Here is a 72,089-nt window from a genome sequence, read left to right as displayed (position 1 = left end):
AAAGGAAGAATATGTTCATTAAATAGTTGAGGGTATTACCAGGGTGAGTGTAGTAATGCTTTGGTTTCAACAGGAAAAACTTGAGAAACATACATATTTAAGTAATAAAATATTTGTTGTACTGTGTTGAATGATACAATTTAATAAGTACTGTGTTCACCAGTTATCAGTAACCTTTAGTTTTTACTACAAGGGGTTAAGGTACTTGTATTAATAGTCAAAGCACTCTGTCTGTGATTTTCTTGTGAAAAAAGTCTTCTAATATGTTAGTCCTTGAACATCGGTTAACTAATATTGCCACAAGTACTTCAAAATAATTGAGTGATAACCATGAAATGATTTAGTCTTTTTTTGTTTGAACTTGTGTTTCCTGTTTTTTCGACATCTTACTACTTTCAAGGTGAAGTTTTATGTTCCGACATATGTCTGTATCTGAATTACATAGTGCTCGCGGGGCAAAACTTTGATAGTCGGTTAAACGTTACGATGATGATCATAACAGAAATATATCCCGAATATATTTGTCAAGAAAAAAGAATATTTGAAATTGATCTTGAAGTTTATAACAACGTAATTCATTTTTTCTTCCCAATAGGAAACAATTTTTATGATATAAATATTACTTGTCGGTTATTGAATGTCACAGATAACATTTTCTGACATTGAAAGTATGTGAACAGTTGGGATAAAGATAAAATAGGTCGTAGACGTCGTAAAAGTTTTTCTTTGATGAATGATAACATTGATAAACTATTCATCATTTTGATAAAATATTACTTTAACATGTTTAAGTTATTTCCACATACACATGTATATAGGTAATAATACGAATTCAATGTCAATATGAGTGCTCTTCTCTGTAAATTTGTATTAATAATTGCAAAAGTATAGGTTGAAGTCTTTAAATGCACGACTTAATTTTGAAGTTGTCCTATTCTGCTAAAAACTAATATCTATATATCATATATTTATTTCCCTTGTGCCAGTCATATTAAATTTCATGAATGGAAGATATGGATGTTTTATATATACATTAAGGGCATACGATACAGTACAATGTAACAGGGGAGGTTATGATGTCGCTAACACAAAATGTTTTTTTTTCACGACGTGAAACTGTGACATATCAGGAAAAATGAATTTTTGACCGCCTTTTATCATTCAGACTGATTTAACTCGAAAACGAGGTCATGGACCCCTCTTTATAAACATGACATTTGGCTTGATTATGTGTGAAGATTTTTTGTGCCAATTTTTATAAACATTTCAACGATGTAATTTTTTAAAATTACATCAAAAAAATTACGTTTTTTAAATAAGGAAAGTTTGTTAAAAATGAATTAGTTCCAAAGAAATGTTGCACAAATTCAAAGTTAACTTATGTAGAGAGGATATTCGAAATGTTTTAACAAAAATCCGCTTGCGTTTATCTTCCTAAACAAAAAAGTTTGGTATGTTTTAAAATTTCCTGTAAATGTCCAAAATTTCAACCCCATTTATCGCTAAATGTAGCACATGAAGGTATATTTTTTACTACATATTTGAATTTACTAGGTACAAAGTAGTTTGTATGAACTCTGTCTTCATAAATTCACTGTGGGATCAAAACTGCATGGTATGCCCTTAAGTCTTATTATCATTCTCTTAAATGTCCAGTCTAGTATATCGGTATTTTTCGTATCACACTACACAGAGATTAATATGTATAAGAGATATAGTAAAATAAGTTAATTTGTTGGACTATCACTTAACAATTTACGAAATTTTGACATTTCTATTTGCTATTCGTTACGTTACTAATGACTTTTAAAGGTCACCATCCTCGCTTGACAACAGAGATTTGTGGTTTCTTAGATAATAAACATATTTTTCGTTTTCACATTTTTGTGAATTTGATTCCATCCTGGAGCATATACAAACTTATTTGATGTTAAGCGGAGGGTTGCTTATAATTGCTTACATCCGCTTTATTTGATCTTTGGTGGATAGTTGTCTCATTGGCAATCATACCACGTCTCCTTATTGTTATATTTTTATTTGTAGTGAAGCTTACGAAATCGAAAATATTTTCTTGTTATTATTTAAATAGATGATCCATAATTCGCTGTCGCTCGTTCATCGTTATATATATATTGAAATTAACATTCCCCGAATTGATAGCAAGCGATATCTATGTTCACTCGGGATGAATGTTATTATTTTTTCCAGTAAATGTTGTCTTTGAACAAACAATTTTGCAAATGAAGATTCAAAAACCAAACGATAGGTTCGATGCATAGACTCTAAAAGGCATATTCGTCACTGCGTTTATATAGCACATAACTCTCTGTAAATTAGATACAATGTATTATGTGACACTAGGTAATGTTTTTTGTAATACAGGACAAAAAGTAAAAGAACACTTGCAATATCATGATTAGCTACATTAAAGAGTAGAAGCGTTGGAAAGAAATGCAATTGGGAGGTACAAAAAAAATTCAAAGAAAAGGAAGAGTTAAGTAAAATACAATATATGTACAGTTGAGCCATTAGTTATTTGAAGAACATGATATTAATATAATGTTTGAATATAGTTTAATAATGTAAATATTTTGATGGTCATATACTTGAAAATAGAGATACCAAGCGCATTTAGTTTTCAATTTTCAAATACCGATTGAATACCAGCGAAGTAGAATCAAAATGAAGCAACAAGCCAACATCAAATAATAAATAAATAATAAATAATTTTCGTGTATTATGCTCACAATCACTTTCTTGTCAAAAGGTTTAAAAGGAGAAGGTATGAACAGACTACTTTTTTGGCCCTAAATTGAAAAATCAAAAAGTGTTTTCAATTTTTCAATTAGCATCCTTCAGATATTCATGAGGGGTCAGACATCAGTCTTTATACAATTCTTAAAAGTTGTCTTACATATTTTGCATCAGGACATCAAACTCTTTTTATTTAGCATGTTAAGCATGTGTTAAGGGCAAAATCGAAAAACTGCCTAAATAGCATAAAGTTTATAGTTTGTCATTGATATGATCCAATACTAATCAAAAAAGGTATCTTGGGACAGTTTGTACTATGTAAAGATACTTATGTGTAAAATACATCGTGGTATTGCGTCGTGTCGGTCTCATTTTGATAAACGACCAAGCGTGAAATAGCCATTCAAGATATAATATTCCAATTTCTACATATTAATGATATCAATACAAATATCCAAGTGTTTATTTTAATAAAGTTAATGTAATTTGGAAATCCTTAATTTACTGTTTGCAACCTACTGTTTTGATATACTTTATAAATTATTAGCATTGTCACTTTTCATGTTGATGTTTTGCCTCAGTGTAATCCTATCTAATATTATATCTCTACATATTCCAATGTATTTACTTCTCACATGATAAATTCGAATTGTCTGAAAAATGTACGAGGAAAATGACAATCCATTATGGAATAAAAAGAATATCAGAAAACACAGATATCTTTCAGAGTACAAATGACATGGATGTAAGCATATATAAGTCACCGTACGATCTTCAAAGCATGAGTTAATACCATTACCATTGCATTTAATGTTCTTTTTTACTTTAACGAGAACTTAATCGCACCTACCTTTCTTTCGGAAGTCAGATGCAGTGTACCTAAGTATGAAATACTAATAATCGCACTATTTTATCAGTTATTGTTTGATATTGCTGATAAAGAGAAACAGATATCGATTGATGAATATGTTATCAAAATAGTTAGACCCGATCCCTTTTATTTTAATAATCTATAAAAGATAGTGAACACAAAATTTGAAATAAATCCGATACAATCAAGTGTGGCAATAGTTTCCACCAATCATTTACCTTGTCGAATAACATAAATGTTAATAGAATATTTCAAAAATTTTAATGGGATAGCCAATTTCAAAAATTGATTAAGAAAAAGTTTTATTTTAACAAAAAAAAAAAAACAAAAAAAACCGGATGTAACAGCCACCCTTTGTTTTAACAACTGTGTTTCAAAGTAAAGGTATTGTTTTCATTATTTTGGGCATTAATCAGAGTACTATTAGTTAAGAAAATTGTGTGTTATTTGAGGGTGCGAAATTTGCGCCAGATTTTGTTTTTGCAAAAGGGAAAAAAAGAAAACATTTTTAGACGTTGCATTCAAATCTTGCAGTATTTTAGTAATAGCAAAAGGAAAGAAGGATTTTTGGATTTACCAGGTATTTTGTATTCAATGTAAGAAGAGTATAACTACATTTGTCCACTTGCACAGAGTGTCAAATCTTTAGGAATAAAACTGGTATAATTTATTTAGCATTGTATTCAAAAAAGAGGTTTGACTGTAATTATTTGAATATATGTAAATTCAATTTATTTCTATGATTTATATGTATTATTTTGTTATCTGTTTGAACCTATTGGATAATCAGCCATTATCTAAGACGAGCTTACAATGCATTAAATAAAGTATTAAAGTATAATGGATTAATTGAGCAGCGTTACTAATACAGTATCTACTTTATAAATATAAAAAAAATAAAATGAAAAAGTCAGAGTAAAATAAGAGTTTTAATGGTTCAGTAAATGATTTATCAAATAATATAAATATTATAAAAAATCAGTCACTACATATAAAGTAAAAATCGTATTTTTGTTTAAATATTAGACCAATTCCCTTTGCTCAAATACTGGGATACCGATATATGGTAACATTATTTCTTTTCATTTGTGATCGCTCAATAATCATGATAAATACTGATTTAAAACGCAAACACAAAAATGTCGTTTTCAAATGTAATCACTTACACGCCATTGACAGCTGTATAAATATATTTACAAAAAACTGATTTTAACGCACTGTTTAATAAAACTAGTATAGAAACTATGGCAGATTAGTGGGGTATCTCTGAATTGTGTTTGCTTCATTTCAGTAATGCTGTTCACAGTGTCTGTTTGACAGGGATATATTTCCCGTTTCAACTGAAATAGTGTACAACAGACAACAACCACAGGACTAGATATGCAATTTAAAATACGTTTTACAATAACGCTGTCAAAAAAGATAATCTGGTTCGACAAATGAGAACTAGAGCAGCTAAATATATGGCTTTTGAAAGTGTCAACAATTACTTTGGACTTGCAATTGAATATAGAAATGTAACTTCCGAATGAACATTATGGTTTGTTTAAAATCCCATTTAATCAAACAATCATTTCCTACGACTTGTAGTTCTCAGTTTATACTTTAAAGTTTTATTTCAATGTTGTTCCCTTTATATTACTTTTTTCAGAAATAAGCCTAAGCGTTTATAAATACCGCGGTTCTAGTTAGTTCAATGTAGTTAATTTAAGCATTCATATCGTGTGATTGATCCCTGCGTGTGCCAAATCAGTGAATTGTAATCAGTATTACAAATGTAACTGCTTTATGACATAAATCAAAATGTAATGTCTGTTATTACAATTAACTGTCTGGATTGGATGACTGATAACATAATATCATAAAATATTGTAACAAAATATATGTGTACTGAATGTGATTGAAAAGTTATCCGCAGAAAGGTTGACATCTTTGCGTGCGTTACGTTGTCACAAAACTAAACAGGTCCAATGCTACACGGCGGTGTCAATAAATGACCTACATTTGAAACTAATTTACAACGTCAACTATTAAAACTTTCAAAAGCAAGCGTACACAAAAACAATGTGATTTGTTAATAACGTACATAACAATTAAAATTCAACTAAAGCCGTTACGTTATATTCGTTTTGGTGTACGCAGAATGTAAAAAGGCAAATCATAAATGACGAAATTAGAATATACAAATTCGGCCGTTTTCTGCTCTTCGGTCGGGTTATTGTCTCTTTGACACATTCCCAATTTCCATTCTCAATTTTATAAAATATAGTTTGATGCAATTTGAGTTGTGTCCGAGACCCAATATAATATCAAACATGTCAATGAACCATCGATTGATTGATCATTGGTGTTTAACGCATCTTTCAGCAGTATTTGCTATATGGTGCATTATTAAATTATCTTAGTCTTAATTGGTTATTTCATCTTATATCATCTGAATTGTCTAAACAATAAATGATTAATTCAGGTTCAGTCTTTCTGTCAATTTCTAGACGCATCTACTGCGGTAAATGCACTACTGTTTAGACAACTGACTTCCAGTTTACTCGGTACTGTTTAGTTGCTTTCCAGACAATGTAGTAAGTTTTTGATATATAAAGGTAAAACCAAATACTGACCAATATTAACATAATAATATACAAATATGGCAAGTGTTGATTAATGCTGGCAATTTGTTTTTGTTTCCAGTCAAACAATCTGGATCAATTAAAAACTGATGATTTTTTTTTAAATTGGAGGAATAAAAGCTGACCATATATTTCAGTAACCTTATACAAATATTGCCCTCTTATTTTATGTTTATATAATTCAACCTTCCTCGAGTGACCTAATTTAAAATGGCATATATGAATTCGATGTTCATAAACGATTATTGTTAAACCATGCTACCATAATTATTTTTTAAAGCGTAAATAAAGACAAAAGTAGTATACCGCTTTTCAAAAGTCACAAATCGACTGGGAAAAATCATATCTGGGTTACAAACTAAAACCGAGTGAAACACATCAACCATAAGAGGAAAACAACGGAACAACAGAAACACTGAAATGTAACAATAATCATAATAAAATGTCGTGGACTGCAATATTTACTTTTTTTGTTTTCTAAAATGAAGCTTATTGCACATTATTATGTTTATATTGTTATAAGATTACAATCATTATGTCTATTGCATTTGACAGAATATCCTTGTAAGCTTCGTTTTTTTTAACAAATAGGTAGATTGTAATATAAAACACAACCAATTGTTAGTTTCACTTGTTATGTCTACTACAGATAACTACATAATCTCATTTCAGGAAAAATTACATTTACCGATTTAACTTCATTTATATTAGGTGACGTGGTCCTGTCCATGTTGATCATCGTTACCCCATGGAGTTCCAAAAAATATATGCATTTTTAGTATATGTACGTATATGTAAATTGTGTGTAAACACACTATTTTCTTCATTTCTAAATGGATTATAACTTGATTGCCACATAAAATATAAATGATATAAAAAATTTGTATTTAGAAATATCTGATGAACGTAATCTACTTGTGGATTAGCAGTGTGAAAATCATGCTGTAGAAATTCTAAAATGCAGATTCGAAGGTATTTGATTTGAATCATAGTTCTATGCTTTTTGTTCTTTAGAATGGGTTTGTTTCATATGGAGATGTCCGGGCCGAAGCTAAATTTGTGCAGGACAGGGTCCGCAGTTAACGTCAGTAGCATACCTCTCTAAAGTTAACGTTATAGGCAGTCATAAAAACAGTCCTACGACCAATTCTGCTTTGTATGTTAACTTCAGTTTGGTCCTAGGACAGGCTGGGACAGTCCTAAAACCTGTCGCAAAGCCTAAAAAACCTAAAAAAGCGTAGTTGTTTTCTATGGAGCTGTTTTCTTGTCTTTAATTGATTTTTGGGATCAAATGGTACAATTTACAGCTTGAAAAGTCACAACTACAATGTTTCAAAATAGTGTAACTGTTAACAAGTAAAAGCTCATGAAGACCAACATTCTTTACTGCTTCACGGTCATTCGGTTCAGGCAAAAATCTAGGTATTTTATATTTGAAGCTCTTGTCATAGTTACAGTGAAGATATCACTAATGTATTAGGAAATATGCATATTTTATATTTAAGGATGTACACCTCTGAGGAGCCAAAAATTTCTAGAATTAAACTTTTTTTCTTTACCGGATTTTTGGGTTTCTATGACTGTAAAAAAATAATTAGTGAAGAAAAAATCATATGGTGGTGCACTTCTTTTTTTGCTACGGCCCATTGAAAGTACCCAATTTTGATGATTTTCCCATTTTTCATCAATTTTTACCAATTTTTGGGCTATTTTCGTAAAATAAATCACATTTCCACAATTAAATTTTTTTTCATACTTTCAATAAAGATGAAGTGGACCAATCTGATTAAATTTAACTTAAAAAACTATAGGTAGGTGTTAATATAAGAAAGTTTTATCATATTTTGATGCTTTTTTGTGTCAAATTTACCATGCTGTCAATTTTGTAAATTTGTGATTTTTCTCTGTTTAAAGAACAAAATGCATATCATTTCAACTTCTTTCAATGTCTTTGTTATAAATGATTGAAAAAAATACATATCCAAGAAATTTGAAAAGAAAAAAGTGATATGGGATGTACATTTTTCTGGTAAAATCATTTCTTGTACCCCTCACCCATTTTCTCAAAATTTTAGCTAAAAAGACTGACTTGATTGTTTATAAAATTTGAAAAATTGATTACTCAAAAACTATTCATTGTAAATACACAACTTTTTCACAGAGTTAAGTTTGATTATAACATTTTTTAAATTCATTGATATTTTCCACTTGTATCACATGTTTTGGAAATAATTCCAGAACGAGATTTCAACGAGACTGAAACGTCAGAAGAATTCGTCCTTAAGCATGTCAGTTCAAAATATTTTTCAAAATATTGACATATATCTTTCAATATCAGAGAAAACAAAGTTTTCCTATCAATGACATAAACTTTTGTATAGAATAAAAAAGGATTGGAAGAAGTTGAAAGATTGATTGATTGATTTAGCTTTTTCGTGGCAGTAAGGTTTTATTGATGGACGAAACTGGAGTGCCCGGATAGAACCACGGACCTTCGGCAGTATAACATTTAATATAGTCCGTTCTAATATTGTACTGTTACGGCACTGTCCTAGGTTAGGGAGGGTTTGGAGTCAACAAACTGGTTTAAACCAGCTTCATTCTGTATGTGCCTGTCCTAAGTAGGGATCATGTCAAAGAGAGGCGAACCATACCAAAGGCACATTCAAAGTCACGATTTAAAAACAAATTGACAACGCCATGGCTAAAAAAGGGACAAACAAACAAACAATACATAAAACAAAACATAGAAAACTAAAAACTGAGCAACACAAACCCAACCAAAAACTGATTTGGTGGTTGTTTGTTTCTGTATATCATAATTGTTTTTCATTCATTGCTTTGTACACAGATCAGGCCTTTGTTTTCTCTTTTGAATTGTTTTATCATTTTAGGACCCTTTAAAGCTGACTTTGCGGTATGGGTTTTGCTCATTGTTCAAGGCGGTACGGTGACCCATAATTGTAAATTTTTATGTCATGTGTCTGGTAATTTCTAAGTACTCACATCAATTTTGAACATAAACAGTTACCAGGATTATAACAACACTTTCTAGCAAAATTATCATGTTTGAACCTGAAAAAAGAAACATTGCAATTAGTTAGACTTTTTGGGAATACATTAATCACATACATGTAGACGAGAGCGTGACAGCAACCTGAAATATGAATATATCTGCGAAATAATAAAAAAAATCAACACATTGTCCTTGACCTTTTATTCCCTATTTTGTAAAACCCATTCTAGTCCTAATATTAAAACAAATATAGTAGTACAATTGTATAATAAAGTTTGTTTATCTGACAATTTAGATATGTTTTTTTCTCGTGATAAGATTGAGGCAAAGTTGCTTTTTCTTTCGGCAAATTGACATTCTAGTTTAAGATAAAAAAAATGAGATATACTTGAAATAAGTTTGTATGGTGTCTGGCGTTAATACGAATTCATGTTTTCAATCATTAGGTCTGATTTGGGTGAACATAAACCAGTAATATAGCCCATTTTATTTTAATTGTACAGTATTTCAACATCAGATAACAAATGCTGTAAATAGGTAAATCCTATCAAAATTTAGAATCAATGAGGCTGCATTTAAAACAATGAAATTCAGTCAAACAAGATTGCCACAATAAATTAAAAATAAATAAATTTACCAGAGTCAACGACAAAGACTTGGTACAATAAAAATTTGTTTGCAGCATCTCAGTATATAAATCATATTTTTCAATTTTTCAAAAAAGAAATAAAACTCTTTTAAATTTTCCATTAAGACTTTATTTGTGACCAACATAGATTCCATACGCATAAGAGGAATATAACACCAGTTAATAAACAAAAAATAGCAGGTTCAAAAAATTTAAACTCGTTTATTGAATACTCGTCTATGGATATAATTGATTAAACATTCGTTATCAGTACTGCAACTGTCTAACGAATGTATGAGAGCTTTATAATGAAATATTTTTAACAAAAATAGATGAAATTAAAAAAATACACAGAATTTAGGTTCTGCATCATATTTGCATTCCATAATAGTGTTTTTCAGTGGTACACATTCAAAAGCGTATACATCTATGTGATTTCGATTTTGAAAACGACCAAAATTACTCCTCTTTTTACAAGACTATGGGTTAAACCGTTCTGTGAACACCAATAGGAAAAATAACATTATGTTATTGTATAACATCAGTAAAGTTATAATTTTAGTCAACTAATTAATAATAAGATATAAGCATAACAACAAACGTTAAAGTATATATATAACAAATAATAAAGCACAGAATTTTACAAGGGCTTCCTTATCTAATAAAGTATGTCTTAATACATTGAATGATAATTATCAATTCCTTCAAAAATCAATGAGGGTTTATCGTTTAAATGTTAATATAAAACGGCCATGTAAGACATAATTTTTCAATAAAAATTTTATAAAGGAAGGAATTAAGATACCTAAGTCCAAGATATGATTTAGTGATTATCCATTTGAATGATATAATTGATAAACAAATTTATCATTTTTATTAGAAAATGACAGGATGCCTTAAATTGTTGACATAATAAAATAAGTTAAGAAACCGCAACACAACGACACAATTAACAAGATTTCAAAATAATTACTAACGCAGACGTTTGTCCTGTTGCAGCATAAACAATAACCAATGATACTAGCAAGACTTGATGCATACAACTAGAGATCTCAACAGTTCATTATCACAAAGAAGATTAAACGGAGATTTGGGAAAGTCCCCATGAGACAGCAACCTAACGATGAAATAATGAAGAAGTATTTATTCAACATCCAGCGATCACCAAGTATTTGTCTTCTTCATAATAATACATTAGATGATGTATAATATTAGCCAATTTTAATCAGGCCGTTAATGATTTAACTTTTAAATAATTTTTACTGCCTCATATCTTGACTCACTTCTAGAAATTAATAACGAGGGTGGGTTGAAAATAAAACATATAAAACAAAGAGATGATTTTAGCATCTTATTTTAACGAAGCAACATTCCATCAGCGCCTGCATATGGAGTATAAATCCCAAAGTTGAAACGATATTCTAGGGCTTATATTTCCTGTTTTGTTTTCCTTGAAAGAGAGTTGCTGCTCAGAAGGAAGCTATTAAAGCAGGATTTCTAAGTGGCGTAGTCAAAATAATCCTTTCTTGGATGCTACAGACGTGATCACAAGTTGTTTGACCGTAAGTGAATATCTTTTTCACAGATGACGACGGATATGCTCGAATTTTCGTAACCACAATCCGATCCTGTTTTCCCACAATAAGACATATTGAATTAGACGCTTGTTCTTACACATGCAACACGACGAATGCTACATGGTAAGCAGATCATGCTTTACATGTATCTTATATCATCCCCGGGTTATGATGGTGTTCGTGTTGCTCAGTCTTATTTGCTATATTGTGCTTAGTGTACTGTTGTTTGCCTTTATTATTTCTTTTTTGCCATGTCGTTGTCAGTTTCTATTCGTCTTATGCGTTTGAATGTACCGTTTGAATCGTTTGCCTCCCTTTTACTTAACGTAACACTGCACACCCAATTGATTTCTCTGAAATCTAAAGATGTAAAATATACGATTTTATGCAATACCTAGAACACATATAAACACGTATCATGCGATAAAGCTTAACAAAAATATATCTTAGTATTACATCAACGTTTCAATTATTTTAACAGTATCCACAGGATTCGTGCAGCTTTTTTGAGAACAAATAGTTCTATTTTTTCCAGCTATTTCCCTTTTTAACAGTATCTATTATAATCAGATTGATGCTTGCTGATAAATGTGCTACAGGCTTTCAATTTTTTTTAATAAATGGACGATATTTCTGTCAATGATTTAAATCATATCAGTGTTAAGCTTAATGTCATTACATGTGTTTCTAAACAAGAAAACGTTGACTACTGCACGAAAAATAAACCTGCATTATAACAACCAATCGCACTGGCCAATATCTTACATATAGTATTGCATTGCATTATACATGCTATAGTATGGCTTACTAGAAACATATTACATTGCCTTGGTCAAATATATATTTATAATCGTAAATGTATAGGAATTCGCTTTGTAGTCGCTGTTAACTACATTTCATAATTATCACACTAAGGGCGATTATTAATCTGACATATGTACACACACTTTCTGCTTTGTCTGCTTATGAAGATCATACACAAATATGCTTGCTGTATAAATGTGAGTTAAATTTAGGTTTTGTTGAATTGATTCGTCTTTGACATTTTCTCAGCATCTATATTTATACGTCTGAACACGTTTATTTTCTTACATGTATAATAACCAAAGGTAAAACACACATTTGATATTTGTTATCATTGTAACATTGTCGGGGAATTACCAAAGGTTATCAGGCTAAAATAAATTAAGTAACCATTCGACATAATTTGCAGAAATAAATCTTTTCCTATTATCGAGTGATAATATATTATGCATAAAGTATTTTCTTAACTCATAGATTTACGTAAACAGTGTGATACATGTATGCATATATATTTGCATATTGGATATCAAGAGCATCGAATATTTGGGTTATGAACTTCCAATTTATGTTGTTTGGGAATGGTCAACACCGATTTAATATACTCTTAAATAAAATGTGTCTATTCAAATTTAAAAAAGAAAATATGACAGCCAGCTCTCACAATTAGCTTTTCACGTATATTTTTAAAATATTGATATAAGTCCATATATGTATATGATTATTTTCAAATATACACGGAATCCTACTACAACGTGCATTCAGTATGCCTTCGAATTGAAACACATACCGTTCGGAAACAAATATTATGTTATGAGCATTTAATATCAGGTGTGTAATGCCATACATATTTTTTGTTTGTTTTGACATTCAGATTATTTGAACATTCTGGATTTAGATAAAATAGGTGACAAAAGTTGTAGGAGATTTCCTTTGATTGTTGATAAGATTGATAAAATATTTTATCATTGTAATATATTAAATGTTTATATTTACTGAGTTATAGTATAAATCAATATGGTTGTTGAAAATATACAAATGCTATTCATTATTGTGATAAATTAAATAATTATATGAACTAAGCAATGATTAAATCAATATAATTGTTTAAAACAGGAAATGGTATCAATCACTGTACATTTTGATTTTGATTTGAATTGATACGAGTTCCTTTAATATTTACTATATTGAAGCAGATAAGTGTTGTTTTTATCTGTTTTAAGATAATGGACATTATCTGTGGGTTTTTGTGGAGAAAACGCAATTGCGTTTTAACAATCCGACTTTTAATTACATTTGTAATTCAAGTCTTTTCGAGAGACTGTTTGATTTATATTTGATGGCAGAAAACAAAACAGGTGTAATTAATTTTAAATTAAGATAAACATCATAACATAATTGCAAAATGAAGTATTGTTATTTATACACATAATCTCAAGTATAACAAAATAATACAAGTACACTGATCATTTTAACTATAATGGGATTAATCAGGTTATATAATGTATACAATTGCAGTCCGCTATATCTTTACATACGTAGATAGTTTCTAATATTGAACGAATATAATTGGCATAATACATATATATTATTATTTATACTTTTGTTTAAATAAAAGGGACAATTGGATATTGGTATATTAGTTTACTTGCATTACTTTAATATTCAAAACACAGAGAAATAATATGAAAACGCATAAAGATGAAACATAATTGAATAAGTAAATAAATAAATAATAATATGCATGATTATAAAATCACATATACATTTGTTTTATCTATATAATATATTTTATATACACAAATAATTAAAACAAACGAATGTGACAATTTACTTTTGTTCACAAATAGAAATGATCTGAGAAAATGTAACCCAATTCAATTCGTCTACCTCACACCAAGATACCAAAGAATGCTAACATTATTCTCTTCCGGCTGTTATCGCTCGATAAATACGGATATCAGACAAAATAAATCAAATAATGTCTTTATACTTATCAGTTACACGCTATTGACAGTTTAAAGATATTCATAAATACAGATTTGAAAGTATTATCAATAAAAGAATGTAAAGAAACGTTTGAAGGTTTATGTGAGGTAACTGCACATCGTATTTGTATCATATCTTTCATGATCTTCAAAGTTATCTATTCGACAAAGATATTTAAACAATGTATCAACTTAAACACGATAAATTATTACACTTGTAGTTATATTCTAACAAAAGGAATACATATTTAAACTTTTTTCACGTTTCTTCAACAGATCTTTACGGATTGAATTAGCTTTTTGCACGTAGAAGATTAAAAATAACTGAATATATGTTTATTTAATTTTTGCATTGCGGTATATTGCAGTTAATTAAGTGTAATTCAAGATGATAACATAATATAATACATATAGATTTTTATATAGTTTCTCAAGTGGTATTTCTATTTGCATCTTACTTTTGTCTGTCCTATAATATAGAAATATTACAGATATCCAGATTTGCGACAAATAATTTTTAGTAGCCAGTTAGCTGTGTGGTTTCACCTTTGACGCTGCTATCTTTTGTTTTCAATTGTACAATTTAACGAACGAATAGTATAGCTTTCAAATTGTTGCATATGAGCATAAAGATTTGTTTGTGTATGATTTATAGGTAATAGTTTAAGGTAGAAGTAGTGTACATCGCCAATGTGGATTGCAAAACAGCAGTACACAATTGTCTAGTTATTTGCTTCAATCCACAAATGTTGAGACGGGATGGAAATGTATGTGTTTGATTTATTCGAATAAATGAAAATAAGCAAGATTTTCCATTGTTGTGACTGTTTTAACAATACCAAAACAGTTGTTTTTGTTCGAATTATTAATTCTCAAATTAGTCAAAAAAGGATAGATAGCTCTTATAGAAAAAAAATCATTAAAGATTGTTAAAGAAATAACCTTTTAGCAGGAAAACGAGTTCGGTTAAACATTGGTTTTTTTTCCAAAAATATATAATAAAACTCATATTCTTATTATTCAATTTCAAATTTTTTAACATAGATTTCTTGTTTTTCACAAAAATCTTTGTTTGGTATATAATATATGCAAAATTGGGTAACTTCACAACATGTTGTTTGAAAAATACCACGTTGACCAATGCTTTTATATCTTTAAAAAAAAGCATGGTAAAAAAACCAAAGTAACAGAAAATTTGATGTGACGAAATACTTAAGTATCCTATGTCTTCTCAAATATTTCTCTAGCAAAAGTGTAAAGTTTTAAGAATGATAACTATTTACATAAAGTAAACAGCATGTGTTATGTTCTTTTAAATTGAGTACAGTGTTTGGCATACGGATTTCCGTTCGTTGGTTTGCATATCAAATATAGTCCAGTCTGTATGCCGTTGGCCTGAAATAAAATTGAACAAATATCATGTGTAATAACTGGTTTCTTTTTATTATTATTATAAACGGTGCATTGAGGAATTTGTATGATGAAAAGTAATGATAAGAACAATAAATTATAGGACCAACTTCTGAGTAGTATAGAATTCGGTTTATCAAACTGACGCCTTACTTTCATTCGTTTAATATTTAAGACGTTAATTCCAATCTATATTGAACTGTTGTTTTCAATTAAACTGTTCATATTTAATCATAGGTTATCGCCCTTGATATAGAAGAAAGTTAGTCCATTAAACATCCAGTGCATATTTATCCGTCTTCTTATCGTTTTTAACAACAGTATCCTGCATGCTGTCTGACATTTGCAAATGATGTGCAATTCTTAATAATTGGACGTTTCAGAATGTAATGCATTATGCTTCATAATTTCAAAAGGGAACACCAAAATGTTGTGATTACTTTTTTATGTGACCCCTTTATTCGAATAGAACAATGGATTGTACGTTCGAGACTTCACAATTAAAATCACAAAGCCAGATGCATTTTAAACAATGTAAGAGATCAAAAGGAACTTTTTTGTTGGTGATGCTCGCTGGGAGAAGTAAATAATTTCATGCTTAAATGAATTTTACACGTTTACATTTTTTAATCGCGAAACGGTTCCTTTTTTAATTTTAAAAAAGATGTGGTATGATTGCCAATGAGACAATTCTCTACCAGAGACCAAATAACACAGAAATTAACAGCTATAGGTCACCGTACGGTCTGCAACAATGAACAAAGCCCACACCGCATAGTAAGCTATAAAAAGCCCCAATAGCACTAATGTAAAACAATTCAAACGAGAAAACTAACGGTCTAATTAATGTACAAAAAAAAAAAAAAAATGAACGAAAAACAAGTATGTAACAAAGCAACAAACGACAACCACTGAATTACAGGCTCCTGACTTGGGACAGGCACAAACATACATAATGTGGCAGGGTTGAACATGTCAGCGGGATCCCAACCCTCCCCTAACCTGGGACAGTTGTGTAACAGTACAACATAAGAACGAAATATAAAAATCAGTTGACAAAGGCTTAACTCATCAGATGGATACAAATAGAAGTACATATAACAAAAACATAGAGTGGACGTGGACGGGTACTTGTATATCCTAACAACAAAAAGACACTAAGTACAGATCTGAGAGTCCTCGCAGTTACCGACAGCTAGTTCAAAGCCAATAACAACTAATACAAAACAATCATGCATCTAGGACTAAATTATCAATCAGTACACATTCAACATCCAATGGATTTTGTGTAAAGACGTAATAAACAGTCAGACATAAACATGACCTTGTGCAATTCCAAGATACAGGAATCGACAGTTTGAATACCGGTTTGAATCCATAAAATCAATATGGTACAAAATTACCATAAAAGGACCAAAGTACTAACATCTTGCTGTTTACTCAATTCTACATGATACAGATAGTGTCTACCAATGTTTAAATGAACATAGATCATTTCTTAAATAGTGCAATCAATATACCTGGCAACATTTTAAACCTCTTAAACGCTCGGCGTAAAATATTGACAAAAATAATTCCAAACAATTTCAAAATGAGCATAGAGCAATGCATGGAAGAATGATTTCTTAAAAAGCGTCTTATTGATAGAAATTCTTACAATTGTGTCAACTTATTTTCATTCTGAAAAAAAAAAAATGTTTTGGGACAAATGAAAACAACACATTATTAATTTTCATGGGTCAAGGTCGTTAAACACCACCATCATCAGTTTCCAGTATGAATGAAATTTTCTAAGACGAACAGTTTCAAACGCAATAAAGATGATCTTTGTTTCACTTTCCAATGTGTAAATTTTCACTATGCACATGACCCTGACACATATTTTGTTAACGTTATATGACGTATGTTAAAAAAGAAAACAATGTCACTGTCAATTTGTGTAGGGATCAAGAAGGGTTTTAGTTACTTTGAAATGAAGGTATCGTATGAAATTGTAAAAAACAACAATTTTTAATCACAATTTCATTCATATCTCAGTATTTTAGAGTACTTTGGAAAAAGTACAATGAAAAGAAGCTGAACATTCACTGTTTTAAACTAGAAACGCAGCCAAAACCAGCTACAAATTGACATGATTGGTGGTCACTAAAATTGTTGTATAAGAGTAAGAAATGATGGCTCCATATTTGTGTAGAAATTTGAAATAGGTTACCCGGTTTCATTAAAGATTTTTAACGTTCGTTTTCGTATTTGGATAAGCAAACGTCAAGTTATTTAAATTCGATGTTTTTGGCGAACAAACAAGATGGCTGAAATTTTTTAAAACGGACATAATAAAGTATTAGCAAATAAAAGTTGTTTTCGACAATGTTTTTATGTCGTATTGAAACTATATTGTTCACAAAACCTAAAAACTTTAAAAATCAATTATAATAAAAGCATGACAAGTTGAAAAAAAATAGTTTAAACGTCAATTTTTAAGCCGATTGATTTCGCGGACTTTTTGACGTCGCCGAATACTGTAGCGCCACCTAATTAATTCCTCCTGCTATTGTCGATGATAGAACTTGACGACAACGGACGTTTCAAAGGACTTGCTTTCCAACTGTGTAGTGAAATATGAATAATGATATATATTTTGGGCTGGTCCGATCATACTCCCACGTCATATGTTTTTTATGAATGAGTTACCCGACATCATTGAACGATGACGTAAAAAAATATTAGCATTTTACCGGAAAATGCACGCCTATGAAACCGAAAATAATCACTACAAGGACAGTCGGTAAGATGACCCCGGTTTGACCTTACTTCTAAAAGCAACAATGGAAGTCATGTGACTACCATATTTGGGTATTTTTTTTGTCATTTTTTCTTTAACTAAAACGAGTCTGTTTCCTCCAAAGAGGAAACGTAAACAAACGATGACAAAATGTGTTATAAGTCATTTCTTTTTACATATAAGTAAAATTATCATTTAAATTCATCCAAACCTATCTAAATACGTTATTGCAAATAGTTTAAGCATTTCACTAGTTCAGTTTGCTCCGTTCTTTACCGTCAATATAATCGTGCGTTTATTTACGGGAACGGCAATTTTTTGCCTTCACCTAGAGCGCTTCGATCCAAAGAACTGCCGTATATGTCCTATTAGAATTGAAACAATGCATGGAGGCTTGAATGTATACTGATTTTACCACGGGTTTGCCCTTTATGCCGCTATCGCTCGTGGTAAAATATTAGCTTAAAGGGTAAAATCAGTTTATATTCAAGCCCCCATGAATTATTTCTCATATAGACATGTGTCTATTCAATATATAAAGTTCTCAATCATCCCTAGTCTAAAAATGCTGTGAATAAGAATTACCGAAACAATAAAAGTCTGTCACTTTGTATGTAAAACTAAATTCCGAAATAACGAACATTAAGATGCGACCACTACCAACGAGGTTTCCTAGTCGGTATCTACATTACTACGAAAACATGTGTAGTTTTTATATGTATATATTTAGATCAGCACTTTGTTGGCATTGATTTAATCTATAACATTTTCTTCAAAATTGCAAAAATAAATACAACAGGGCGCACAAATATGATTCAGCTGTGTCCAATAAATTCAGACTTTTTGAAGACTTCTTTATAAAACTGTGATTTTGGTTTTACCTCTTTTTCAAATATAGCAGTGTTGCAGAAATCTGGAACGTAGTCAATGTCGTCTGCTACATCAGATGTAGTATCGTTAGATAACTAAAAAATAGTAAAAGTAATAATAACTAAGGTAGACATTAAATAAATTTGACGTTGACTATAAAATACATGTAATAAGACATACGAGATACCACTTAATTTTCATTAAGATGAACAAAGAGTACTTTCTGAAAACTTTAAAAAAAAAAAAAAAACGAATCAGTTCTACTTTAAATAATTTGATGAAATTCGATTACAACATTCGTAATACTACAAATAGTTTTGTCAACTATCATTACAAATGTATTTATGAAGTTTTGACATCAGGTTATCTAACTATTTAACTTCTTAAAAAGCACTTTTATCACAAAGGACTTTTGACTAATTAAATAAATTACCTGACATTCGATTCATGTTATCATAATGTGTAGTTACGAATAATTCTTGATTGAAAGTTTACATAACAGAAACTTCTTCAACTTGCATTGTAGAAAAAATGTGGCGGAATAAAGCAAAGGGGACATTCGTCGAAGAGAAACCGACAGCGCCGAGGAAACAACAACGACAAAAAATCAAACAACACACTACATAGAAAAGTACAGACAGGAATCCTGTCATGGGGGAGGGGGGGGGGGGGGGGTAAGGGGGGGGGGGGGGGGGTGATCTCAGGTGCTCCGAAAGGAAACATGTCCTGCTCCACATAGAAAGCGCTGATTAATTATATCAAATGATGAGGCATCTTTAATATTGAAATATGTTAAATTTTGAAATAAACAATTACATAATGATAAAAGTAATAGTAATGATAACAATGCTTTTAATAACACGTAGAAAGCGGATAGATAATTGACTATAAAGCTAACCTTTAGACATCCCAAAAATTGCTTACCATCGGTCATGTAAAGTTTTTAGTCCTAAATCTGACCAAATAATTATGTAGTTTTGAGATTGAAGCGCGTTTATTAGGACAAGGGATAGACAAGACTTATACACTAGAAGAACCAACACAAGCATCAAAAAAATTATAGCACAAAGTTTAAAACTAAAACAAAAGCAAGAGTAACATGGATTCTTGAGGGGCGGTAGGCGGATGTGCCATCCCAAATTCCGGAAAAATGATTAGTCTTTTCCGGATCCCGAAAAAAAACCCTTTACTTACCGTGTATCGAAATGTGTAAATCCCGAATTCCCACGAAAAAAAAGACCCAATCTCGAATTCTTTATACAATAAAAGCCCAATTCCAACGTCACGAAAATGGTCCTTCCGCCCCTCATTCTTAAATGCTTACATTATTTCTATTCATATTGCCTTCCATATATGTACATGTATGTCTTTTTCCATAATCAATGAAATAACTGTAATCATCTCTACTGGTATTTGTTAAATATAAGTTAGATGGTACTCTCTGACGCTAACAGTCCCATTGGATGGTTTTAACTCAAAGAACCATGTTCATGTCTAAAATACAATAGATTAGCAAATTAAAGAGATCTGCATAAACATAAAACAAACATATTGGCAGTTAAAATTTCCTCTCACTTCGTAAATACATTTATCAACACTTGCGTTTGTTTATATAGTCTAATAGTGTATGCGGTTTGATGTTATACTGGAGGTGTTTGAATATAAATTAATGTCCCGTTTTTTCTGTTCTACATATTCTCTTTTTTCCCTTTTCAGGATGCTGTATATTAAGGTGTACCTTGACGTATTTCAGTTTTTGTTTTCTTTTTAGTTTAAGATATTGATAATTTATGCCTAAACAGATGTTTATCAACTGTGGGAAAAAAAACAATAGTTAGTTTGAACGAATTACTCTTTCGAATTACTGACAGATGTATGCGCGAAGAGAACAAGTATCAAAACAAAACATTTGGATTGCATAATATTTGGTATAGCTACATCAAATGTTATACGAAATAAACACCATGAAAAACTTACAACTTAATTCTGATCGATATTATACTATCGACACTTTCAATCAGAATTATTATTCAAAACATGAAAAAAATGTCTAGCATAATACTCACATGTTTTCATTGTCATATTGGGTTCTTTTATCTCCACTTTTCGACCTAAAAAATAGTACATGACTGCGATAATTAACACAACTGCGGCGGACCCACCAGTTGCCGCAGCAATTATATAGTGCTTTAAATTAGAAGTAATTTTTTCAGCTTTGTGTTCGCAGTGTACACCAGAATATGTGAACACATTGTCTTCGGAACACCTGCAATAGTTGATATGAAAATACATGTATAGTATTACTCTGAAGTGGGTCAGGCATTTTATATGTAATCCCAGTATTCATGATGTTATTCCTATATGAAGTCACTTCCTCGCAAAATAATAATACTGGTAAAAAATATCCGGCAAGATACAGAAATAAAAAAAAAAAAAAAAATAGAAATTCACATAAAATGGTCAGAAACAAGAAAGAGGAAAAGACTTGCAAAAGCCAGACTTTTGTCATTGCAGTTTGCTTGAAATGATCCCTAATGAATTCCAAATGTGAAAAGTTTGGAGAAAAGACGAAATATATTTACAGACATCCTAAAACCTGTAAATTAACACGTCAGTGTAGAAATTGACTATACAGCAGATGAATTAGATTACAGATATTGATAGATAGTTTGATACAAGCAGAATAATATCCAGTTAGAACCGCGACATGCAACTTAAACACAAAACTTATTACCATAAAAACTCGTATCAAGTTCGAAATTAGGTGGCGTCACTTTTACCGTTCTTGAGTTATGTCCTAGTACAACGTTATATGCAAGTGGCGGCATCATCTGTGTCCCATGAACACATTCTCTATTTATTTTGATATAAATCTTGGTACTTAAATTTGTTGTATGTCACACATTTAAAACTTAAAGGAAGACATAGCAGCACATTTTCTTTTTAAATCCTTGATCGTACAGGGAACGATACCACAAGACCACTACTTTTATACAAATTGACCGGGATATTTCATTATGTACAGATGCAATGTAGCTTGTTTGTCATGACCAGTTCTCTGAAAATGTATTAACAATTACTAACTTCATAACAGTCTGTTATAATTAGAACCCGCATGTACATTTATATTCTGGGAAAAACTAATGTGTCGGATGTACAAGAATTTCCGCGCGCAAATAAAGCTTGAAGCCATTTCTAGGAGTAGAAATACTGAAAGTACGTATAACGATTGTTTTCGCAAAATTTTCATAAGTCCATAACCTGTAATGTCGGCACAAGTCAGCAGAGCGGAATCACACATACTCATCATAGTAGATTAACATACTAAAACAAGCTCAACAATATGAAGAAAAAAACCTTTAAAACTGTTATTTTCACGAGTTTTTCGAAGTCCAAAGTAATTTTTCGGTAAATATACAGCGAAGCGGAACCTTACGCAAATTCGATCTGAAATTGTTTATAGTGGTCTCACGTTCTCAAAATGAAAAAAAATATAAATTCGTTTCGGAATGTAGGACGGACGGAAAACGAATAAGGATAACACTATTTTTCCCCGACCACTTTGTGGCGGGGCCTTAATACAGATGATAGCTGATGATACAATCACTTACTTGCATGTCGCGTTTTGTCATTTATTACACACTTCCCATTGTTTTGACAAGAATTGTTCTTACAAGGTGCAAACCAGTCACATTCCAACGTGTCTCCATTGCTACAAAGTTTATCTCCAACTACTTTTAACCCTGATGTTACAAAAACAGAAACATTTTTATGATTGGTAACAGATAATAAAACGATCACATTCTCGTTGTTGATAATAAAAGCTGCAATAAATATGTTTAAGTGTTTATAGTTCTGCATTGTCATAAATCAAAAAGGTTTTACCTTGGAAGTTCGAAACAACGAATCCTCGACCTTATTTTATCTATTCCTGTTAGGAATGTTTCAGTGAGGTACTGGTTGCTTTCCCTTTACTAGTTTCCTAGCATATACTAGTTCATTTGTGTACATGTATGTCGTCGAATAATACAAATGTGTGCGTCCCGATCTCTCAAATGCATATAGTTGTCAGTTTTATATAATAAAGCCCGGAAATGTAGAAACGATGCGGGTAAACTTATCGATCCTTTAAATAGACTTATTCTAAAAGGTTACCAATTCAACACTGTAATTAGATCTTAAATATTATTTTGATATACATGTACATATGCACATTCATGGCTTTACATGTCGACACCTATTTCTTGGCATTGCGTTAGGCTTGGAGCAGTATATCTAACGTCAATTTATTTGTTCCTGCACAAGGTCATGTTTGTCTCTGGCTGTTTCTGACTTAATTACACTAAATCCATTGGATGTTGGATGCGTACTGATTGATATTTTTTGTCTTAGATGTTATCGGCTTTGAACAAGCTGTCAGTAACTGCGGGTACTCTCACATCTTTGCTAAGTGTCTTTTTTTTGTGAGCGTGTTGTTGTCCACGTCCATTAGTTAAGCCTTTTTCACCTGAATTTATAGTTTGGTCTTGTGTTTTACTGTTACACCACTGTTCAAGATTTGGGGACGGTTGGCGCTTTCAAACGAGTTTAACCTTGCAACATTCTGTATGTGCTTGTCCCAAGTCAGGAACCTGTAATTCAGTGGTTGTTGTGAAACATATTTGCTTTTCGTTCATTATTTTGTACATGAATTAGGCTGTAGGTTTTCTCGTTTGAATTGTTTTACATTTGTCATTTCGGGGCCTTTTACAGCTAACTATGCGTTATAGGTTTTACCCACTGTTTACGGTGACCTATAGTTGTAAATTTCTGTGTCATGTGGTCTCTTGTTGAGAGTTGGCTCACTGACAAACATACCACATCTTCTTATTTTTTTTTTATATTTATACTAAAACATTTTGTTACTTGTATAATTTTTGGCTTGCCAACTTTTTTTCAATATTCAAAAGTATACCTGAATCGTTAGCCATTTGTAACGACTGGTTTATTTTGATAAAAAGGAAACTTTCAATTTTCCCTGATCCGTTAGTTAAACGGTCTGTTTTGATAAACAAGGAAGCTCCTAGCCCCGATCCATTGTTTAAAAGAATGTCTGTTTTTACGTTAACCTCGTTGCTGATATCAGTGACATTTCTATCAGTATTATTGTTGTATGATTTGAACACTAACTGTGAAATAATTTCTAGTTCGCTGTTTCTAAAATATAAAATGCATTTGGTTATGAAAACTCTCATATACACTTACCAACGCAATTGGATATTACGAATCTCGTCGTCTGTCTCTAATATAGTTTTTGCGATAAGAAAGCAAATCATAAAAATGCAGTTACTTTCAAGTTCAGGTATTCGGCATATGTTTTGAATTATTGCCTAATATTGTGTTTCTTCATCCTGTTTTTACCATCATGGTTTTCCCAAACAATTCTATTTGTTGAGGATAGCAAGAAAGAACATGCTTGTACGTATGATGACAGACTTCCTATTAACTGTGAATATTTTACAAACTGATGGCTTAGAATTGCATTACCGTTCAAATGCACTATTTATGTATTTTTTATTAATAAAAAAGCGGGAAAAATACTTAGGGCAGTCAAAAACATTAGTCGAAGAGAAATAATTTAACTCTCGTAACAATTCAGTTAAATTTAAATCATAGTTTAAAAAAGACAGGTTAATCCGATTGCTGTCGAAAGTGCACATCGAAGTAATGATTTTTTAGCAGATTTTCGTTATATCAAATATCAAATAATCATACAATTCATTGTTTGCTGTGAATGTTTGCGCTTTAAAATGTTTATATTATAATGGTATAGAAGATACAAAAGAGTGCAAAGGTATATTAAATACATTCAATCTAATTGAAACAAATAACACTAGCCTACAGAAACAGTGGCGGATCCAGAACCTTTAATAAAGGGGGAGGGGAGCACTGCCTACCATCAGAGGGGTCCGCTACAGTCCTGCTTCAGTGATTTCCAATATAATCAACCAAATTTTTCCCACAAAAGGGGGGCCCGGGCTCCCTAGGACACCCCCTGGATCCGCCTATGAAAAAACGGTAACATTGAGATAAATCACTATACATGGAAACTAAAAATTGCTTAATTTGAACCCCATCCACAACTGATTTAAACTCAGATGCTCTTGAAAGGTCAATATCAAATTCATTCAGCTTCAATAGGAGTCAGTTTGTACATTTGTATTTTTAGTAGTTTGAATCAAACGATTTAAGATATATATACATGTATTGTTGCATATATACCAGCAATGGATGCTTGATTCAATCAACCACAAGCAGTGAATGAGTTGATATTTTCATGTAACACACAACAAGAAGATATTAAAAACATTCTGTATACAAATTATATTATTTCTAGGATATAACGGCACTTCAGTCAAAAAGAGCATTGTTTTGAGTGTAAGTACTAGTATAACTTTTTCATTACCCACACGAAGAGCACCTTAGTTTACTTTTTACTATAATTGTACGACTTTGCCCCCCAGCAGAGCTATAGAAAAACAGTACATTAACGGGTGTTACACGGACACTTTTTAGATGATACACGGACACTTTTTAGTTGTTACACGGACACTTTTTATGAATAAAATCACTCGTGCATGATCAGTGAGTTCATGGGCACTTTAAATTTCAATTAGATTTGAACTTTTTGTTTCACCGACATATTTCCTGTCTTTTTAATTAAAAATATTTACATTAGCATCAATAACTGTATTTTTTTTTTCAAACAATTCCAGTAACTATTCATATTAGTACACTAAGGGGTTGACCATTTAACTTCAAAAGGCCGGTTATGGTTTTTTCCTAAAAAAACACATTTTGATCCCCAATTTTATGAGAAAAAATATATAATGGTCAAGCAGATGACACTGAAAATAATGTTCTGGCTCCTGATTTTCCGAATACCGTATATAATAGTGCTGATTTAGAAAAAATAAAATATTTGGGCGATAGCGTTGAAAAACTAAATAATTGTCTTACTCAGAAAAGAACACACCCCCTTTTGAAGCTAAATGGTCGGTCCGTAAATGTATTTTTTTTTTCAATATATGGACATGAATAGTATTCTGGACAATGCTGAAAGAAATGCTGGTGCCAACGTTTATATTTCAATAAAAAGACAGGAAATATATATATAAAAATCAAATCTAATCAAAAGATAAAATCCCTATCAACTCACCAATGCACGATTGATCCTATAAATAAAAAGTGTCCGTGTAATACATGTTCAAATATGCAGCAAATCGTAAAGAAAATCATTCAACTTATGTCATCAATTTTGGACGGTAAGCTCTGATTGGATCATATAGTGACACGTGTTTAATCCTGATCAACACTATCAGAGACATATAAAAACCTATAAGCATGAACATTTTATTTTGAATCCAAAACATATGCCTATATATATATATATAATAACAAGACATGGACATGGCACATCCTGCATTTTTTCAACAAAAAAAGGATGAAGCCGGTTTATTTTAAATTTATTTTACCCCCTTCCCCCCATAAAATCAAATGGTAGCTTGCTTACCTCTGAAATCTTTTTTATACATTACTTACTTGCGAGGTTGCATTTCAAAAAGTCTCAAATGTGTATAACATTCACCTTTAACTTGAAATGGTTCTTTTTATAAAGTTATTAGATTCTTGAATTTTTTGAGAAAAAAACTCTCGGCTGAAGGGAAGTGAGAAAAAAAATTGAGTTTAATCTGTAACTTACATTAACTGGTATATGGCCATTTAAGTTTCTAATATCTTTAGTTTTGCTACCTTTTCTAAATGCAAAATGTACTTCTTCCTTCTTGAAACGTCGTACAAGTCAGATACAAAACAAAGGTAACAAAAAACAGGCCGGAAACAACCTGCCGTATAATTTGTCTGCACTTGTAGTCAGGTCAAGGTCCTCGGCTTTCGCCTCGGACCTTGACCTGACTACTCGTGCAGAAAAACTATCCGGCAACGGTTGTTACCGGCCTGTTTCTTTGTTACCTTTGTATTGTATCTAATACATATTTTATGTAAAAACAAAATCTTTATGGCAAATTATAGACGTAAATAATTCATTTTCCGGTGTTATGTGTCTGTCCAAAGTCAGAAGACTGTAACTCAGTTTTTGTCGTTTTATAATGTTTGCCCGTTATTTGGTTTATTAATCAAGCCGTTGGTTTTCCAATTATAAAAAAAGAAGATGTTGTATGATTGCCAAGTAGAAACCTCTCCACAAGATACCAAATGACACAGAAATTAACAGCTATCGGTGACTGTACGGCCTTCAACTATGAGCAAAGCCCATACCGCATGGTCAGCTTTAATAGGCACCGAAATTACAAATGTAAAACAATTCAAACGAGAAAACGAACGGCCTAATTAATGTACAAACAAATGAACGAAAAACAAATATGTAACACAGCAATAAACGACAACCACTGAATTACAGGCTCCTGACTTTGGACAGGCACATACATACAGAATGTGGAAGGGTTAAACATGTTAGCGGGATCCCAACCCTCCCCTTAACCTGGGACAGTTGTGTAACAGTACAACATAAGAACGAACTAAAAAAATCAGTTGAAAATTGCTTAACTCATCAGATGGATACAAATAGAAATTGATTGATTTAATTTTTGTCATTTCAGTGCATTTTATAGCTTTCTATGCAAAATGTTTTCATCCCATTTTTAAAGGCACTATATTGACCAACAGAGTACATCTATTCCGTTTGGTCTTTGGTAAAAAAATTTAATGGTTAAGGAATAGTTTTTTTTCCGTTTAAAATTTATACAAACTATATTTTCTATTTTGTTAATGTTATTTAAACGGAAGCAAATTGTTTATCCGACATACCTGTTGTCAATCTGACGTCGTCTTCTTTGCTTGCCAGTAGGATTTCTCACTCTGCGAAAAACATGTTCTGCATGTTTGGTATTGAAATCAAAATCGGTGTTCAATATCAAATTATTTGAGCAATATCATAATAATTTGATCATCTGTTCATTCATTCATTCATTCGTTTATTCGTTCGTTCCTTCGTTCGTTCGGTCATTCGTTCGTTCGTTCGTTCGTTCCATCATTCTTTCATTTGTTCATTCATTCGTTCATTTATTTATTTATTAATTAATTCATTCATTCATTCATTTATGCAATCATTTATTCACTCTTTTTATATGTATTCGATCGAAATATTAACACCATACATCAATCGTGTTTCAAATGTTCAATATTGACGTTCGAAATTTTCTTTTTGTCTATTAATGGTGAACATTTGGCGTTAACGTTTATCTGATTTCCGTCCTGTCCTTAATTGTCACAGGAAATGTGCAAAGTCAGCAATTTTAATGTAATATGTTTTTCAGTTAGTTTTTTTCAGTACTTATACCTTCATACTTCCATATTTTGTGTTATTTCGACATCTTTGATGTAATTTATTTTGTTTTTATGTTTTGTTTTAAAATGGGCCGGTAGTTTCAATTGTTTTATCGTAACATATATGTTTTACTCCGATGTATATTGATTTATTGTTATACGGTTTCAGTGATACACGCATAAGAATTATAATTGTTTTAATGTGATTGTTAAAAATGGGAGAAGAATATAAGACATCATGACACTGACAGATGAATATGTTTTTGGGGAGGAACGTGGTCGGGATTTGAAAAAAACATAATTTCAACCAGCCAAAAACATTTCGTAGGCATTGGCTTTATTCCCGAGTGTGAGTTATCCGAATAATCAATATAAATTGATCTTTAGGTGTAATACCACCAAATCATAGTACGTCACATTCGGATGCATACGAAAAAATGGTAGAACAAAATATTCCATTGAATTTGACAGTTGTAGGAATTAATCCTACATTTCATTGCAGTAAAAAATTTCTAAGTCATAACATATATCTTTGGTGTTTCAAAGCACCATTATTATTTTTTTTTTATGTTTCTTTAGAATATTTTGGAAACTTGAGGTTACATGGTTACTAAAGCTTGTACACGAGAAAAAAAAGGGTTAACATTTGATTGGTTAACCTCCAGTGATGATTATTTTCTTATATGCAATGAAATGTTATGTGAAGTGTTGTCTATAGTACTGGACAGGATAAAACTATACTCATGCCAAGTATTTTTTTATTTGAAACAAAGATAAATTCTGCACAATTTTGTGAAAAGTGCTAATTTTACACAGACTAATAGGGGAAAATCAATTGTGGTATTACACCTAAAATGGGAAGCTGCACATGCATCTTTGACCTTGTGAGTACTCTCATTTGTTAAAATGTCATGCATTTTAAGTGAAATATTACAAAAACATGAAATAGTCTGAGTGGATTGAGTCTAAAAAACATATTTTATGAGAAAATAACCTTGAAATATAGGACTCTACCTTGTATATTAGAAGACAGAGCAAGCCATACTCAGTGTTTTGGGGAGCTTTTTCTGGCTTTTTCTCCTTATTTCTTTTATTCTGCTATAATAGAAAACTTTTTCCTAAGTAATACTTTAATAAATATATAGTTATAAGTAAATGAAATTATTTTGAAAGCAATAACAACAAATTATTCACTGAAAGGGAAGCTTGTTATGTCCCTCTCTGGAACACGGCTTAATTTAAGTTTTACGTAAGGACTTATTGAAACCTCCTAGGAGTCAGTAAACTTTTATATGGATAGTTCATTCAGCTTGAATACTTCAATTACTCATTTATTATAACATTTCTATCATAAATGAGTGAAATTAACCCCAAAATGTTTATTTATTGGCCTAAAAAGTTGAAATTTTGAGGAAATGAGAGGCATAAATGTTTCCAGGTAGGGTTGACTATTCTTCCTGCGAACTGATATCTTGTGAACTTACGCGTAAACAAAACCGGCTCAGCGTGTCGATCTAGTACATAGCAGGGTTAATAATCATATTATATTTCATGTAATCGTCCTGAACATTCATTCAATTTGCCGCTGGACGTCATTCATTGTCATCATTTATTTTACCGTTATACTATACAGCGAAGTGTTTTTCTTCTACTGGTTTATATTACACCTTCTTTAATTTCCACCGATCGAAATTAAAAAAAGGGCAGGTGATATTTTTCAACCAAACACTTGCGCCTGTTGGGTTATCTTTAACGGTATATAATATCATGTCTGGGTTATCTTTGACGGTATATATTGATAAATTAACTTTGTATTTTTAAGTCATGGGACGGTTTTGAGCTTATTATTCTGTATACGCATCTTTCTATAACAAAATACTATGTTGACTCTTTATATTTTGATTTGTCTGTGTCGTTGGGTTGTTGCCACATTAATGTATACCTTTATCTCCTTTTATATCAAACCAAAGGATTGACTTGGGTTATAGAAATATTGACATGTCTGGACCTCTCCCGTCCGACAGTATACCCTTAATAATCTATTGGATTCATTTGCACTTTGGAAATTGGAACCACATTTTTTTAACAGTAGAATCATTAAACTTGGCAATAATGTACCTCTGGGGGGTAGGTAAACAATACAAAAAAATGTTTGGTGTAGCTCGCTTGGTTCGGCAACTGGAGTGAAAAAATCCTGTAGGATATTATTTTCTCCCATAGGATTTTATGAAATCCTATAGGATAAAGTCATAATCCCGTAGGATATGTTTAATATCCTATGGGAATTTTTTTTATCCTATAGGAAAATTTATCTCCTATGGGATAAAATTAATATCCAAAAAAGTGTTAAATCCGATGGGATTTTTTTTTATCATGAACGACTTTTTCTCAGAAAATAATGTCCCTTAGCATTATTTTTTCTCCTAAGGGATTAATTTTGTCCTATGGGATGTTTTCTCTCCCATAGGATAATTTTTCTCCTAACGGTTTTTTTCTCTTCCTTAGGATAAATGTTGTCTTGTAGGATTTTTTGTTCTCCCTTAGGATAAATTTTGTCCTATAGGATTTTTTTTTCTCCCATAGGATACAATTTGGATACGTTTTGTCCTCTAAGATGGTTTTGTCAGTTTTGTTGGTATTTTACAAAATATATTTATGGCTTCGCTTGTCCCAGTGTTTCTGTATTTGATTGAACATTTAATCCTTAAAATAACGCATCATGCACTTCAAACGTTAACAATACTGTTATGATTGTCAATGCAAATAGTTTGTGTGGTCCAGAATATGGAACATCAATAGGAAAGATATTAAGACAATAAAAACTGTTTAGCTTGTATTGTTGGATTTCAGTCTCATATATATCATAACGATTCCGAAATGATTTAATTTTATCAAATCATTATTGTTTCATTCTAATTGGTGAATCGTACTAAACAAAATGAATGATATTTCAATATCATATAAAGTTGTCGTTAATGCAATATATCCAATGGCTATTTTCGGTAATTTCCGTTTCATGCATGGAATTTGTTTTATTGATATTTGCTGAACGTTTAGTGGCAACTATTTCATGCAAGTTATTGACGATCTGGAAATCTTATAAAGACCAGACCATACGAAAACAGTAAGGTAAATCTCCTCCAACAACTAAATATTTAAAAAGATTGTAACACAACTTCTAATCAAACAGACCTAGATGCATAGGGTCCTTGAGAATATTCAGATAAATGTTCATTTTGGGTTTAATTATGTTCTTTGCTTGCACTACGTGACATGCAAATACAAAATAATAAATGTTCCCTGTCCAGTCTGATTGATTAATAAATATTGTTTTGTTTGTTTGTTTTAATTCAAAACTGTGCCTGTTAACTTCAATGAATAAAATCGTATTGAAAAGGCCTAAATGTAATATATTTAGAATCAAGCAATGTAGGTTTTGAGTGGCTCGCTCAAAACTGGTATAGATGAGATAATTTGGCAAGATTGACAATCGTTCTTAAATTGAAATACAATGTATCACATGAAAATAAACATCTTTATTTTAGTCGTCCGTCATTTCCTTTACACGTCTTAACTAAGCAGTCACCCCTTAAAAATCTATTCTTACATGTCTTAGTTCTATAATAAATTGACATAATCATATATGATAGACCGTGATAAAACAGTAGATCTAAGAACGAAAGAAAAAAAATCTAAAAAAAAGAAATAGATATTAGTGTTCATTCATGTAGTGGTTTTCAAAGAGATAACTGAAAAAAGACCGTTTAAGTTTCCATACTTATCGAATGATATACATGGAAACATTATTTATAGCATTGTACAATATCTTGTCTTCGTGTATACTGTTTACAAGGAATTATCTATGAAGTTGTTTGATTAATGTTGTTTGTTTTACGTCCTGTGGCAAATATTTCATGTATGTTCATAACGAGAACACATTAATTATAAATACAATGGGTAGGCCCTGCAATAACAAAAATAGAAGGTCGACTGTGAGGTTGGATATGAAACTTGGAATACCACTGGAAAATGAGGGTATATTGGATAAGGACAGAAATTTAGCCTTGCAACACCTGGCCACATACGGATCATTCAAAGAATTGCTGCAAGAGTTCTTAATGTGCAGGAAGCGTTGGTGCATGACATCTACTCTGAAGTCGACCATCGATATTCAAGTGAAGTTTTCAATGATATCAATAGGTTAAATACTTTTTGCTGGAGAGTTCTATGAGATTGAATTGTTTATTGCACTTTAGATTTTTGGTATGATATTCTATTTTTCTGACCGCTTCGGATTTCTCGTGGTAGTGTTTTAGCCTCTAGTCCGGGAGGTCGTGGGTTCGAACCCCGGCCGGGTCAAACCAAAGACGTCAAAATGTGTACTTGCTGTTCCTCCACTAAGCAAGTAGCATTAGGGAGTAAAAACAAAGACTGGTATGCCCGGTTGGGTAACATGTCTTACTGCGGACTGTTACCTTGTGAACTAGCACGTTAAAAATCTATCTCAGTGTGTCAGTCTAGAACAGGGTTAATATTCATATAACATTTACATGTTCTCGTCCAGAACATGCATGCATTTAATTTGCTGCTGGACGTTAAGCCATCATCCACCATCATCATCTTCTCTGCCGTTACTGTATAGTGAAGTATTTTTCTTGTACTGATTTTTATTACATGTACCTTTTTTGATTTCCACTTATCGAGATGAAAAAATGTGATGGTAAAACTTTTCAACCACACAAAATATTTCTGTGCCTGTTAGGATATCTTCAACGATAGGTAATATTAAATTAGCTCCCAACTTTATTTATATATGGGCGGTTTTGAGCTTGATATTCTGTACAGGGATCTCTCTATTATAAAAGACTGCATGTTGACTCTAAATGTCATGATTGTCTGTGTCGTTGGGTTGTTGTCTCATCAATATTTACCCTTATCTCCTTTTATTCAAACCCATAGGGTTGACTTGAGTATAGAAATATTGTCATCTCTTGACTTCTACCGCTCGACAGTAAACCTTGCTGAAAAGTGACGTCCGTTTGGAATAAGATTGATCTTTACCAAGGATAAAAGTTACTTGAATACAACTGAACCATGATTAAAACTTTACGGTAAGCTATTACCACCCCAACCTACCCCTTTTTTCAACGGCAGATGAATCTCCACCCCCCCCCCCCCCCCCCTTTCCCAAAAAAAAAGAAGACGAAAATGAATTAACAGGTTATAACGGCCACTGTAAGTAAATGCTTAACGTGCTTTTTTTAGTAAATAAATTCCTATTGCAGCCAAAATTTCCCGGTTTCGGACAGAATAAAAATAAGGAAATGTGGTGTGATTGCCAATGAGACAACTATTACACTATTACTATCCACCAAAGTTCAGATGAAGCTGATGTAAGCAAAGTTTGGATTTGTACTCTAATACCGTCTGGTTATCGATATAACCGGAGATAATCAAACAAAGGCACTTTAAATGTTTGAAATTGTGATATTTTACTTGCCTTTTTTTTCCCGATCCTATTTTGGACCGCCTGCTTCTAAGCGGTGTGTGTTATTAGTCATGCACGATTAACTTTTGCTAAATAAGTTGTCTACGCTGGGTTATTAAGTTCGAGGTACAATAAGTCAGCAAAAGATATTCTTTATAAAATGAGATCAACCCAGGTGTCTTAGATAATTATTTTGCGTTGAATAACAGCGGAAACAGCACAAAAAGGTTTGTAAATTTATCTCAAATTATTTTTCATTTCAATTTTATGCCTTGTTTTACACATTCATTTTATATTTTTTCTCTCATATAACATTGAAATACCCAAAGGCATATATACATATAAATGTCTCTGAAATACCGTAAGGCATAAATATTTTTTTTTTTATAATAATTATTTAAACGCACAAAAAAAAAAGGCGTAAGCCAGGTCGACTGTGCCAGCTCTTATTTAGTCAAGGTCGTTAAATAGGGTTACCCCCTTGTAAAAGTATAATTTTGTCATATGACTCCACCAATATTACTCTTATATTAAATACAAAATATAATATCTAGTTTAAAAAGGAATTGAATGCGCCTTAAACGGAAACACCACAAATAAAAACAAAATAAGATTCTATTCGTTAATCACGTCGTCAGATATCTGGAAAGGGGATTTCTTGACAAGTCAAGATATATATCGAAGTTAAAATACAGTATTTATGGTGCATCTTCTAATTTTTTTCTTTAATCTTTACAAATTCTATAGAAATAATAAATTATAACAACCGATATGCTCAACCATATAATAATGCGAGTTTTAAATGCAAAAAACGTGTATCAGAGTAGAAATAGTTGTTTAAACGGAAAAAAATTGTCCATATATGATATATGCGGGAAAAGTCACACATATTTGATATAAGTAGCATAAAATTCACAAATATGTTAGAAAATATCATCTAATTGTACGCGTATGGAAAAAGTCCTTGTCAAAGGTTTAAATATTTTTTAACATCTTCATATTTTTATCTATATTTAATCTCAATTACCAGATTAAAATTTTCACACCTACTTAAACATTGCAGGTGTAGGCTTACCACCATGTGTATATACCCAGAAACTGTTAAGTGTGAAAATAAAATAGATGTAAGAAATTTGTGTCAGTTTTATGAGGGTCTGGATGGAGGGTCCTTCAACACTGTATTCTATTATTTGTTCAGTCCTTTTCTTTATGCTTTATATATTAGCACTCCATCATTCTCTATTCGTTATTTTTTTTTTTTCGATTTTTCTGTATTCATTATATGTTTTGCCTTTATTCGGCACTTTTTACCCATTATTCTCTATTCTGTAAACCCGATCCAGACCCTCTTTTTTAAGGAACCGTTAGAAAAAAAAAATCTTGAATGTGGCACTATCTTGAATTTACCTCTACACCAACCACAGGTGTTCTTTATAATCTTTTGTTGTAAATAACAGAGTGTCAGCTAAGATGTTACAAGTGAAATGATTACAAGACCGTCATTTTTTAAAGGAACTTACTTTTACCAAAAATTATTTTGTTTGACTAAATATCTTTAAAAAAAAAAGACTACACATAGTGGTATGTAGAAATACCGCAAAGGAATAAGTCTTCTTAGTGCATTAAGAACAAAGTTTTTGCACTAAGGACACTTGAACGGTGGTTTAGGAGCACAAATATCATGGATAAAAGAAGATACAAGCATATAAACAATAAACATGAAATTTAGTATCAATGGATATTATGATTTTGAAGTTAAATGACTTTTTAATCAGCGCGTGCCACCCGGCACGTGACACACGATTAAGTGCAAATTCCAAATCATCGTGTTCAATGAATCTTATTTGGGACTATTATACTAATAGTATAATATTCCCAGATCTTATCCAATATTCAATTGTCTTTTGATCGTTACTAATTGATTAGCTAATGATAGCTTGATGAAAGAATAATTAAAACTTTGATTAGCAGTGCTTATGTTTTATTTTGTATCAAGGGAAATTGTTAAAAAGATCAAACACTTTTGTTTTTATTTTCATGAAGTCAACTTTGAGTTTTAATTTGAGAAAAAAAAGTAAGGACGGATTTTCTCACGTTGGTTTGCAAGAAAATAAGTAAGCAATTAGTTTAAAATAGTGACTTTTGAACATGTATACATAAATATAACACCATTAAAGTTGGTATAGTCAATGTTGCACCCGGACAAGATTGGACCTATAAGTCAACTATTGACAAATTTGGTAAGTTTATACAATATCACGGACTAAATATTAATATGATATATCTCATTCGATTCAAAATAGAAATAGATTTTCAAACATTTAGTTTGAATATGGAAATAATTTGAATGTTATGGGTTACAAATGTATACAGCAACTGACGTCTTAAATGACATGCACGAACTATATATTTTGCTAATTTGTTAATTCGACAGTTAATATATAGAGGGTAGTCAAAGATGAAATGGAACTCAGTTCTGTTTTTTTTTCTCAACTGTTACAAAATATCATAGTCTTTTCCTAGAGTTACGGTTGAATACCTTCCAGTCTAAACATGGCTAGGTATGACTGCTCAAGTAATTATCATTTTTTAAGACAGTTTTATGTTATATGTTCATAGTTTTAAAACTTTTTGTATCTTTGCAATTAGGCATGATGAGTGGAGACCTCGTCAACTGATTTTTAATTATAGTTTGTTTCTTATGTTGTATTGTTACACCACTATCCCAGGTTAGGGGAGGGTTTGCGCGCCATCAAACTAGTTTAAATTACAAATACTGCTGTTAGGGGATCGCCTTTGATTTATAAACTAGAACCAATAAATTAATAAATTTTAAAGATCATGGATATTTTTACAATTTCGTTTGTCCGTATTTTACCAATAAATAAATTCAGTTTTTTTCGCAGTTTAAATTAGCATCATTAAGAAAACTATGAAGTCAAAAGTTTGTGAAACCTTTTGAAATCCGAGAAGCTTTTTTTATGATAAATAGAGTATTAAGAGTAAATTATTTTTAGTTTCTTTTTTTTTTTATTTTCGGTAGTCCTTATCCAGAATTTTATTTTATAAACCAAATACAAAACACATGAAAAAAAAACAACAAAAAAAAAAAAAAAAAAAAACACAACTAGAACATGCTGAAATGACACATACATGCCCAAACTGTATACACGAGCGTAAGAAACTGGTCGTGGTTGATTGAACACGAATTTCAATCAATTACACAGGTGGCAACTAATATTGAATGCGGCACGTGTCGATAAAACATTAAATAACTTCGTAATGTTTAAAGATATAATTATTAAATTTTTATTATTTATTTTAAAATAGTCTACTTCTATGTTTCATGTCCCTTGTGCCAAATATGTCATATCATCTTGTCCCTAATATTTGCGTCACATTTAATATAATTTTTCATCAGAATCTTTCGCCAATTTCGATTACAAAGATGAAACTTTAAAACTTTAACAAATATTTCCGGGTTTCAAACAGGTGATTTCTTTATCATGTACTACCCATGCGTGAACGTATTCTCTAAAAATTTAAAAGACACTAAAACGTAAAATACGAAATCATTTATTATCAAATTAAACGAGAGACACAAATATATTTCTTACTGAGCAACTTAATTCAAAAATTGACAATCTCCCGCCTTTTTGTTAAACACGAACCAATCTGTAGATGAATCTGGATTCATTCTAAATTTGCTATCTTCTTGTCACTTCTTGATTTCATTTCGTTTAAAAATCGAAAGTAAACGTGATCTATTCTTGATAAATTTAAAAATACAGTCATTTTAATCGTTCCAAGTTTATAAAAAAGAATTCCAAATATCGATGTAATCGTTTTTACAGGGATAATGATTATGCAGTGATATAGTTGTTACAATTTCATATAGGGAGCAACCATTTAACTTCAAGGGGGTGGGGGTGGGGGAGGGGGGATGGGGATAGGGTCGTGGTTTTTTGTCTGAGTCAGATTTTTTAGCTTTTTTATGCTATCAATCAAATCATTTTTCAAAATTTAACACTATAAGTTATGGAAAAAATCTGGATTCAGAATATTTTTTTGTCATCTGCTAGAACCCAATATTTTTGTGCATCAAATTGGGGATCGAACATTTTTTTTTAGGAAGAAAACATAACCCCATCCCATTCCTTTTGAAGTTAAATAGTCGTTCCCTTATGCTGTGATTCCTGGTTAAACTGTTATTGATCAGGAATGTTCCCTGAAAACAAACAAAGGTGAAGTGAAATTGTGAACTAGATTTCCGGATCCTTGTTCTTATCTTCATATTTAAGCATCACATTATGCAACAACTGCCTACATTTGAAGCATTCATAAGGCCCTCAAAGATCCTTGAAGGACTTAGGCATTTGTAAAGCTAGTAATATACGTCCTTGGTCCTTTACTGTTACCCAAAATAAGGTTGATTTTCATCTGGGGTAAAGTGACGTAAGTCCTCAAACTCCAAGCTGAAACCACAGGTACTTGTGGACAGGATAATTTTATTTTATTTTGGCTCTCCACCTTTTTTACCAAAAAGCCGGTATTTTTTCGTTTTCTATTAATTTCAATTATTTTTATGTATTATATAAAAAAACATAATTTAAATTAAAAGTTTTGAGCACCATTATTAACGTGAACCTCTATACGTAAGACCTCATGGGACGGCACTTTACCATCTACAGGTAATATGCATGTAGCTCTGAAACACCCGAAAATGTCAAGGTAAATCACTACCTATACAGAATGTACCATGTCAATGAAACTCTCCCGATTTTAAAGCATGACCATTCATGATTTAAGAGGGGTCCAAATTGAGGGGAATTCTGACTAGATTTTTTTTTCTCAACTTACATCACTTAACTAAAAAAACAATTAATTACATCCAGGAACAAAATTCTTTTTGTAAATTTTTAAAATACTCCTTGATATCGGCTACAGTACTTAGTGGACAAGCAGTATTTTAAAATTTCAATGATTTAATTCATAGTAAAAAAAAACAACACAGAAATCAATTTGATAGTCAATATGTTTCCTTCAAAAATTACATATCCTCATTGACCATGTTGACATTCGGTCTGAAAATAAAATGTGATTTTGGTATACACAGCATGCACAATGGTGAATGTTATAAAACCTTAATATCATGAATAGATATTGAACCCCAAAATGAATATCAACCAGTATATACGTGTGACGTCATGGGTCACAGAACCTTACCATATACAGGTAATATACATGTAGCTCCGCTGTAAAACCCGGTAATATCAAAGTAAATCACTACCTATACAGAATGTACCATGTCACAAAAATTATCACGATTGTAAAGCATCACCAGTCATCTTTCAAGAGGTGTTCTAGGTGGGGTAAATGTTTTAAATTCTGACTCAACTTTAATCACTAAACTAAACATTAAGTTTTTTAAATTACATCAAGGAACTATTTTTGTTGTTGTAAATTTACGTTTTTATCTGTAACTTTCGATAGAAGTGTGTGTTTCTTTTTAATTCCACTTTGGAACAATGCTTTTTATTTTAGGAAAGTTAGAATCATAGATTGACTCTACAATAAAATAATGAATCCACCCCTTCAATGACAGAAATAAACTGGAAATATATTTATGGTGTGTACAATGCAACTGCGACTATGCACATTTTTCTAGGAAGTTGAATAACTAGTACTAACCACAGCGTACATGCACATTTTTAAATGACTCCTTCCACTATTTCAACCAAGAATGACAAATATCAATGAAATGCTATAGTTGGTGAGACTTTATTCCTATAATTATTATATTTATATTTAGATACCAAATCATGTGTGTATTTACCATTACAACATTTGAGAAAATTTTCGTATACCCGTTCCTGTTATGTACAGAAATATGCGAAATATATGCAATTTATATGATTATTTTCTCTCTTATCTTCAACATATATCTATAGTTCCGTAACTTTCTATCTGTATAAACCAATGATCAACAAGTGCATACATTTTTTTGTGAAAACAATTATCAGCAATATAATTTCAAAAAAAAAAAGAAAAGAGATTTTAGTCATGAATAATATTCTAGTCTATCGTGTTGTTGTATTCGTTGATGAACATATTGAAGATGCACATAGACCTAGGTGAACAACACACTCTCTTTAGAACATCTAGTTTTTAGTTTAAAAAAAAGGGTTATTATCAAATTTGTTGATGGATTTATTGTTGTTAGTTAATGTTAATGTTCAGTTGCAAATACAACAGGCATATTGAAGACAACATCACAGAAATATAGTAACTAGCAAAACTATTCAGGCATCTCCATCTAAAATGAAACTTCATGGAATGCTACCTATACTTAAAAAAAAAAACCACTTAATAATTATATAAGATTTTCAAAGATTTTTATTGTGTAATTGTAGAATGAGCCTGTGTTGCACATGTTTTACAGTACTACTTTTTAACCCATTATACATGTACATTAAATTTGAAAAATGCTTAAATACTATTGCACATTGTACTTAAATTAAATTTTTTTTCAAAAAGAAATTTTGTTAAAAAATATTGAAATCGGTACTTTGAGTCTTTTATCTTCTTTTTTGTTTGTGCGTGTTGTGCTATATGGCAACATGATGATTCAAGCGTTACCTAACGGATGTTTACAGTTTGATTCTATGTTGTGTTGTTTCACAGTTTATTATGCCGAAGCATAGTTTGATATAAGATAGGACCTTTGATCGTTGTTGAAGGCCGTAGGATGACATAAATAGGTCAATTATTATAATTATATTGCATTTCTAAATCATTTATTAGTCAATGGTTCGCCATCAAAAATGGATCGACCGATTACAAATTGTTTCGAGATCATATATTTTTTAAATGCATGCTTAGTCGTCTGATCTTTAATTTTACCGATTGTGTTATTTTCCTGATTATGACATTTTCCCTAGGTGTAAACTTGAATAGCGGGTAATATATGTATAGCGGGAGGCCCTTACTCCCCGTTGAAGCATCAGTTTTCGCATCTTTTCGACTTCCTGTTATTCACTACGATTGTCATTGCTACCTTGATTTGTCCCTTCCCAATTAATTTACATGTTTGAACATCAGTAAACTTCGTATAATTTCCTTTAATTCGTATATATACTAAATGCGGTGGATCGGAACAGATCGATAATTAATGATTGGAAAACAGATTACATCGTAGATTCAGTTATTCTAATGTTTGGTTTAGTTTCTTTGTACCTTTAAATACTCATGATTATGGCACACTAGTTTGTTCCTGCCATTTTTGTCTTGTTTAGTACTGTACTTTTTTATTGTTTGATCATGGTGATTCGTTGTATTTATTTTTTTCATTTTTACTTGCGATGTGTTCATTGATTGTAAATACCTTTAAACTAGCCTTCAATAACTTAAAGTTCTCTTAGATTTGCAAATTGTGTCCTGTGCTTTTTTTGTTAATTAGTTGTGTTCCGTGTCCATCTGTTGAGTCAAGCATTTGAAAATTAATACAACATTTTTTAACTATGATGTTATGTTATACAAATGTCAAGAGTATTTTGTGTGTTGGACACTAGCACTCATTTTAACACCGGAACATGTTAAAAGGCGAATAATGTTAATCTTAAAAAAAAGTACTTAACCTTATGACTTAACCTCATGTCAAGACATTGCGTTTCAGTTGATTTTTGTTAGTTACTCTCTGCATCATTTTTCTATGTTGATTGTTTTAAAATAGATAAAGCCCTTTCTTTTTGTCGTTTGAATTAAAATTGTATCAGAGTTTGTGTTACCGTAACTTTTTTACAGTTTGCTATACAGCTGAGGTTTTAACCAGCGATGAAGGCCGTACGATTGGCTACTTTTATGTTTCTGCATTCAAGTCTCTGATGGATATTTTTTAGTAAGTAATCTTATCACATCTCATGATGTTTAAACTTAACTGTTGCGTTGAGTAATATATATTTTTAAATTGCTGCGACGATGACAAATTATATTGTATCAAGCAATACATTCATAAAATAACATCATTGTTTTGTTTTTGCCTTGCTGTTTAATTATGTTTTATTATTTCATTTCTGATTATTGATACATATAAACATGATAAATATACAATTGTAAATTCATTATTTTATAAATATATTCATTTATAATTTAATTTTGGATGTAATGCGTCTTCCGATTGGCTGACGTTGTTTTGTTTATCAAATCATAGACTATAATTTTGTCATGTGACCTTGACGTCATCAACGTTCTTTCATGATTAACTCCGGTTCATAATGGAATTAAGAATTAAATTATAAGAAATGACTGTAATATTTTTTCTGTCTATTCGAAATAACATAAAAATGTGGTGCACACTTTAAAATAACCCGCTTCGCGGGTTATTCAGTATGCACCACATTTTTGACGCTATTTCTTCATAGACAAAGAAATATTACAGTCATTCCTTAAATAATAAAAAAAAAAATCTTCATAAAGAATATTTCTTTAAACGTTATTAAGTAAAACATTTATAAGTGATCAAATTACATGTTTTTATGAAACAAACATCCTTCTGTTAGAGTTGAATTAAATCATGTGTTCATCGTATAAAACTGCAAAACGTATATTAGTGATCAAATTACATGTTTTTATGAAACAAACATCCTTCTGTTAGAGTTGAATTAAATCATGTGTTCATCGTATAAAACTGCAAAACGTATCGATGAGCTATCACTCAAAACAGTGTGCTTTCAGTGTTTTTTTGATTTTGCCATTTGATTGGGGACTTTCCTTTTTGAATTTTCCTCGGAGTTCAGTATTTTTGTGATTTTACTTTTCATGGACGGAATCATTAAGGAATATGCATAACACATGTTCTTGATTATACACAAGTACATTTCTTATTTTGCATGAAATATTATGCAGCAGTGATGATTTTCGATTTGGTTGAATTATATTTTACATGTAGTCCGGTCGCTGTATTTTTGATCTGAAAATATATGTACAAGAAACATATTACATGACACGTGATAGTTAAGTATAATTGAAAATATTGTTTGGTCATCTCATTATTCATAAACAAGATTGTGCTAGTAACAAAAAAAAAAACAAACATGAAGTTTTTATAAAACGCTTGTATTTGTCATTGACTAATCATGTCATAATAGAGTCTTTGGTAAGGATTGCAAGTAATTCCTGCTTTACTAATATATATATATATATATATATACCTCTATTTTGATCACACATATTGTTTATGTACTAATGTATTTTTAGCCGTTTAATTACTTTTTGTTTTCCCGTTTTCTTTGATTACAAAGCGAACATTTGCTTGTTAATGGTCAACGTTCAACCATGGTGATAAACTATACATTTCCGTCAGTTTTTTTTAAATTTTTTTTATTGTAGATGTTACATGTATCTGTTACTAACATTTATTAAAAGAACATAATTATTAATCAAATACACATGTTATAACTTTTGTGCATTTTTTTAGTTAAGATATTGAAGTACTCTTTTTATGTCCAAACTGTATGATCATACCTGCTATAATCGGAATGAAAGAAATCCCACTTTGTCCTCAAATGTGGTCTTTTAATAGCAAACTACAACCAAACTTTATTTATTAAACAAATGTATCTTGTTTTCTAAAAATAACAGTTAGTTAAAAATTCTGTTCATTTTGACATAGGAAATGTTTTGTCCTTTGCCCTTCTAATAGTTGTTTGTGCGTTGTATCAATTTGCTGAGTCAAACTCTTTGTGAACTGATTTATCTATTGTACCGTCACTGCACTGTCCAAGATGAGGTTGAGGACACATGGCTAGTGCTTATATTTGGGGTTCTTCCCATTATATTACATAATTTATTAAGTAATATCCCTGTTTCCAAGTTGTGCAATACTGCAAAATGTTATTGCTTAAGTAATGATATAGGTTTGCTCAAGATTGTAAGACTTTCAATCAACTGTATTGACTTTGTTGAATAACTGTCTTATTCACAATTATACTGCATCTTCAATTTTATTTACATGTGCTCCGTGATGAAGGCCGTACTTTTACCTATAATGGTTTACTTTTACAAATTGTGACTTTGATGGAGAGTTGTCTCATTGCCACTCATACCACATCTTCTTATATCTATATACAATGTAAATAATAAAACAATAATGGACAACCCGACTTCACGCAAAGGCTTTAATTGGACATTGTGGCAGTACCATTTGTATAAGATACCGTGATATTATGCTGAATACAAAACTATAATACAAATAATAAGAATTGGATCCTTTAGCAATATAGACTAAGACTATGTTGTTAAATGTAATTAGTCTAGTATTCAGTGGTAGTTAAAACAATTGGTTTGCGTTTCGAAAAAATGTGGAACACACAGACGTGAATTAAGTCATATATGAGGAGTAAATAATCGTCAAGAAACAGTCAAAGTTTGATTTGATTCCGCACTTTTGAGGAACTCATCCTTGATATACGGATTAACATTTAGTTTACCAGAAGCTCGTTTTGTTTATAAAAGACTCATCAGTGACCCTAGAATCACAAACGTCCAAACGTCCGAATTGTATAACTGGTTTACATATAAAAATTAAAGCATATTGTTGATTAAATAGGTACATCTTCGCTTACATATTTGTTTTACTCGACCTTCACCAAAAACTTCGCAACACTATATCAAGATAATATACAGTAAAAATAATCGTCACAAAATAGTTTGTTAAAATTTCATTGGTGTTGGCATTTGCAATATGTTAAGTTTGAATTGGTGGTTTAAAATTACATATAATATATGATACATGTATGTCTTTGTATTTACCTCTTCAGAACAGAACGATTTGTTGTTATATGAATGTTCAGATTGATCATCCATTCCTGGTTTCCTTGACGGTTTTGCTGACGGATTGTAGATATATGTCTGAAATAAAGTATGCAAGAAAGAGTTAATTTCAAAATTGATGAAAGCCGGACAGTTTTTATTCTATACTTTAGCTTTCATTTTAGAAATATATACATTTCGATAAAATTAAAAAAAAAACCTTGGTTCAGAAAATATAATTCAAGAAAAAAACACAAAACACCTAATTATAATGAATGCGATGAATGAATTACGGATAACACATACACTGATTGAAATAATACAAGATATTTCTGATATAAAGATTCATTATAATAATAATTATTTAATGAAATTGAAACAAAAGTCGTGCACAAATAAGGAGATGTTATGTGGTTGTTAATGGGACAACTGTCTAGATGGATTTAAGCAACTCGTTGGCTCCAACTACATTAGAGAAGGTTACCCTGCAATACTTTTGATTAACTGATAGCCTGACTATGGTACCATTCTATAGACATTTAGGATTTAATCTAAAGTATCTTAAAATTAACTAGCATGTGTTTTTCTCATATCAACCTTGAAGATGAGTATTAACGCTTTCCTCTATTTATAAAATTGATATCTGATTAAATCATTTTTCTAACAAATGTTTGACTTCTTTGCATACGTCAATTTTTGTATTTGTAAAGGTAGTGACATTACTAGACACAACATTAACAAATACATCACTTCTATATTTTCTTTGTAATTTTAAACCCATTACTACTTGTTCCATTATTAAGACAAATTTATGATATGAGTAACTTAGACATCAACCACTCTGCATTTAAACTAAATACGTGTTATTAGAATTATCTTGGAATAAACTGTTACTCTTCCTGAAGTTAAACATTTATTTGAAAATTAGTTCGCAATTTAATCCGAACGAGTACATCTGCTAAAATTATGAACTCTGGCAGCAAAATTGATTTTAAATCTGATTTAGAATCATGTTTCTACTTTGAGATTCAATACGTAAATATAAAAACAAGGCTTCCAAAACACTGCACGTTCAAGAGTTTAACTTTTGCAGTTCGTGGTATTTCATGTATCACTGCTTCTCCGGTAAAGTACACAGATGATGAAACTTATATGTCCCCGATCTTTGAACTTTAACTACGCCAGATTCTGAATGACTGTAAGCATATATTTTTTATAATGCAAACCATAGATACTTACATCAGAATATTTGATATTCATATCAACAAATGCGAATATGCAGGCCTCTGTTACAATTCAAAATCATTAACATTGATTAGAAACGTAAACATACGATTTTATTTAAATTTCCACTATGAAAACATATATAACAAACACGACTAAAGTGTGAATTCGCATTTTTTTAACCAAAATTTATATGAAAGATATACTGACATAAATTTATCACTTTTTTGTGGGTCAATTTTATGTGCCTATATTTTCTTGGAAATGATTCATTGTAGTTTAGTCATTAATATAAAGATTTGAAAAATTCCATGTGTTAAAATTAAATTTGAACAATAATACGTCTGAAAAATGAAAACTATGTGAACATTATACAAACTTTAAAGCCTTGTATCAAAGCCTACTTTTTATTTACGTGTGAAAGGATGATGTATAATTGGAGCATTTCCTGAAACATTTACTTAAATCAAATGTCAAATTGTAATAGTTGCTTATACTACTTGTTTATAGCAATATATTGGTTCTTATAATACAAGCAAACACATTGATATATTTACATTTCCTCTGTTTCTTTTGGCATCTTCGATCCCTGTGTACCTTCTGTCGTCAACGTTATACGCACTATCTCGCATTGAGAGGTACACATTAGAAGGTGTCCTTTGACGTTCAAAAAGTCCCGCTGGATGCTTATTACTTAAAGTATCGTGTTCTGTTCTGCAAACCAAAACATACACAGTGTATTAACTTGATAATTGATCAATATATGCATATTTTGCAAATGAATTTAGCGATGTTATATATGTACAATAAACGATGTAACAAAACAATAAAATACATCTTTTTCATGCATTTTCACTGTAATCAACAATCAATTGAAAGTAAGATTTGACCAATCAAAAGACAACGATTGGTACTACAACCACGAATAATTGTAAAACACGTCATCAAACAAATTATATGACTGATTATAATAATACGTTTTATCTAAGGAGCGGCACTACAACGATGAAAGATTAAAATACACTTAATAAAAGAAGTAATTTTTTAATTCAAAGTATGAATTTGCATCTTTCAATCTAGTAACATATCACCTTACACATTATGTTAAGTTGTGATGCAATATTCCAAACAAATTTAAAACCTGACAACCACGCCTTTTTAGTAGCATATATAATATTAATATATGATTTGTTAAAAATATCTTTGTGACTTTCTAGAATTTGCATACAACCATTACATCTAGGTGTTTTGTCATTAAACTAGTTTGATATTTATATCACTTTTGTTTCATATGTTTTTAGAACACGAGGATTTATAATCCTATATGCGTAAATTTGAACGAGCTACAGGATACATAGTGAGCATTCACTTCAATGAATAATACCTCGTTTTGTCTGCGTCAAGGAACACATTGATTAATTGTTTGGCGATTGCTTTACATCAGCACAAAATGGCCATATCGATCAAGGAAACAAAGACATAAATAAAACATAATATAACATACATATAATAGTCTTTTTCTTGTCTTTCTTTGTGATTTCTACTTCTGCAGACTAAACAAACTAATATAGTGACAATAATGATTATTCCACCACTTCCACATGCAGCAGCGATTATATACTCTGATGCAAGTTTTAATTTTTCTACTCTCGTGCTGCAAAATTTGCCCGAGAAGACATATTTATCATCTTCTGTACATCTGCAAAAGTTAGTATCTCTTGTGAAAAATTATCAAACAACATAGGGAACTTATATTATTTTTGAAAATATACATAAATATTTTTATTATATTTTAAGTTAATCCTGTATCTTGTTTTGTCGAAAAAAAAGAAATGAACGTTCGGGTGTCCTAGCAGTTGGGAGTTGAGAGGTAAATTTGAATTCTACTTTTTATATAAAATGTACAATTAATCTATTTAAGAATCAATTTAAAATCAATGCTAAGCAAATATGTTCTGTCGTACACATAGAAAAGTCGCTTACAGATAATACCCTGAAGAACTCCTCTGATTTGTCACTTACCGACACACTGGTGTTCCATTTATATCCAAAATACACAAACCATTATTTTGACATGTAAAACCAACACAGCGTGACAGACAGGTATTGTTGATTTGGTTGAACGAATATCCTAGGCCACCACAAAGTAATTTTGATTTGTTCTCAGGACTATTTATTTTCGTTATCTCTAAAACAATGAATGCATCGAAATCTATCAATATGTCATGCAAGGACATCATTTTAAGATAACTAAAGAAATGTATGAAAAAAGTGCGGCCTTTATAATAAATTGTTTGTCTCATTTAATGAACGTTTCGGCAATTGATTAGTTTAATTTATTTAAAACAGTTTTTTACTCAAATAAATTGAATTGGATTGGGCAACAGGCACAGCCTATGTAAGCCCTCTCCATAAAACAAGACACAATATATTACATTGAAACAAAACAACACATGCAGACTTATTTTTTCAAAACCACCTCATAGCTGACTTGAAGGATACTTCAAATAGTTAACTCAGAATTTTTTTTTATTAATATTCTAAGTAATAAACTACTATATATCCTATATTGATTTAGAGGCCTTACATTGAATGAAACTGTCTCCAGTCAGCATGGTCAGCTGTTCAATATTGTTATCATAATAACTCATTTTTTCAAAACAACATGTTTGATATCATGTACTTATTTTTTCAATTTATCGCACCTGAAGAATAACAACGGTGAGTAAAAAACCATATTGATACATTAAAGATTCATAATTAATATAAAAAAAGAATATATAATGTAAATACAAATTTTTAAACAAAATAAGAATAAAAAAAAAAAAAAAAAAAAATAAAAAAGATGGTGTGAATGATATAGAAAATAGAGGTGCATTCATGGTTTTGTAGCTTTTATAATATTAATCATTAATTTATTAATTATTTTTTTAATTTTGGTTTCAATTCTAACTATTTTTCAGCCGGTTGGGTTGAATATAAAATAATTTAAAACATGCAAATTTACAAGTTTATTTCAATACTCAATAGATTGATCACAAAATAGTCATAACTTTAAATCAATATCAACTTCATAAGCAGACAATTTATCAAGGAGTATGGTCCTGTTTAAAGTGTATAATGGACAATAAAAAAATAGTGTTGATTGTCTTTACAGTGATTTAAACATTAAGGACATGATGATTTTCCAATAAAAAAATCTTGGAACAAGTGAGAATGTAAGTTACTTGCTTCATTTCGCAATTGACAGTAAATAGTATTGAATTTTCTTATACCAGAACAAAAATATTTAGGAGTAATCTCTGGTTTATATATTTTATCAAGTAAAGATTTGAACTGGTTAATCGACAAAGCATTTTTTACATATGGATCTAATGCATACCAGATGGTATGAAACTTCTATAATATGAAACTGTTCTGCACCTTGGAATGGTATAGTTTTGAGGATCTCTTCTAAAATTGTAATCATTTTATGTGAGAAGACTAGGTTCTAATAAATCTTTCATATAACTTGGAGAAAATTCATTGTTTTATTTTATAAAGTTTAGTCAGTTTATGCTTCTTCCTTCTGTCTGAAAATGTTTCAAGCCCTAATTCAGTGAACATTTTTGTAAGAGAATTTGTACGTCGGAGACCAGTAATAATACGAGCTGCTTCAATTTGATCACTTTCCAATAACTTAGATTCTTGTAAAGTAATATTGTCCCATATAATATTTGCATATTCAAGAATAGGGAGAATAAATGCTGTATCAATAAGTACATTTCGATCCACAATATATTTCACTTGTCTTAATAAATGTAATCTATAATCTATATAATGCTTTTTTATAAATTGTACTTGCATATAATTTCCAACTGGCCTTACTCTCAAAGTTGAGACCTAGGTGACAATGACTTTTAACTTCTTTAATTTGATCCCCACCAATTCCAAAATATAAAGAAGGAGGATCTTTGTCTTTTCGAGAAAATAAAAGGGTTTTTGTTTTTGAGGTATTAAATGTAACAGCCCAATTTTCAGCCAATGTTTTTATCCTCTCAAGATCATCAATCAATGACCTAGATACAGTATCATAATCATCATCAATAATAGCATATAAAGAGGTGTCATCTGCGAATAATCTAATATGATTACTCATATTTTCCACAATGTCGTTTATATAAGTTAAAAAAAGGAAGGGACCCAGTACCGAGCCTTGGGGTACCCCTGCACTAATACATTTTTGAGATGAATAAAACCCACCCAAAACAACTGTCTGGCATCTGCCACCTAGGTAGTCTCTAATCCAATCAATTAAATTACTATTAAAACCAAAAACTTTCAATTTATACAATAAACCATCATGCCAAACTTTGTCGAAGGCTTTAGAAATATCACAAACAATAAAGCGTATATCTTTTCCTTTATCAAGATTGGAAATAATAGTATTATATATTTCTGTTAGTTGATTTACTGTACTATCACCTGGTTGAAAACAAGATTGAAATTTACATAATGAATTGTGATCTTTCATGTAATTAAATAAATGTTTGAACAAAATGTTCTCCATATTTTTTTTAAATAATTAAAACAGGAGTGACATGGGAAATTGTCCATGCACATCGGAACCTTTTTGAGTTGCAGTGAAATATTGAATAACAAAGTAAGTGGTTTGACAATACCAGATTTAATTTCTAGGGGAAACACCGTCCTTTCTCTTTCCAACTCATTAACAATACATTCATTGTATATACTTTCGTCTGACGATGATGCTAGAATGTTACTACTAAAAAGTTATTATATGAAACCATAAAAGACGTCTCTTGAACAGTTACCGTGAGGTTAAGCTTAGGCAGGCTTTATGCAGTTACTTTTAAAGATGACAAAAAAGTTATTACCGAATTATATCAATGACCCGTTAAAGGTGATGCACTGTGATTTCGAATTTGTTATCTAACCTAATCAAATTGAACGTTTAAAGGCATCTTCAACATCATGACCAGCGTATTGAAATCGAATGTTATACACAATGAAAGCTGAACTCCACTTAATGAATGACTTTATTATTTATGTTCGGTCTTTTAAGAGCGGCTTAGATAAAGATTATGGTGTCAGATATTTCTATATTCAAAACATCTCTGTAAAAGTAATTAATAGAACGGATATAAAAACAAAACATTAAAATGACAACCATATAGAAATATATAAAATCGGCAAGACGGATAGTGAATATCAATAAACGAATAACGAATCATCCGTATATACATATAATTTATATATTTTTTTTAAATTTTGTCTTCTTTAGTAATTTATTCCCCTGCTATTGTATATTTATTAAACAGTGAGTAGTCGTTACGATATTGTTTATAGTTGTAACCAACTTCTTATTGATAATGTCTTTACATATCACTAGTTATCCAATTTTGATCAGAACCGCTCTTAAAAGAATGAACATAAATAAATAAGTCATTTTCAGTCTGTCAGTCACTTTTAAGAGTCATCTTCGTCGGTAAATGCAGTACTATTCAGACAAGTTGTTTGCTGTCAGCTGAGAGTATTTTAGCACTCGTATAAGATAACATTTAAAATGATTTCGTTAAAACTGTACCTGTTTCAAGCCTGATCAATATGTGGACTGGATCGACTATTGTCAAATGATTTATACTAGGTGTTTTTATGAAGACAGATGTTTGAATTCTTATAGCTTCAAATGTTTTCCTTCCGGCATCATTCAATTTATCTGATGTGAGCGTTTTGAATGGGGCAGCTATCACTTTAAACGCAACCTCTATCCTATAAAAATAAAATACATGGTCGTAAATAATTGGTTTTAAAGTTTAACTGAACTATACATCATTAACATGAAAAGAAATTTATCAAGAACTTAAATGAATATATTGGTAGACGAATGTCAACTGTTGTACAAGCTGAACAAGTCAATAAAATGACATGGGAAATCAGCCGTAAAAACGATTTGGATAACATACGAAAGTTGTATCCCTATGACAGATGTACAAAATGAGTTGTTCGCCTTAAATATTTGTATAAATATTTTAAAGTGTGAAAATAATTACAGTAACAGTTAATTTATTGAAATAATACCCTATATCAAAACTATTGCTCAAAATTGTTTCACCATCTGAAACATCTTGAAGATCATGAATAATTTTATCAAACATGCTACAAAGTCAATAACACATCTGTATCTCAAACCATATATCTTAGGAATCAGCTATCTTATGGGACTGGGAGTGAAATATTCTTATGGACACCATCACGAATTGGTTGATCTATACGATGTGTCTGTGTCTAAACTAACTAATGACATTTTTACCACGTCTTAGATTGTGGTTTAACATCTATGTCGTCTGTCTGTGACCTATTCCCGAATATGACTGCTTTACCAAGTGTGAATTTGCATTGCTATACGACGTGTTTTGGTATTTCATACATCCAACATTCATGTATTTATTTTTGGTGTTTCTGTTGTAGTTTCCGTTCGATAATGTGTTATGTCTTATAGTAGTCCAAATAAATATAAAATTGCCTTTTAATACATTCATTGTCATGATAAGTTTTGGACTGGTATTGTGAAAATAATTGTATGTAGTTCAAGATTACATATTCGTTGCATAACTGAGTCACTAGTTGTGATGTCCTGTGCTGTCTGTCGTTGATGGAATATGTTTGTTGTTGTTCTGCGGTTTGCATGTTGTGTCGACTATTATATTATTTGTTTGTGCATTTATCTATGATGAGTGTACTTGCGTGTGTCTGTGCTGTATTTCTGTCACGTAGTGTTGTCATTTTAGCGATATTTGTTAACATTCCTATAAGAGCGGGAGGTTAGGCTAGCCATAAAACTAGGTTCAACCCACCATTTTTTTCTTAAAATGTCCTGTATCAAGTCAGGAATGTGACAGTTGTTATCAAATAGTTCGTTTCTATATATGGTGGTGTTTTTTTTGTTTTTTTTTTGTTGCAGTTCAGTGTTCCTGTTGTTCCTTTGTTTTCCTCTTATAGTTCATGTATTTCCCTCGGTTTTAGTTTGTTACCCGTATTTGTTTTCTCTCAATCGATTTATGACTTTTGAACAGCGGTATACTTCTGTTGCCTTTACCTAACCGGGGGTATCAAATAATTCCCCTTTTATCAGGCAAAAGTACATACAAACTAAACACTTTTGGATCAGTATGGTAAAAAGACCATTTGACGCCAGTGGAAGCTTAGAGTTCTTATCAATCATTTTGAAATTCAGTAAGGGAAAGACCTTTTATTATTCTCTGAGCAACAATTTTTTAATTGATTAATTGATTGTGTACTTTGTAAAATCACTTGCAGCACCTTTTGCTATTGTATGGTAGCTAGTTAATATTGGTTAAAGACACATGAGTTTCCGAAGTTAACCATCGACATTATGCAAGAAAATGGCAATCCTAGTAAATTAAGATAAGAATGAAAGGCACCTGTCATGTGCAGGATTTGAAATCACCACGCAGTGTTGACAGGCTAGTGTTATAGTATCTGAACTACTTAGACCGACCGGTTACAGAGATCTTTAATATATGCTAAAAAATATCACAATAAGGATATATACTTTCAAGAAAAAAAATTCATAGATCGGATGAATTTTTCAAAATGAAAAAATATATATTTTTCAAGGTACCATGAAACGGTTAATGGAATCTTCGAATTTTTACAGGTAAGTTTAAAACTTTAAATGCCCTTTCTTTTGTTTTGTCTCTCTGCCACAAATAATTTGCGACTCGCTGAAAGTGCGTATAACATTGTTTTGCCGCGAAATAGTGCTTACGTTTTTCACGAGAATTTTGTGGCCAATTCAACCGTTACACATTTGCGCATATAGTGATTAAGTTTGAAGATTAAATTCATCACAATGTTAAAACACTGCCATGCCATGGTTAGACCCTGCTATTCGAAATATCGTCATCGGTCGTCTCCAGGCCGGAGTGTCCCAAAGTGAAGTAGCAAGAACTTAAATTGTTAACCAGAGCACAATGTCTCGACTTTGGATCAGATACCAGCAGACTGGCTGTACTAAGGACCGACCGAGGAGTGGACAAACTTTCCTAACGACTAACAGTCACTGCAGTTGGAATACCATGATTGATAATAATCATCTCACAAACAGTCGGCAATTGACTGCGACAACATGGCATTAGACCTAAGAATCCGTTTTTGGACCCGTTTTGAGGCCGTTAAACACACCGGATAGAGTCCGCTGGTACACTATATTGACGGGCTGGACATTCCACAACTGGCGCAGAATCTAATTAAGTGAAGTGTCCCGGGTTATGCTTCAGAAACGTGATGGAAGAACTCGTGTCTACCGGCTCATGGCTGCACGCATGTCCAAAAAGTGACAGCTTTGGTGTAGGATGTGTAATGACGTATACGGCTATCTCTAATGATCATAACACGGAATTGGTACATGTTCCGGGTTATTTAACGGCTCAGAGGTATAGAAACCAAATTCTCCAACCTCATCTCATGCATGTTTATGACCAACAAGGGGAGTTATTTTAGCAGTACAATGATAGGCCTCACACAGCGCGTTAAAAATGGACTACCTTCAGCAGAATACTACCATCGCCTTCCAAATCACCGGACTTGAATCCTATTCAGCATCTATGGGACCAACTGTATAAACGTGAGCACCAATGTCAACCCCCGCCTCAGACCCTTGATCAGCTCCGACAGATTGCACTAGGAATGCCGAGCAATTCATCGCAACAACATTAGAACATAAATAGCATCCATGCCAAGGAGATGCATAGCAGTCTTAGCAGCGATATGTGGTCATACACGGTACTAATTTAAATGGCACTGGACGTTACTCTAGTTGTAAAATATTGTCGTTCATTCATCAATCTAGGAGGAATTGACAGTCCTTTTTTCAATCAAACACGCTTTAAGTGAATATCTTTATCAGTAATTAAAAAAAAAATCCATTCAAAATACCTGTATCAAAGTTCGTAAAAATCTATTTTTCTTTTTCTTTTTTTTTTGCAGAGTATATTTCTTTTACAAATATACCACTACAGGAACATTCAGAAGCTACACAACCCAGCACAATCATCACATCATCTGCGAATGTATTGTGAAAAGAAAATGGTACACTCGTGGTAGTCATTACCTGAATTGTTAAAATACCTACTTTAGTTCTGTTTGTCGTCGTTTTCTAGCTTGTGAACCTATTTCGTTTGGTACCAACCTTAATGGAACAGAAACAATGAAAGAGTTGTTTAACTAATCTCTTTATTTTCAAAATTTAATACCAAGAAGTATACATTTTTATCAAATGTCAACTCAGCTTTAATATGATACCGAAGATTAACATTGTAAACGATAGAAAAGACAAAATCTGAAAACATACTTTCTTTGTTCTGATAGTTTAAATAAAATGTATTCTACTTGAAGTATGAGTTACTGTGTTACTGAAACCTAATATAATAAGGAATTTAAATTGTCTATCAACATTATTGTTGTATATCAGTACGTACCGAAATATGTTTATTTCAATTCCTATAAATCCTGGTACATCATTATACTGTTCTTTGAGCTAAAAGAATATACGTAAACAAATACCATACATGTATAAATTTTAGTCGATGTGTAGGTCATGTAAATCATGTACATGGCCAATCTTATTTATCCAGAAATCGGGACTTTTAAGTTATATCAAACTAATCATATGAGTATTGCTAATGCATCGATACTATAGCTTTCGATTGCCATACAGCATAGCAATTATATTTGTAGACATTTATTTTCGTAAATAATGGCGAAAGTGGTTTACCGATGTGAAAATACTGTCTAACAATGAAAACGAAAAACGAACATTACATGAAAGTTTCGTTGTGAAATGCTTGATAATTGCAAATTTCGATGACATACATGTAAATCATTATTTCATTATTAAACTTCAATTGTGAAACACATTTCTCTTAGATATGACAATACAAATCGCATTCCATCGTAAAACCAAACATCAGACACACTGTGATATCATGAATGCTATGGTATTGTTTAGAATGTTTAGTACAACTAAATGTTAAAATTCCGAAATAGAGGCGAAAGATACCAACTCAAAATCGACAACCTCATGCAAAGAAAACAGACCAAACGACGAAAAACAATATACAAAACATTAAAATTAAAAACTAACGACTGAGCATGAATAACTCTACCATAATTGGAGGTGATTTTATGTTCTCCGGAAGAGTAAGTATATCCTGCTTCACGAGTGGCACTCGGTATAACGTCTAATTTTGTAGGTCACATTTGGGAAATAAGTAGGATAGGATTGTGTTTACGACGATTGAAACATATCCGTCGTCATCTGTGGAACATATATTTGTTCACGGTCAAGCAACTCGTACTTGCGTTCGTAAAGTTTTCGAAGGAATGATTTCTACTTCACCACTTGGGAAATGTTGGTATACTAGCTTCTTGTGAGCAGCAACCCTCTATCACGGAAATCATGATAGGAAACGCAATCTCTGGAATATCGTACCAACTGGAAGATATATACTGGGATAGGTGTTAAAACAGCAAGACTTCATAATAGGGATATCTATTTCAGTGAAATGGACAAAGATTAGTACAATTAAAGGGCATCGCAGCATTCAACAAAGAACAGAACTGTGTGAGGAATTCAAACAAATAGTTATCATGTGTTTAAAAAAAAATGTGTATCTTTTATTGATACTTAATAAATACAAATAATCTTAACTTTTAAACTTTTACTCTGTTTAAAAGTAAAATGACAACAATACCGAACTGCAAGGTAAATTCCAAATGGAAAGTCCTTTGTCAAAAGACAAATCAAAAGCTCAAACACACCAAACGTATTGAAAACAAGTGTCATATTCCTGACTTTGTACAGGCATTTCCTAATGTAAAGATGTTGGATAAAGCTAGCTAAACCTCTCACTTGAATGACAGACGCATATAATTCCAGTATATTGACAACAATATGTGAACAAAACAAACAGACATAATAGGTAATCAGGTAAATAAGAAAAAAGGGTACATCAGTCAACTTTGTGTTAAAATCGTTATCACTAGAAAAACAGACATATATGTCAACAAAGAAAATCTAAATGGCATAAAGACAAAACACATAAGCTAAACTATTGAATCTGAATCAAGAAAGCAACAATCATTGGTTGACTTTTTACTCCATTAAGTATTGCATTTTACCTACCTAATGAAATTTCAGTAAATTATGTATCAGTGAAATGATTTAATTTCAAATCATTATACTTCGAATAAAGTTTTCAAATGAGTCAAACAAATTTATTTTACCCTAACCTCCAAAAATTAAACAATTAGAAACTTCTGCAATACTTTTTACATATTGTGTATGCAATTATTCACATCTGTTGCTTTTCTGTGCATACATATATCCTTACTGCACAAAATACACGTATCTCCTTAATGAACGTAAAGTAGAGCCTAAAGACACTCCATTCCATTAAAATCCTGATTAGATTTGACAGACACAGTCATCGGTTGACCATACAATTTGCGAGAGAAAATACAGACGAATAGAACAAATATTAGATAACAACAAATTAGAAGCATACAAAGATTTCTACAATGACACAGGAGATAAATTATCAAACAAACATGTTAACACTTTATTGTAATGAATCATATCTGTTGAAGTTTAACAACGTGCTGTATGATTGTGTACTATTTTGTCTGTTAGCCTTATTTAAATTTACTTACATGTTCATGAATTGTCTTCCGTTCTGGCAATGAATCAGTAAAGTTTGATACTTTGGTTTTGGTCGTTAAATATATTACAATTTCTACTTCAACTGTTGCAGCTATGAAACATAAGATCACAATTATTTGATTGATGGTTGTTGCTTTTTCTTGACAATGCATTCGGGGAGTAAACCTTTGTTTTGCCATCAAACATATCAAACATGTAAACACAGATAACATATAAATAGCTCAATCAGTATAAACAATCGAACATAATAGCTTTAACATCAGGAAAGATTGACAAAAAAACTTAAATTCTTTGTGTGAACCAATGATTTAAAAGAGTTATATAATTTGCTTATTTATAAGGTATTGCATTTTACTAACCTTACACAATTCGTTTGATTTGAGTTTTCCAAAAAGCAAAATGGTTACCCTTGAGTTCTTCTCTGTATTACATCCGATGATATCATTTACGTTCTCGATTAAAGTAAATGCAAGTCTGTTACAAGGAGATTCGATGACATTTCAATGTTTCTATGTGCTTGAATGCAAATATGTCCTTATCAAAGATGTGCAGTGTTAATTTATCACAGGCTTCTGCGACACCGAAGTAACACATCCTACAGTGTGTTCATCGTCTTAAACTACTCAAGAAGGTAGAAGGTAAAGTATATTTAGTTTAAAATTTTCAGCAGTTTACACAGGTGACGAGTTGTCACTACTGAATTGAAGATGAAACTTTTGTTTTTGTTAGTCGAGTTGAACCTTTCTTTTACAATTTATTTGCTAGATGATACCACATGGACAGTACATGGTAGATTTGGTCATATCAATATGTATTGGATTTCAAAAACGTTAATAAACACAGTACCACATTTACCAGCTTAATAAAAGAACAACTCAGTTGTCGGACAAATGTATGTAATCGATATAGTTCAAAGATTGTTATAGTTCTTGTTATATCAATACTGTATAAATAAACAACAATAACACAAAAACCTGTGGCAATAAGGATAGCCGCCGCAGTATATCGTTGTCATTCCTGTTATTTTAGCTTATTATATACTTAGTAGTAAATACAGATAAATTGTATGTGTAATACAGTCACTGGCAAGCGTGCTGTATCAGCCACCCGTGATGATATCGATATCAGCACGGTTGCAAAGCCTTTATCACACCTTTAATCTGTATGACGTCATGTCAAACCTCTAATCTGTATGACGTCATTTCAACCCCCCTTATCTGTATGACGTCTATCTACGTGAGGTATATGTATATAATAAAGTGTATATGATATGGCTTTTTCAATATCACACACCGTATCAACCCTCAACCAATATAATCCCTCGAGCAGAGCTCTTGGGATTATATTGGTGTCTTGGGTTGATACGGATGTGATATTGAAAAAGCCATATGATATTCTCTATATACATGACACATATGTTGTAGTTTGAGATGATATTTTACCGAAAACATCACTAGAAACACAACTTGTTTCAATGATATATACATAAATGAATGAACGTATTAAACTTGCGTTCTTGAGTTAGTTATAAGGTTTTTTTAAACTGTCCTGAATGCCATAAATTATGAAGGTCTGATTCAAAAATAATTTAATACCGAACGAAATATATGAATTTAAGTTTTTTTTCAACCATGATAAAATGAAGCTGTTTTCGATCAGTATGCGTGCATACATTGTTTTGTTTAAATCCAGTTTAGTCCAGTTACCAATTGCATGTTATTCAGAATGTATAGCTATTCACAGTTAAACCTGGTAAAACAATAAACATATCTGTTTTAACGCACACAGAATTCATTTTAAATGTGCTGAATAGTAAGTGAATCAACAATATGTTCACCACAAAATGAATAATGCTATTTTTGTTTTTAAATGTTCCGTTTTATCATAGGCTTATAATTATTAACTAGAGTGTCTGGCTGACAGATGAATAACATATTTATCACTACTACCGATAATATATATATATATATATATTAAAATACCTTTATTAGGGGTTTTCGTCGAGGACATTTGAGTTACTTTACTAATTGATATTGTCGGTTTCGTGGATATAGGTGAACCACTTGATTTCCATATTGGTTGACTTGTTGCAACAATTGGTCCTATAGTTGACAGTTTAATCGAACTTTTACCAGGTGTGGACGGGTGTTGATGGGTTCTCTTTGCGTCAGTCGAACTTGATAATATTGTTTTTTTCGAAGTATGTGTAGAAGTAGAGGTAACCTTGTGATCACTTGAACTTGTTTGAGTCGATATCGATGTAGGTTTGTTGACAGTATTAGTGGTAAATGTGTTAACGGTGTGAGAATTTGTCTTTGCAACAGTCATTGGTAATGTTGCTGATATGTTTGAAGTATCACTAGAAGTTGTTGATACGTTTTTAGGACTTGTCTCTGTTACAGTCCACGACACTGTTGCTGACTGGTTTGAAGTATCACTAGAAGTAGTTGATACAATTTGTAGACTTGCCGTTGTAATATTAGGCGGAAATGGTGTTGACTGGTTTGGACTACCAATTGAAATTGACGATACGTTTTGAGGGGTTGTCTTTGTAATAGACCGCAAAAATGTTGTTGACTGGGTTGAAGTATCAGTAGAATTTGTTGATTCATTTTGAGGACTTGTCGTTTTAAAATTCGGCAGAAAAGGTGATGACTTGTTTAATGTATCAGAAGAAGTTGTGAATACGTTTTGATCAATTGGCGTTGAATCTGTCGACGGTGATGTTGCTGACTGGTTTGAAGTATTACTAGAAGTAGTTGGTACATTTTGAAGACTTTCCGTTGTAATAATTGGCGGAAATGGTGTTGACAGGTTTGTACTACCAATAGAAGTTGACGATATGTTTTGGGGGGTTGTCTGTGTAAAAAACCGCCAAAATGTTGTTGACTGGGTTGAAGTATCAGTAGAATTTGTCGATTCATTTTGAGGACTTGTCGTTGTAAAATTCGGCAGAAAAGGTGATGACTTGTTTGATGTATCAAAAGAAGTTGTGAATACGTTTTGATAATTTGTCGTTGAATCTGTCGACGGTGATGTTGCTGACTGGTTTGAAGTATCGATAGAAGTTGTCACTACGTTTTGATGACTTGTCGTTGTAACAGTCCATGTTACTGTTGCTGAATGGTTTGAAGAATCAATAGATATAGCGGATACGTTTTTTTGGGAACTTGCCGTTGTAACAGTCGGTGATAATGTTGCTGACTGGTTTGAAGTATCTAAAGAAATTGTTGATACGTTTCGAGGACTGTAAATAGATGTTGTGGATACATTTTGGGAACTGATTGTTGTAAATTTCGGCCGTAATACTGAAGACTGGTTAGAAATATCAGAAGAAGTTGTGGGTACGTTTTGATAACTTGTCGTTGCAACAGTCGGTAGTAATGTTGATGACTGATTAGAAGTGCTAATATGATTTGTTGATATGTTGGAGTTGCTTGTCCTCATGCAAACTGAAATAAACGTAGGTGACCTGTTGATTTCAACAGTATAAGATCATTACGACGGTTGACTGATAACTGAAATAATCTTATTGATTTTTTTATTGACATTTATATGTTGTTTCCGATTATAACTATAAATCCTTTTTGTGTTGTTGCAATACTCACTTGCCTATAGCATGTAAAGATCAATCAATATCAGATTCATTTCTTAGTTTTGTATCTGTTTTAGTTTCTTATGTTATTACTGACATATATCTTGTCGCTTCTATAACCACCGATAATTTCCATGTTTAAGTTTATCATATGATTTGATTTCCTGTTTCGTTAAGAATTACTCCGATCAATGAAATTTTCTTCAGCACGTAGTTATGACCTCTGTTCTGACATGATGTATCAATGATTTGAAACTTAAGTATGTCTACTTTATCTATAGGATATAAACCAAAGTTTATGATTTTCGTCTTGGTTGATACACCAACATGACCATTATCTAAACATAGTATACACTACAGTTTTGGAATATCTTATAAAACTAAAGCAAGAAGAGAAACATTGATCAACATGATAAGATGTATCTATCATGAACATTCTTGAAAAATCTAACTACCTTAGTAGAGTTATTGCCCCTGAAATATCGAAGTGTTTTTTCCTAATGTTTTAGCAGTTGTTAACTGGTATCGCGAAAATTGAAAGCGCTAGGTTAAAAGTGTTTTTGGTAAAAATGATCAGCAAGATATATCGTATTTGATAATTGCAGAAGAAGGAATCAACCTTTTTGGAATGATTGCCCTGGAGTTTTTGGCTGCTATCTCAAACACTATAGGAGCTAGGTTAAACACGTAAACGGTAAATAGCAAAAATAATCAGCATGACCAGATAAATTTTATTTGGATATTTTTCACAACCTGTTTCGGATTTATTACCCCTGGAATGTTGATTGATTCTGAAGATTTGGCTGTTCTCTTAACATAGGTAGGAGCCAGATGAAAAATGATAATTACAAAACGTATAAACTGCACACAAAATAACTATAGCATGTATATATACAAACACAACTTTAAAAGGAAGTCCATAAAAAATGACAAATCACACGTTATCATTCAACGGACCGACTGAAAAAAAACCTGTCATACTCCTAGCTTAGAACATTTTTTTCCCAAACTAAATGGTGGGTTAAACCTGTTGATCGTAGATACATGCTGTTTGTTTCACCATACACTATATCTCATTATGTAAATATCCACAAGTGTTTGAACACCACGATATTCTATTGCCGAAATGTTTGTCTTATTTTGTTGGTTGGTTATTCAAATAACAGACATAAGGCCACCAATTGGTCTTCAACACTTCGAGAAAACCCCACTCCCGGATTCGGACTTCGGCTGGTCCCGAAACAATAATGTATACTAAACTGTGAATCATACAATTGAATTAAAAATATACAAAAAAATAACCGCAGAAAACTTACAATAATACATTACTGATTTGAGACAGGCACAAAATGCGTCGGGCTTAAACATGTTTTTTGGCATCTTAACTCATCCTAATACCTCTCGCCAACGCTGAATAAACAAACACATAGCAATTACACATAAAAACGCAGTTTAAAAGAAGTCCAAGTCCAATGCTAGAATAAGTAACAGAAGCAATTATGCTAAATGACAATGGAAAACATAAATCAACGAAAAACTAGTAGTTACTGACAAGCCAGCTCTAGAAAACATGATCAAATTAAGTTGATTGAAAGAAAACACGTATGTTTCCATTATATTAAATCAACCACAATGCCCTGCAGTTATGGGGTTTAGTATCATGTCATCATAAAGTATACGAGAACAGTCCATATTATAGTTAGTACTTATTATCAAGCCGACTTGTCAGCTTTATTTTTTTTAGTTATGAAGAGGATCTATTTGAAAACTTTCTTATTGTAAACAAGCAAGAGATGATATGGACTAGTTCCTCAATTTTCATTTTCAGATTGATCGATTATACGTTGTTGTGATGACTCATTAATCTTACTCGGTGCATTTATCTTATTTATCCCCTTGAACAAAACTTTAGAAATAAAAAAAATGGAACTGTAGGAAGTTTGATTATCATTATCTTGATTGGTATTGATACAAACGGATGACTAACCAGTAGGGTCTATGACATATGTACATATTACATTATCTGTTAACCAAGCTCTGTTCTTAACCTGTTAATAAATTACATCAAAATTTAGAGGATTGCAACACAATTTCATATATCCTAAGTATGAAATCGTCCAAATTATAATTGCATACAGTTTCCCAAAATAGGTCGCCCTGAAGATCATAAAAAAACATTTTATCAAAATTAAATATGTCAATAAAGGTTTTGATTTTGTAAATATTGCCGGTATTTTTAATGATCATTCTGTTAAAGAACAAATTCCTGTCTATTTTGATAATACTATACTCCCTCTAATTTGTTATGTTTAAAAAAAATCTACCCGGAAGTATGTGTTTAATTATAGCGAAGTGTGTACAGATGTAAATATCGTAGACCATGCACCTACGTCATGAAATTGCAATAATTCCCAATACATTTATGAACCCAGTTCTCATGTTAGAACAGGAGACCTTAACATCGTTCGTGACCGAGAGTTAAAATCATTCCTCAGCAAAGGACCTAAATATCGTCCCCCGTCAATTATTAATTGGAATGAGTGTCTTAACATCATCCACGACTCTCTCCGTACTTACTGCTCGAAATGGATAAAACAAGAAAAAAGTGACAAGAAATCCTTATATTCTTTTTTTAATTCAGTAATGAACATAATTGATATACGTATACAACATTTTAAAGCACGTTTTACTCCTAACAACAATCATAATAGCCCTATTTCTCGTATCAAACATAAGCTAAAAGAACTCGCCAAAGAATTTTTGTTTGTCCCGGATGATATGGCTGCTAATAATATCATTATTGTTTGACGTTCTGCAAAAGGAAATCACGAATTCACCAGCTTCACCAACATTTCAACTGACTCTATTTTAAGAAAATGATATCTGTAACAAACACAAACTAGTAGCTACTTCTTTACAAGCAGAACCAAATACAATGAAAGTTCTAACCATGTACTGGCTTCCGAAGCTGCACAAAACACCTTACAAATATAGATTTATTTCGTCTTCAAGCCATTGTTCAACTACTAAACTGTCAATTATACTTACTAGTTCACTTGGTACAATCAAAAACCTGGTAATAAATTGTTCTAATAAGGCCTTTGAAAATAGTGGAATTAATTACTTTGGAGTGTCAAAAATTCGTTGGAAGTACCTGATAACTTGCATGCTTATATTTGTGATTTCGAATCTGTTCAAAGTTTTGATTTTTCTACCCTTTATACCACTTGCCTCATAATCTTATTATGAAAAAAAAATTATACACCTGATTAAATGGGCATTTAAAAAGTCAGAATGCGAATATTTATGTTCAAACTATTTAGGTCTTTTTTTTTAGTAATAACACACAAAAGAACTATGTCAATTGGACCTGCTTTGATACTCTAACTGTCCTTGAATTTTTACTAGATAACATGTTTGTTCGCTATGGAGATTCCGTATATCGTCAAGTCATCGGAATTCTAAGTGGGTCTAACTGTGCACCACTTATTGCGGACCTGTTTCTTTATTGTTATGAGTTACCATTTATGACTAAAATCAGCAAAGACACATCAAAACAACATCTGATACAAAAATTTAATAGCACTTTTAGATAATTGTATGATATATTGGCTCTCAATAATGACGACTTCAGTATGTACACTAAAGATATTTATCCGGCTGAACTTACCTTAAATAAAGCTAATTCTAACAATGAACACTGCCCTTTCCTGGATCTTGATATCTATATCTTTAACGGGAAGCTTAATACCAAAATTTATGATAACAGAGATGATTTTTTATTTCCTATTGTTAATTATCCATTTTTAGATGGTGACGTTTCCTTGTCACCATCTTATTTTGTTTATATGTCTCACCTTGTTCGATTCGCTTGTGCATGTAACAACGTTTTTCATTTTAACGAAAGAAATTTCTGTATTACTGAAAAATTATAACACCATGGTTTTCGATATCACAAACTAGTCAAAAGGATTACTAAATTTTATCATCGGTACAAGGACATCATTCGTAAATATAATTCAACATGCAGACTTTTATACTTTCAGATATTTTACATCCAACCTTTAATGGTAATATACTTTATAAAGCACACAAATGTCGGCATTCAACCAAAAAGCTAACCAAACCTGTAAACAGACTTATTCAGAAGGGATATAGTTACGATACTGTTGTCAGGTCATTCAAGATGGCATACTTTGGTATTAATATTGATTTACTCATAAGGTTTTTGCATCGGAAATAAACACATTTATTCTAAAACAAGTTGTTGGCATGATACGGGTTATGTTCTTCTCATATATTTTATGATGGTATGATACTAAACTCCTAACGGGAGGGATTATGCTTGATTTTCAAATGATGAAGACATAATCTTTCAATCAGTTAAATTGATGTCTTAAGGTCTGGAGCTGGCATGTAAATAAATGTTAGTACTCCTTTGCTAATTTATGTATCATTGTCATTTTGCTTAGTCTCTTTTGTTACCTATTCTGACATCGGGCTCGGACTTCTTTTAAACTGAGTTTATCTGTGCGTAGTGCTGTGTGTTTGTTTTTTCTACATTGGCTTGAGGTATTTGGGGAGGGTTGAGATCTCACAAAACATGTTTAACCCCGCCTCATTTTTGCGCCTGTCCCAAGTCATGAGCCTCTGGCCTTTGTTAGTCTTTTATGATTTTGTAATTTTAGTTCATTAATATGTTTTGGAGTTTAGTATGGCGTCCATTTTCACTGAACTAGTAAACATTTTTGTTTAGGGGCCAGCTGAAATCCGCCTCTGGGTGCGGGATTTTCTCGCTGTGTTGAAGACCCATTGGTGGCTTTCGACTGTTTTCTGCTCTTTGGTCGGGTTGTTGTCTCTTTGACACATTCCCCATTTCCATTCTAAATTTTATATGTGACGTTTACAGAGTTTCCATTTTCATCGGGCAAACATATACACCGTTCTACATCGTTTATGGATTCGGCAAATCGTTAAAAATTCAATTAACCTTTCCATTGGTGAATATACCAATTATACGGACATTGACATGGTGTAGTATCGTTCACCATACACGTGTTATTGACATCATCAAGAATTGGTTGACCGTTACAAAGTAAAGTGAGTGTCAACTAACTCACAAGATGCATGTTGTTTTAGTCTAAAAAAATCAATGCCTAAGAAGTCGTCATATTTTCAAAATAAACGATTGTGTCAAATTGTTTTGTGATTATTTGTTTCTGCACATAACACTGCCTTGTCGTCGTTACCGTATCGTTCCGTTTGCAATACATGTAAATCACTCAGGTTTCGAATGTAAGCTTCATTTGTATATATTTTTAACAAAATTATTAACAATATATAACTGGTGCCTTTTATAAAAAAAATTCCTGCATAGGTTTGTTTACATTTAACACGATGATATTCTTTTTTTATTTTTCGGGAGGAGAATGTCGTTTTCAACACATATCGACTGGTATTCATATTGATATTTGTTTCCTGATTTTCATACATCCAGATGATCAATGTACTATGCACTTATCGATCCACAATAAGAAGCACCTACGAATAACGGAATATTTAAGTTTTCCGTTAGTGAGGTAAACAATAAGTGCTGTGTCTTCAGCCATATTCCGTTGTTCAAAACATATAAGTATCCAGACTTTTTTTCAAACTAAACTCCTATGTAAACAATCCACAAACAATGATTTAACTACCCATTCTAACGTTCAACGTTTATTTTTTGTAATGTATGTCCTGTTTCATTTTCATCTATCCATGTTAAAAATATTGCATATAATAGAATTGGATGGAAATGAAGTTTTATAAGGTATCTGTATGTAATGTTCTCGGTTATTAGATGGATATAGTATTCCGATATTTCCTAATCGCTTGAAATGATATATATATGATTCTGAATAATGATGTTTAGAGATTGTTTTATCGATATTTATAAACAATTGGGTCACGCTACAACAACTATTGATTGTAAAAATATATATATTGTAAAAAGTCGCATAACAATGCAAATAGATATCGAAATGTCTAGATTTATTATAGTTACGTCATATTTGAAATTTCATGTTTATCAAAAAGATAAAATGCTCAAACAGCGTTGAACTGAAACTCAGAGAACAGTTTCCAATCCAACTTTTAAATGAAATGACTTGCTGTTGAACATTAAACATTATTTTTCATCAGCGTATATATCTATGGATATTTTGCGCCTTTTATATCCATATGAAAAACACTTAATGGGACACACGTATTTACTTTCATTTTGTTCAATTGTTGGTGTTGCTCTATTATGTGAAGCCTTGTAAGCATTGACAAGTTGACTTGTAACATTTTACATTGTTATAGTTAAATTATTGTAGTAATTCAACTGATGAGGGATTTGAAACATATTATTTTAGTTTGTCCTAATCGTAAAATGCTAGTTGTTTATTTTTTTTAAATCACCTGAATAATTCGTGTTATACCCGTGCACTTCGAGACATATAGTTTCAAATGTTCAAATTACCACCAAACCCTGTACTTACCTCCATGACAGGAAATCATACTCAGAATAATAAAAGATCTAACACTTTCCATCTCAATCACGGTAAGAATCTGAATTAAGAAGATAAATATGTTATAAATTAAACTGTCGTCATTTAGTTTTGATACCTTGTAAACATTCTTAATATGCTAGTTATGCTCAAATAATAACAGTCGTGCAATATTAATTCGGGAGTAAAAGATCATTCAATCTCATAAACTTAAATAAACAATATCTGACTGAGGTCATTTGTACCATTGTTAGTTACTTTCATTTTCATTTTACCTTAACATTTTATAATACGTAAATATAGAAAAATTTCGAAAAACTTTGTTTTTGTCTAAGTGCAATTGTTCTACTTAGCTTATTAGTCCATATCAATTAAAGAACGACATTGAGATAATTCGTCAAATTATTTGGGATTGATAACGTAAAACTGTGATCTTCCTTCTTGATATTTAGAAGGTAATACAAATTTTAATACTAGAACATTAATAAAAATGTAATGTTAAGTATGTTCCCCTGACATTATCATCTTTCTCTAAAATTGTAATACTAAAGACTTTAAGTTAACAATTGTCAACCAAAATTAAACACGTTTGTATTATGGTTTACCTGAAGTATTTAATTCTGAATGGGAAAGAAAAAGATAAGACATCTATACATAATTGTATTTGTGCAGTTGAGATTAAGATAACCGAAATTAAAATATGTTAAGATATATTCTTTTATAAATGATATAATTGGTAAACTAATTTGTCATTTTAATGAAAAAAATGTCTATCTTTAAAGTTTGATATAATCAAATTGTCGGTCAACATAGAGTCTATATATAAGTTTCTTAATACATTGCATTCTTAATACAGTGGCTATTGATAGTGGTTTGAGAAAACTGAACGACATTCCTTATCAACCTGTAATTCAAATTCTTATTCTGTTTTTATATAAGGTATTACAAACATTGACATGGCTGTATATATCTAAATTTTCCTCTTACGACCTGCTCTTTGTATTTTCAGCAGTCATTCATCATAGGTGCATAAGAGGAAGACATACATTACCATGACTACTGCAACATTATTTGTTTGAGTTATTACTTTATTACTTTATTATTTTGAATTTGAACTATTGAATGTCGATGTCAAAACATGAATGACAGTATGAACAAATGAAACTTTGTTTTTTATTGTTGTTATTCAAAACACTGGTTCTAGTAGTGATCAAATGAAAATCGTACTCAGTTTCAACTTCAATAAAGGGCGGAATTCAGTTGTGTATAGAGTCTAGGATATTGAACTAGAACGTATTGTATTTAATATGTACTGTATACATCAGTTATCAGTTACGTTTAGTTAGTATTTAAAAGCACTTGTTTTATTTGTCAAAGGACTCTACCTGTGATTTTCTTGTGGAGCAAATATGTCTTCGAGCAGGTTATTCGTTGGAGATCAATAAACTAATATTGCTTGGATGTATTTGTCATAAATATATGATTATTCTTGATGATTTCTTGAAGTCTATAATAACGTTGACTCCGTTTATGTATTTGTTAAAACACTTATTATGTTATTCGTATTGATTTTCAGTTGTTGAATTTCATTAATATATTTTTTTTCTGATATTGATATTTTTTGAACAGTACGAATACATATGATATAGGTCACAAACGTTGTAGAATATTTACTTTTATATTTAATGAATAATTAATGATATATAGAGTTATTTTCGTTTAGAACTCTAGGTCTATTTTTGGGAAAACAACCCGAACAATACCAAGTTTCAATGAAATATGCTTCAATTTATAAAATAAGTAATTATTTGTTTACTGATTAAAATGCTAAGTACAGTTTACTAATATCAATATTTTATTCGTTTGAACTTTATCGCGTGTTGTTGTCAATTTTGATTTACTTTTCAATTTTCCATCTTTAATAAGTTTTACGAAGAAATCATCCTTTTCTCAGTTTATCAGACTGATATACCAGGAAACTTCGTTGACATGTATTTTTAAGTTCGAAAAAAATAATGTGAAGTTTTGTTAATGTATTGTTACATAAAGGGACATCGTGTGAGATAAATTTACTTAAAACAAGCAGATTTTATCAAATTTGTGTTTAAGATTTGTAAAACAAATATATGCAATCTATTGATTTACACTGTATCGTACTTTGAACTATGGATGTCCGTTTTACGTGTTAAATGTACATTACCAGTTTGTGCTTTATCGTGTTACATCTTGAAAAAAGAAGTATTCTGAATAGTCCTTTTAAAAATCTTTACAAAATAATCTGCTTTCCGAGGTGAAAATTTCACGAAACAAGAGAGAAAAACATGGCATCGGCCTTCCATCAAGATAACATAACAACGAATTTATTAAATGTTTTGTATATTTCATACATAGTCATAATTTATTTCTTCCTTGCTTCATGCTATCTAATTTATAATTTTATTGTAACTGGATAATGATTTACGAAGTTTATATCTTAATAAATGAGCCATAGCGCGTATCTAAACCCGAACGCATAAGAAATAAATTTCCCTTCATTATGATCGGCAAAACAGGATAGACCAAATGCAAATATTTGCTGAAGCATTTTTTACGTATATTTTAATGTTTGTCTTGCCGTATAACATAACCTAAGGGTGTCGAAATTGGCCAAGGAAAGAACTCCCTATGGTCGGTTTTTCACTTGAACAAGAAAAAACCTAAAATATAAATAAGTAAATGTGGTATGAGTGTCAATGAGACAACTTTCCATCCAAGTCACAATGTGTAAAAACTAAACAATTATAGGTCAAAATACGGCCTTCAACAAGGAGCCTTGGCTCACACTAGCAGTATGTATTTTCTATAACTTATTTGATAAAGTATTACTTAATGTTTATTCCCATGAGGTTTTAATATCAATCCAGTGTTGATATAAATGCTCTTTTCAGTACATCTCTTATAAATAATTGCACAGATACATGTTGCCGTCTTTAAATGCATGCTCTAATTATGGAACTATGTCTAATTCTCCTAAAATATGGGTTTTTAACTTTATCTTATATCTATTTAGCACTCGGACAATTCCAAATCCATAGGCGGATCCAGGGGGGAAAAGGGGGGGGGGGGGGGGGGGGGATTATACAAGTACAAATAAAGCAAAAATGTATTTGTGTACCTGTTATTTGTACAATACTTGACTGATTGCAGGATAAAATGTTATATCTCTATATATTCAAATGGATTTTCTTTTCGATATGAATTATTTGCTTTACCATTATATACTTGATAATACTACCATGTGAGTACGTAATGTTTTTCAAGTACAGCTTGCTTTATAATTTGTTAAAGCTTCTTTAGATTTTCAAATGTTTGTTCTAAAACGAATTGCAAAATTACAAAATGCGGAAAAGGTTAAAAAAAAACAAAAAAATGACTTGTCTAAACACAGTCAAGTGAAGATGACAATCCAGTATAACAAAATATAAGGAAATGATTGTCGATAAAAAATCATCCTCCAAAGTTCAGATGACATGGATGTAGGCAAATATAGGTCACTGTATGGCCTTTCCAACAATGAGTAAATCACATGAGCATTGTATTTACTATTTCGTTCACTTTAACGAGAACGTATATTTTAATCGCACCTACCTTTCTTTCGGGAGTCAGTTACAGTGTACTTAAATATGAAATACTGATAATTACACTGTTTTATCAGTTATTGTTTAATATTACTGATAAAGATAATGGGATATAGATTGTAAATATGTTATCAAAACCGTTAGACCTTATCTCTTTTAATTTTACAAATTATAAAAATGAGTAAAATAAATTCGAGAGAGTGTTAGAATAGTTTCTACAAATCATTTACTATGCTAAAAAAATTATACTCAATGCAATATTAAAAAAATGTTATTCGAAAACTGAATAATGAAAAGTTTTTTTTTAACAAATGGAACGGATTAGTCAGTAGTCCCTGCATTAAACAGTTTAGTACTCATTTATTTGTTTTC

At 31.3% G+C, this 72,089-nt stretch overlaps 1 long non-coding RNA gene across 1 annotated transcript; it reads right to left on the bottom strand.

Annotated features, from left to right (window-relative positions):
* Nucleotides 1-42,741: 42,741 nt before the first annotated feature.
* On the bottom strand, nucleotides 42,742-47,917 carry LOC127718273 (uncharacterized). The gene is made up of 5 exons (XR_007989685.1): nucleotides 47,734-47,917; nucleotides 46,787-46,943; nucleotides 45,006-45,104; nucleotides 43,719-43,780; nucleotides 42,742-43,164 (listed from the first exon to the last, which is right to left on the bottom strand). It is a non-coding gene; the product is annotated as an uncharacterized LOC127718273 (long non-coding RNA).
* Between the last annotated feature and the right edge of the window lie 24,172 nt (nucleotides 47,918-72,089).

This window comes from Mytilus californianus, unplaced genomic scaffold, assembly GCF_021869535.1.
Source record: "Mytilus californianus isolate M0D057914Y unplaced genomic scaffold, xbMytCali1.0.p SCAF_10, whole genome shotgun sequence".
Classification (NCBI taxonomy): domain Eukaryota; kingdom Metazoa; phylum Mollusca; class Bivalvia; order Mytilida; family Mytilidae; genus Mytilus; species Mytilus californianus.
The sequence above is the reverse complement of the archived record's forward strand: the minus strand, read 5'-3'. Positions and strand labels throughout refer to the sequence as shown.